At 44.7% G+C, this 72,089-nt stretch overlaps 2 protein-coding genes across 2 annotated transcripts in view; both read right to left on the reverse strand.

The window, feature by feature from the left end:
- LOC121534880 (ecto-NOX disulfide-thiol exchanger 2) overlaps positions 1-2,099 on the reverse strand; it is a 454,166-nt gene extending 452,067 nt beyond the window's left edge. Inside the window, exon 1 of the mRNA XM_041841491.2 lies at positions 1,941-2,099. Coding sequence (XP_041697425.1) covers positions 1,941-1,962 — 22 coding nt within the window. The 5' untranslated portion in view covers positions 1,963-2,099. The remainder of the gene's footprint in view (positions 1-1,940) is intronic.
- Positions 2,100-17,322: 15,223 nt separating this feature from the next.
- Positions 17,323-45,229, reverse strand: LOC121535922. The gene is made up of 5 exons (XM_045205545.1): positions 45,226-45,229; positions 45,040-45,128; positions 19,076-19,189; positions 18,317-18,880; positions 17,323-17,418 (listed from the first exon to the last, which is right to left on the reverse strand). Exons 1-5 carry the CDS (start codon positions 45,227-45,229, stop codon positions 17,323-17,325), a joined length of 867 nt encoding a protein of 288 aa, XP_045061480.1.
- Between the last annotated feature and the right edge of the window lie 26,860 nt (positions 45,230-72,089).

Consider the following 72,089-nt stretch of genomic DNA (forward strand, 5'->3'; position numbering starts at 1 on the left):
CTGTGAGTCGGAAGCGCCCCCTGGCAGAGGCCCAGCTCTCATGCAAGGCCTCGCGGAACTCAGCAGAGATGGGGACAGATGGAGAGTCATCATTGTCCACCAGTTTGATGTCCAGTGCAGTGGCTACGTGAGTGAGTAGGCTCCTCATAGCCTCTCGAGCTGCTGGGGGGCGATGAAGCCCCTCTGCCAGCTTCTGATGGCCTGTCAGCCTGGTAGCCTAGCTCACGGCGGTGAACAGTGCCAGCATCGTCCCCCAGGAACAGCCTATCACTGGCCAACATGGAACAGCTATCGTCGCCACCGAAGCTATCAACCTTCTGACGCAGGGCATGCGCCCTCCGTTCAAGGTGGTCCCAGCGGTCCGATTCCTGCCCCTGTCCAGGACTGGCAGCAGCCAATCACACCAGGCGCAGACGTTATGAGAACACCACACAAAACAGGCATCCAGTAGGGCGCTCCACCGCCCTCTCCGCGTGGCTCAAACCCAGACAGTGCATACACAAGGTATGGGGATCCCCAGGGGGGATGCCACCATTACACCTGTCACAAAGGGAAGCCATAAGCTCATCCAAGCCAACAAGGCCACGGAGCAGGGGTCCAACGCCCTGGGAGAGCTTATGTCGTGACCCGCTTGGAGGAATAGGAACCCGGTGAGGGATAGAATTACCCAGTACCTCTGCAAAAAAACGGGGAAGACCCGTTTGGGAAAAACAGGCAGACAAAAAAACAGCAACCAAGTAATGGATTTGATTTATTTGTGTTTTTGTTTTACGCCAACTGCAATATTACCTAGCCGGTTTAATATCCAAGCAGTAAGAACAGCACCATATGATGGAGTAACTCCTTTAAGGAACGCCAAATGTAATGTCTCAACATCGTGGAAGCCCACCACGATACTCTTACGCTCTGCAGGGGAAAGAACAAGAAAAAACCCTGCAGCATGTTAAAGCAATTCACAACACACACATAGTCGGCAAGTTGTGTAAGGTAAATTACAGTTTGTAGCAAGAGCCACCATACAAATGGATGCACACGGAGTCGTAGTGCGAAACACAAGTACGACAAACCACGGGCGGAAGATGCAGATCAACAACCAGCAGCGAGTGGAGCACTCAAGAGGAGGGGCTGGCCATGTGGCCAGCTGCTCCAGGCTGCAAACAGCCAGTGAGTATACTTCCACGCAAGATATTACACTTAACAGTGACTTACCAAGCGAACTTCAGAAAGTTTGTACCTCAAACCATACGGACGTCCGCAGAGAAAATGGAAGAGAACGTGTGTCGCGGCCATGGGGTCTATATATAGGGGCGGACCCCAGCCGTGACACAGGTGTACACGGGAGTAAATGTGTAAATCCTCACCTCTGATGTATCCCTCCGCTGCGGAGTGATACCAATATATTGGAGTGATCCATGTAGCTCATTTTATAGCTCCATATAGCTCAAATTAACTCTTTTTTTTTTTTTTTTTTACAGTATAAGGGGAGGGCCGTGAAAATATTTGTAACATTGGGGAGGGGGGTGCATCTTTTTTTATGACACCTCGAGTTGGACCAGCATGATTGTGGGTAACCTGTAAAAATATATATTTGTTCATTGTCTTTCATGCCTTGTTAAAGCAGTCAAATACGGCACAGAAATTGTCCATGGTGATGAATCAAGTAACTTAGTTTTATGCACTGTTATCATGCAGCTTGGGGTAGCCACTGAGCTGTTGTCCGAAGAATTGATGAGGTGTCTTCCAACATGCCCACCAGGAAGCGTCGTATGTAACCTGGCAACACTATTCTAAAATCGTTCTATTATTACTTTCATTCGACGAGTCATGCAGAGCCAAATTCAGTGGAACCGAGTGCGCTCTCGCTGCCTACAACGGTACTACAGAGACAACGGTAGATAGGCTACTACTGAGGGTTGAAATAAGCATACGTTTTAACATACCTGTATACTGCAAGAGAAACATTGTCCACGGAAAATGTTCCAGTCCAGATAGTGAACTCCCGTCGGCTACTGTTTCGCGTGTTTATAAAATATATTCCTTAGATTGAGAGTAATATATAATTTCCCCTTCGGCTTTGCTCGGCATGCAGACTGGGCTGCAGTGACGTGTGTGTTGTGAGCAACAATAGTGGAATTGGTGGTTTGCCTTCAAAATAAAAGTATTCAATTGAAACTGAAGCAAACGGATAAAAATTGTGGAATCATGTAACAATTGGACTAGATAATGCCAAACAAGGTTGGAATGTTGTTATATAAATTCAACAAAAGACAATAATTAGTTAATTTGACACAAAAAAAAGTACAACATCACACCTGTGGATGTATTAGACTTCAGTATTGCATTGGGGGCATACTTATATTGCAATGTACAGCCTAACCTATGGATCTTGGGTCCATGAAATGGGGTATCAGTGACACCCAACGATTAACACTGTAGAGTCGACGTCCGAGCCTCCGCGGAAATCGAAGTAACATAATACAGAGGGTGTTTGTCAGACCATGAGACATCCCAAAAATCGGTCTTCCCACAAAATCATCTGTAGCGTCCGAACAGTTTCGACTCTCATGAGCACGTACATGTCCGTTGTTTTGCTCTTGGACACCCACAGGCCTCACAAGACTAGTTTGAAGGTTTCCTGGTACTAGTTGAAAAAATGAATTGAAGTTTATACAGAGAATGTTCAGTGCCAAATATAAGGTGTTAAATACATGTTAAAAAATGTTTTACTAATGTTTCCTGAATTTTCTTATATCTCTCAGATATAGGACATACACTTCAGAACAAACTTCCTTTAGATTTTTTGGGGGGCACTATCTGTTGTTCCATGTAGTGAATCTGTTATTCAATGCGTTTGTATGGGCTAATAGCAGTAAGGCCAAATACAATTGTTCATCAAACCATTTTTCTATATTGTTTTTCGATTCCCCCCCGGCTTAGACAGGGCTTAGACTCTAATGGGTTAAAATTAGAAAGACTTTAGACAATATTATTATTGCAGGACTTTAACTGTGGGAAATCACCTCACTATTTAGCCTATTGTGTGTATTGGACATTCATATTGCAATTTACACCCTTATCAATGGATCTTGGGTCCATCAAATGGGATATCAGCCTACTCATTGACACTCACAGAACACAACTGTGAAGAGTTTTCACAGTGGACACATCTGAAATCAGGCTAACTGATAGGACTTAAATCAATGCAGAAAATCGCCAATCAAAATAAACGTTCTACCACAGCGAACATGTTATTTTTGCATAGACTATTTGATTCTGAGTTCAGAAATATAAAGTTTGTATGTGAAAACTATTAATACGATGCATACTTTCAGTTTTTCCAAACTCAATTATCGCGCATAAGACTGAGGCTTGCGCTACCGGTGCTGGTACATGTGGCAGATCAGATCAAATAAGCTGCTGGAATGCCAATTAAGCTGTTTACATGTCCTAATAATTAGAAAGATTGCTCAGAAAATCAGATGTTTTCATCGACGTATGCTTACTTTGACTTTGAACTACTGCAATCATCAGTTAATATCTCATTATTAGTGTGAATGTAAACATACTCATTGTCATCATAATCATTAAATGTGATGATCGGAATAGATTTATTGTCAAGCCTCTTCCCTGAATATTATCATAGGTTACCAGAAAAAAAGCACATAGCTCTGTACTGTAAACATAGCAAGTGTCAGTTTAATCTAGTGTGAGATCTTGATGATAAGGCTGCCCTTCCATTAGACTGCCCCTCCATGTCTAAAGTGTATGTAATATGTGTGTTATAGCAAAGATGATATATACAAGCATTTCACTACACCAGCTATAACATCTGCTAAACACGTGTATGTGACAAATATAATTTGATTTGATTTGATTTTCACAAGATAGCCGAGTGACCGCTCTAACAATGGAAATGCATGTCCTCAATGATTGAAAGCAGCCGAGATCAGGTGGGACCATTCTAGCAAATAAGAGGGCACATACGCATGTGAACTACAGGCACAACTCAGTAGTTTTTCTCAAAGTTACTGGAATGCCACTTACAGTGTCTTAAGAAAGTATTCACACCCCTTGACTTTTTCCAGATTTTGTTGTGTTACACCCTGAATTTAAAATGAATAACATTGAGATTTGTTGTCACTGGCCTACACACAATACTCCATAATGTCAAAGTGGATTTTGTTTTTTTGTGACATTTTTACAAATTATACTGAGCAAATATATATACACAACATATAAAGTGTTGGTCCCATGTTTCATGAGCTTAAATCAAAGATCCCAGAAATTTTCCATATGCATAAAAAGCTTATTTCTGTCTAAATTTGGCACAAATTTGTCTACATCCCTTTTAGTGAGCATTTCTCCATTGCCAAGATAATCCATCCACCTGGCAGGTGTGGCATATCAAGAAGCTGGGTAAACAGCATGATCATTACACAGGTGCACCTTGTACTGGGGACAATAAAAGGCCACTCTAAAATGTGCAGTTTTGTCACATAACACAATGCCACAGGTTTTGAGGGAGTGTACAATTGGCATGCTGACTGCAGGAATGTCCACCAGAGCTGTTGCCAGAGAATTTAATGTTCATTTCTCAAGCATAAGCCGCCTCCAATGTCGTTTTGTTGAGAATATGGCAGTACGTCCAACCTGCCTCACAATCGCAGACCACGTGTAACCACGCCAGCCCAGGACCTCCAAATCAGGCTTCTTCACCTGCAGGATAGACAGAGACTAGCCACCCGGACAGCTGATGAAAATGAGGAGTATTTCTGTCTGTTAAGGATCAGACCCTTTTTTTCAATTTACGCCTAAAATGACATACCCAAATCAAACTGCCTGTAGCGCAGGACCTGAAGCAAGGATATGCATATTCTTGATACCATTTGAAAGGAAACACTTTGAAGTTTGTGGAAATGTGAAATTAATGTAGGAGAATATAACACAATAGATCTGGTAAAAGATAAAACAAACAAAAAAACGTGTTTTCTATTTATTTTTTTGTTCTGTCATCTTTGAAATCCAAGAGAAAGACAATATAATATTGCAGTTTAGGTGTACTTTAGATTTTGGCCACAGTATGTGTGCAAAGTCTCAGATTGATCCAGTGAAGCATTGCAATACTGGACTATTTTGTATCAAGTCTGCCCAAATGTGCCGAATTGGTCAATTGATTTTCAAGTACATAACTGTAGAGAACATACAAAAATGATATGGTAATACAAAATGTAAGTTTACACACTCCCGGGAATGTCATACATGATGGATCATTAGCTAATACACTAACTTTCACACATCTAGATGGCCGGTCGGGGTGGGTGTGGAGCCAGAGACAGCAGGGGTTCAAACTGTAGAACCAATCAACTACATTTTATCTCTGGGACCCTTAGGATGACAAATCAGAGCAAGATTACTGAATGTAAGTACATTATTTACCTTCAGAGGTGAATGTATCAAACCAGTTACCATGATTAGTTTTTTGTTGTTGTGCACTCTCCTCAAACAATAGCATGGTATTTTTTCACTGTAATAGCTACTGTAAATTGGACAGTGCAGTTAGATTAAGAAGAATTTAAACTTTCTGCCCATATATGACATGTCTATGTCCTGGAAAGTTTGCTGTTACATACAACAGTAATGCTAATCACATTAGCGAACGTTAGCTCAACCGTCCTGTATACGGGACACCGATCCCGTAGAGGTTAAAGCCCTTTTGCGGGGAAAAACTCATTCTGATTGGCTGGGTCTGGCTCCCAAGTGGGTGGGCCTATGATGGTTGCGTCCCTGCCCAGTCATGTGAAATGACAGCTCTTCTCTGTCCTGGCACCCCAATGGTGGAATCAGCTTCCCCCTGAAGCTAGGACAGCAGAGTCCTTGCCCATCTTTCGAAAGCACCTGAAACCTTACCTCTATAAAAGGGTATCTTAAATAATCCCCCTCCTCACCCAAACATTTTTAAATAATCCAGAACCAACACTTAAAAAATAAAAAAATAAAATATGACATTTAGCAGACGCTTTTATCCAAAGCAACTTACAGTCATGCGTGCATACATTTTTGTGTATGAGTGGTCCCGGGGATCGAACCCACTACCCTGGCGTTACAAGAGCCGTGCTCTACCAGCTGAGCTACAGAGGACCACACAACACTTCCACTTGACTGCCCCCCTTTCTAGCTCTGACTTTGCTGATAGCTACTTTATTGAGGAAAAGTGTACTTACTATGCTTGTGATATGTGGTTGTCCCACCTAGATATCTTAAGATGAATCTACTATATGTAAGTCGCTCTGGATAAGAGTGTCTGCTAAATGACTAAAATGTCAAATGTACCAAAAAGACAATGAATGTTCCTGAGTGGCCGAGTTACAGTTTTGATTTAAATCTACTTGAAAATCTATGGCAAGACCTGAAAATGGTTGTCTAGCAATGATCAACATCCATTTTGACAGAGCTTGAAGAATTTTGAAAACAATAATGGGCAAAGGTGCACAATCCAGGTCTGGAAAGCTCTTAGAGACTTACCCAGAAAGACTCACAGCTGTAATCGCTGCCAAAAGTGCTTCTACAAAGTATTGACTAAGGGGTGTGATTACTTATGTAAATTAGATATTTCTTTATTTCATTTTCAATACATTTGCAAACATTTCTTAAAACATGTTTTCACTTTGTCATTATTGTGTGTAGATGGATGAGAAAAAATTAACAATTTAATCAATTTTGAATTCAGGCTGTAACACAAGAAAATGTGACTCGTTTCAGGAAACCAGGCATATGTCTCACATCACTACTTCACAGGAGAGGCGTTTGAATGTAATTTTTTTTATTTGATATTTTCAGTTTTTTGGCAGAAATGCCTTCTTAAACATGTCAACTTTCATGTGCCTTAATAACAAAATTGTATGCCATCTGTAAATACGAATAAATCAATAAAATTACGAACCTAGTTGGTTTAGCCACGGAAAAAGACAGGAACCTTCCCGCTAGCCATGATTGGCTGAGATAATGGATGGGCTGGACATACTGAGAGATGAGTTTGGATTGGTCTGCCATGTAGCACGCTTCTGTCTATAACATGAGCTGCTCAGTATGTGTAGGCAATCCTTTCTAACGCTGCTTTTTTGAAAGATATCACAAAGAACTGCAATAGTGTTGCTCTCGACCAAAGTCAAATTAGGATATAACATTAGGCCAACGAGACAGTGTCCAAGTAAAAAAAGTATCGTTTTTATTTAGTCACTGTGACGATCCCGGCTGTCTGAGTCGGGTCCTGTCTGGTGACTAGTGTTCCTGCTCGTATTCTCCAGTTTCCCGAGGGTTCGGGAACGCTCCGGGGAGCGCTCTGGTTTTCCGCACCTGCATCCCATCAGCAATCTGCACACCTGGTCCTGATCATCACCCTTCTTAGGCTCTGGGCCAACATCCAGTTCCTGCCGGATCGTTAGCCATGAACAGTATGTTGTCAGCGTATCCGTCTCTGAGCCAGTGGTGTTAGTTTTGTTGTTTTGCACCTTTTTTGACTTGCTGTGTACTGACCTCCGTTTTGTTCTGTCTGCAGTCTCTCACCCGGAACCTTCACCCAACCTCTGCCTGATGGTCGGCGGCTGCCGAGCCAGTACCGGACCAACCACTGCACCCTCAACAACCCATCCACGCCACCCGCTCTGTTCCCTGGATTATTCAGCTGCACTCGGACTCTATTAATAAACACTCACCTTTGTCTCACGTACCGTGTCCTGGTCTGCTTCTGGGTTCTGGCTTAGTTAACCGTGACAGAACGATCCGCCAGTAATGAACCCAGCGGACCTGGACTCTGTTCGCCATGCTATTACCCAGCAGGAGAAGATGTTGGGCCATCATAGCACGGTACTACAGGAGATCGCGTTGTCAGTTCGGAACCTTTCTACCGGTCTGACGGAGGTCCAGAACCAACGCAAGTGTCCGGTGGAGGATCCACTACCGGTTTCACCCATCTCGCCTGCCGCTTCTGAAGCTGTGTCCATCCGTGAGCCCAAGGTTCCGACGCCGGATAAGTATGAGGGAGAGCTGGGAAGATGCCGTTCCTTCCTTATGCAGTGTGGACTAGTGTTCGATCTACAGCCCTACTCTTATGCCACAGACAAGGCTAGGATAGCCTTTGTGATTGAGTTGCTGCGTGGTCGAGCGCTGGAGTGGGCTTCAGCCGTTTGGGAACGACAGGATCCCTGCATGGCTTCATACCAGGGGTTCACGGCCGAGATGAGGAAGCTCTTCGACCATTCCGTCCGAGGGAGGGACGCAGCTAGGCGCCTGTTTTCGCTTCGCCAAGGAACTCGCAGCGTGGCCGACTTCGTGATCGAGTTCAAGACGTTGGCTGTGGAGAGTGGGTGGAACGAGGAGTCTCTGCAAGCGGCCTTTTACCAGGGTCTGTCGGAGCAGCTCAAGGATGAGTTGATCTCCTATCCGGAGCCTAGTGACCTGGACAGCTTGGTAGCTTTGTCTATTCGGGTGGATAATCGAGTCCGAGAGCGAAGGAGGGAGAAGCAATGGGTTCCGTCCAACCGATCAGCTTCTCAGTTCCCAGTCGGGTCGGGTGGTGGACCAGAACACGTCGATCATTCTCCTCCACAATGGATTAGTGGAGAGGTCCTCTCTCCCGATTCTGAACCCATGCAAGTGGGGCGGCACGGGTTAACCAAGGAGGAGCGTCAACATAGACGTCAGACCAACTGCTGCCTCTACTGTGGTAGCTCGGGACATTACATCTCCACCTGTTCCCGGCGGTCGTCAAACTGCCCGGCTCGCTAAAGTTGGGAGGACTTTTAGCGAGCCAGTTTCAACCTCTCAGTACCTCTGTCAGACCCCGTTTCCCGGCTACCCTTGTGAACAGGAATCAGAGCTTAGCGCTTAACGCTTTTATCGATTCAGGTGCCGATGGAAGCTTTCTTGATGCCGAGTTGGTGGAACAGCTGGGGCTTTCCAAGGAGCAATTGCCGGAAGCCATTGAAGCGACCACTCTGAACGGCAGTAGTCTGGCACGTATCACGATGAGGACTGAACCCGGTTAAGATGCGGTTGTCGGGGAATCATTCTGAGATGATTTCATTCTTCATTCTGCCGTCTTCCCATGTTCCTCTGGTCCTTGGATACCCCTGGCTGAAGGAACACAATCCCACGTTCGATTGGGAGACGGGCAAGGTAACGAGTTGGAGCCTTGATTGTCATGCTAACTGTCTCAAGACTGCCTGCCCCCATTCGGTTCCCAGTCAGGTGATTGAGGCTAAACCCCCAGATTTGTCCCTGGTTCCCGAGACATATCACGATTTGGGGAAGTTTTCAGTAAGCAGAAGGCTCTGTCACTCCCTCCCCACCGACCCTATGATTGTGCCATCAACCTGGTCCCTGGAGCTGTCTACCCCAAGGGAAGGTTATACAGTATCTCCCGACCTGAACGTGAGGCGTTGGAGACCTACATCAAGGAGTCCCTAGCTGCTGGTCTCGTTCGCCCTCGTCATCACCCCTGGGGGCAGGATTCTTCTTTGTGGGTAAGAAGGATGGCTCTCTTCGACCGTGTATTGATTATCGGGGGTTGAATGACATCACGATCAAGAACAAGTATCCCCTGCCCTTGATGAGTTCTGCCTTCGACTCCTTACAGGGTGCTACGGTGTTCACCAAGCTAGACCTACGCAATGCGTATCACCTGGTCCGGATCAGAGAGGGGGACGAGTGGTTGACGGGTTTCAATACACCGATGGGTCACTTGAGTATCAGGTGATGCCGTTTGGACTGACCAATGCTCCAGCGGTATTCCAGAGTATGGTGAACGACGTCCTGAGAGATATGATCGGTCTCTTTGTGTTTGTTTACCTGGATGACATTCTGATCTTCTCGAAGGAACCTTCCGACCACGTCCAGCATGTCCGGCAGGTGCTGCAGCGATTGTTGGAGAATCGCCTGTTCGTGAAGGCCGAGAAGTGCGAGTTTCACGCCCACACGACATCCTTTCTCGGGTACATCATCTCCAGGGGAGAGATTAGGATGGACCAGGAGAAGGTTAGAGCGGTTCTGGAATGGGCCCAGCCCGGTACGAGATTGCAGCTCCAGAGATTTTTGGGGTTTGCGAATTTCTACCGCAGATTCATCCGGGATTACAGCCGTGTGGCCGCTCCGTTAACTGCCTTGACTTCCAGCATCAGGACCTTCAAGTGGAATCCGGAGGCGGATCGAGCGTTTCTGGATTTGAAGAGGCGATTCACCAACGCACCGATTCTCTCTCAACCGGACACGGCCCGTCAGTTCGCCGTTGAAGTGGAGCCGCGTCTGATGTGGGAGTTGGCGCCATCCTGTCGCAGCGATGCTCCACGGACAGTAAACTCCATCCCTGCGCCTACTACTCTCGTCGCCTTTCGCCTGCGGAGAGGAATTACGATGTGGGTAACCGGGAGCTACTCGCGGTGAAACTTGCCTTGGAGGAGTGGCGCCACTGGTTGGAGGGGGCGGAGCAACCGTTTATTGTCTGGACGGACCACAAGAATCTTGCTTACGTGCAATCGGCTAAACGTCTCAACTCCCGTCAGGCCAGGTGGGCGTTGTTTTTCGGACGATTCAAGTTTGCCCTGACGTTCCGACCTGGATCTAAGAACGGCAAGGCGGACGCCTTGTCCCGGATGTTCTCCAAGACGGAGGAGAGTGGGTCCAAGACCGAGACAATCCTCCCCCGGAACTGCGTCGTGGGAGCAGTTATGTGGAAGATTGAGGAGGAGGTGCTGGCGGCCCTTCGGACTCAGCCCGGTCCCGGTAACGGTCCACCCGGTCGGTTGTTTGTGCCTGAGTCGGTTCGTCCCTGCTGTCCTCAAATGGTCCCACGCAAGCAAGATGGCTTGTCACCCTGGCGTGGCTCGGACTATGGCGTTTCTTCGCAGACGTTTTTGGTGGCCTGCCATGGCCGAGGATACTCGGGGTTTTGTTGCTGCCTGTCCAGTGTGTGCGCAGAATAAGAGTACCAATCGGCCCAGCTCTGGACTACTTCACCCCCTTCCTATTCCCCGGCGACCATGGTCGCATCTGGCCCTGGACTTCGTCACGGGGTTGCCCGCCTCTGAGGGGAACACGGTCGTTCTGACTATCGTGGACAGATTCAGCAAGTTCGCCCACTTTGTGCCAATTGCCAAGCTTCCCCTCTGCCTCGAGACGTCCGAGATCCTGGTTAGGGAGGTTTTCAGGGTCCACGGTTTGCCCAGTGATATCGTTTCCGACCGTGGCCCTCAGTTTACCTCTGCTGTCTGGAAGTCCTTCTGTTTGGCCATTGGAGCTACGGTCAGTCTCACATCTGGTTTTCACCCCCAATCCAATGGTCAGGCGGAGAGAGCCAACCAGAAGATGGAATCAACGCTACGCTGTCTGGTCTCTTCCAACCCCACCTCCTGGGTCTCTCAGTTGCCTTGGGTTGAGTATGCCCACAATACTCTTCCTACATCTGCCACTGGGATGTCTCCCTTCCAGTGCCTGTATGGCTACCAACCTCCCCTGTTTCCTTCTCAGGAGAAGGAGCTCTCAGTGCCTTCTGTTCAGGCCCATATTCGGGCGTTGCCACCGGACCTGGCATCGGGCCAGAAAGGCACTCCTTAGAGTTTCGGACCGGTATCAGCTCCAGGCGAATCGTCGCGGGATTCCCGCTCCCACCTATACCATCGGAGATAGGGTTTGGTTGGCCACACGGGATCTTCCGTTACGGACTGAGTCTAGGAAGTTGTTACCGAAGTTCATTGGTCCGTTTGTGGTGGAGAAGGTGATCAATCCAGTGGCAGTTCGACTCAAACTACCGAGGACGCTCAGAGTCCATCCCACCTTTCATGTCTCCTGCCTCAAGCCTGTCTTCCTCAGTCCTCTGTTGCCTCCTCCGCCTCCTCCTCCTCCTCCTCGGATGATCGGAGGTGGTCCTGCCTACACGGTGCGTCGCATCATGGATTCCAGACGGCGGGGCCGGGGTTTCCAGTATCTCGTGGACTGGGAGGGTATGGCCCTGAGGAGAGGAGTTGGATTCCGCGGCGACAGGTCCTAGACGCAGACCTCATCAGTGACTTCTACCGCCTCCATCCTGGCGCTCCGGGAAGTCCGCCCGGTGGCGTTACGTCGGAGGGGGGGTACTGTGACGATCCCGGCTGTCTGAGTCGGGTCCTGTCTGGTGACTAGTGTTCCTGCTCGTATTCTCCAGTTTCCCGAGGGTTCGGGAACGCTCCGGGGAGCGCTCTGGTTTTCCGCACCTGCATCCCATCAGCAATCTGCACACCTGGTCCTGATCATCACCCTTCTTAGGCTCTGGGCCAACATCCAGTTCCTGCCGGATCGTTAGCCATGAACAGTATGTTGTCAGCGTATCCGTCTCTGAGCCAGTGGTGTTAGTTTTGTTGTTTTGCACCTTTTTGACTTGCTGTGTACTGACCTCCGTTTTGTTCTGTCTGCAGTCTCTCACCCGGAACCTTCACCCAACCTCTGCCTGATGGTCGGCGGCTGCCGAGCCAGTACCGGACCAACCACTGCACCCTCAACAACCCATCCACGCCACCCGCTCTGTTCCCTGGATTATTCAGCTGCACTCGGACTCTATTAATAAACACTCACCTTTGTCTCACGTACCGTGTCCTGGTCTGCTTCTGGGTTCTGGCTTAGTTAACCGTGACAGTCACACTCACAACCGTAAGCTATTTTCTGTAATTAGCTCAATGTTAACTTGTAAATAATGATCTTATTGTGAGTATATTTTCCTGTAATAATGAATACAAATTAGCTAAAGTTAAGACGTTGTCAGCTATATGATATGGTCATTATTTGAACTGGCTAGCCAGCTAACTTAATGTTAGCTAGCTAGCTAACAAGCTAGAAACAAGCCAAAACATTATTTAGAACGTTGCTTTTAGTTGCCTGGTTTGCTAGATTGACATATACTAAATTCATTTTTAAACTGATATGTTTATTGGTGTTAAAATATAAAAGTTATGCTATTTTGGACCACCAGGCTGCTGCCTATAGTTTTTGTGTTTATACTTTTTCATAACGACAACGACAAGTTTGATGTCTGACGCCAATGGAATGTTCATGAAATCTCTGTAACAACTGTCTACAGACATGTCGATACACCTAGTATAAATCAGCCTTCAGTCTTGAAATCTTTGGTTGTTGAGTACACTACCGTACTCACTCTGTTAAGCACATGGCCTCACATGTGAATCCTTAAAGAGATGGGTGTGGCTAAGGCTTAAGAGGGTGTGAACAATGCTGAATGGTCGTACAAAAAGAAGAGCTCTCCAGTCGGTGTACCAAAACATTCGAGGGCCATTTTCTAAAAAGTGGGGTTACAAGTTTATCAACTTTCAAAGCAAAATTACTTTCCCATTGCTCCTCAACTGTAGTGCATGATATACAATTTTCTAGCTCTGAGTCTCTAATTTCATCCAATGTAAAAAACACAATTTCAAATGTTGCTACATAAGACCGAATCGAGCCTGTCGGTCACAAATGTGGAATAAGTCAAGGGGTATGAATACTTTCTGAAGGCACTTTTGTAACAGCTTAAACATTCCGAAACATCTATTCAATCTAATAAGCCTCATGTAATTTGACGCTCTCAAATAGATCTCCATACAAAAAAGGGCTTATCTCACAGTGGGTAAATTCTGTCGCTTAGCCTCTTCCTGTTTGTATGCTATGTCATGTTGGAGGCCTATAGGCTAATTGGAATACTTGTGACTGGATTCCAATTGATTTAATTGTGTGAGTGTGTGTGTGTGTGTGTGTGTGTGTCAGGGGTGGAAGTAAGAAATTACAAAAACTCTCATACTGTAACTGTAATTGAGTATCTTTTGCGAGTAATAATACTTATTGGAGTAAGTCAGTAATTTTACTTTTACTTACAGTGCATTCGGAATGTATTCAGACCTCTTGACTTTTTCCACATTTTGTTAAGTTACAGCCTTATTCTAAAATTGATTAAATACATTTTTTTTCCTCATCAATCTACACACATAATGACAAAGCAAAAACAGGTTTTTAGAAATGTTTGCAAATTTCAATAAATATAAATAAAAAAACGTATTTACATACAGCACCAGTCAAAAGTTTGGACACACCTACTCATTCCAGGGTTTTTCTTTATCTTTACTATTTTCTACATTGTAGAATAATAGTGAAGACATCAAAACTGTAAATAACACATCATGTAGCAACCAAAAAAGTGTTAAACAAATCCAAACATATTTTATATTTGAGATTCTTCAAAATAGCCACCCGTTTGCACACTCTTGGCATTCTCTCAACCAGCTTCATGAGGTAGTCACCTTGAATGCATTTCAATTAACAGGTGTGCCTTGTTAAAAGTTAATTTGTGGAATTTCTTTCCATCTTAATGCGTCTGAGCCAATCAGTTGTGTTGTGACAAGGTAGGGGTGGTATACAGAAGATAGCCCTATTTGGTAAAATACCAAGTCCATATAATGGCAAGAACAGCTCAAATAAGCAAAGAGAAACGACAGTCCATCATTACTTTAAGACATGAAGGTCAGAACTTTTAAAGTTTCTTCAAGTGCAGTCGCAAAAAACATCAAGACCTATGATGAGACTGGCTCTCATGAGGACCGCCACAGGAAAGGAAGACCAAGAGTTACCTCTGCTAAAGAGGATAAGTTCATTAGAGTTACCAGCCTCAGAAATTACAGCCCAAATAAATGCTCCACAGAGTTAAAGTAACAGACCCATCTCAACATCAACTGTTCAGAGGAGACTGCATGAATCAGGCCTTCATGGTCGAATTGCTGCTAAAAAAAACACTACTAAAGGACACCAATAAGAAGAAGAGACTTGCTTGGGCCAAGATACACGAGCAATGGACATTAGACAGGTGGAAATCTGTCCTTTGGTCTGATGAGTCCAAATTTGAGATTTTTGGTTCCAACCGCCGTGTCTTTGTGAGACACAGAGTAGGTGAACGGATGATCTCCACATGTGTGGATCCCACCATTTAGCATTTAGGAGGAGGTGTTATGGTGTGGGGGTCCTTTGCTGGTGACACTGTCAGTGATTTATTTAGAATTCAAGGCACACTTAGCCAGCATGGCTACCACAGCATTCTGCAGCGTTATGCCATCCCATCTGGTTTGCGCTTAGTGGGACTATCATTTGTTTTTCAACAGGACAATGATCCAACACACCTTCAGGCTGTGTAAGGGCTATGTTACCAATAAGGAGAGTGATGGAGTGCTGCATCAGATGACCTGGCCCCCACAATCACCTGACCTCAACCCAATTGAGATGGTTTGGGATGAGTTGGACCGCAGAGTGAAGGAAAATCAGCCAACAAGTGCTCAGCATATGTGGAAACTCCTTCAAGACTGTTAGAAAAGCATTCCAGGTGAAGCTGGTTGAGAGAATGCCAAGAGTATGCAAAGCTGTCATCGAGGCAAACGGTGGCTACTTTGAAGAATCTCAAATATAAAATATATTTTGATTTGTTTAACCCTTTTTTTCTTTTCTTTTTTTTTTTACATTTTAGTCATTTAGCAGACACTCTTATCCAGAGCGACTTACAGTTAGTGAGTGCATACATTATTATTAATTTTTTTCATGATTCCATATGTGTTATTTCAAAGTTTTGATGTCTTCACTATTATTCTACAATGTAGAAAATAGTATAAATAAATAAAAATCTTTGAATGAGTAGATGTGTCCAAACATTTGACCGGTGCTGTAAGTATTCAGATCCTTTGCTATGAGACTCGAAATTGAGCTCAGGTGCATCCTGTTTCCATTGATCATCCTTGAGATGTTTCTACAACTTGATTGGAGTCCACCTGTGGTAAATTCAATTGATTGGACATGATTTGAATAGGCACACACCTGTCTATTTAAGGTCCCACAGTTGACAGTGCATGTCAGAGAAAAAACCAAGCCATGAGGTCGAAGGAATTGTCCGTAGAGTTCCGAGACAGGATTGTGTCGAGGCACAGATCTGGGGAAGGTACCAAAAAATGTCTGCAGCATTGAAGGTCCCCAAGAACACATTGGCCTCCATCATTCTTAAATGGATGAAGTTTGGAACTACCAAGACTCTTCCTAGAGCTGACCGCTCAGCCAAACTGAGCAATCGATGGGGAGAATGGCCTTGGTAGGTCAGAGAACCCGATGGTCACTCTGACAGAGTTCCAGAGTTCCTCTGTGGCAATGGGAGAACCTTCCAGAAGGACAACCATCTCTGCAGCACTCCACCAATAAGGCCTTTATGGTAGAGTGGCCAGACGGAAGCCACTCCTCAGTAAAAGGCACATGACAGCCCGCTTGGAGTTTGCCAAAAGGCACCTAAAGGACTCTCAAGGACTCTCATGCCAAGCGTCACGTCTGGAGGAAACCTGGCACCATCCCTACGGTGGAGCATGGTGGTGGCAGCATCATGCTGTGGGGATGTTTTTCAGCGGCAGGGACTGGGAGACTAGTCAGGATTGAGGCAAAGATGAACATAGCAAAGTACAGAGAGATCCTTGATGAAAACCTGCTCCAGAGCGCTCAGGTCCTCAGACTGGGGCGAAGGATTACCTTCCAACAGGACAACGACCCTAAGCACACATCCAAGACAACGCAGGAGTGGCTTCGGGACAAGTCTCTGAATGTCCTTGAGTGGCCCAGACAGAGCCCGGACTTGAACCCAATCGAACATCTCTGGAGAGACCTGAAAATAGCTGTGCAGCAATGCTCCCCATTCAACCTGACAGAGCTTGAGAGGATCTGCAGAGACTAATGGGAAAAACTCCACAAATACAGGTGTGCCAAGCTTGTAGCGTCATACCCAAGACTCGATGCTGTAATCGCTGCCAAAGGTGCTTCAACAAAGTACTTATGTAAATGTCATATTTCAATTTTTAATTTAATAAATTAGCTACAATTTCTAAAAACATGTTTTTGCTTTGTCATTATGGGGTATTGTGTGTAGATTGATGAGAGGAAAAAAAACAATTTAATCAATTTTAGAATAAGGCTGTAACGTAACAAAATATGGAAAAAGTCAAGGGGTCTGAATACATTCCGAAAGCACTGGTTTTTTGCAGTCATAGACTGAATTGTAAACCAATCTACAATCATAACATCAATCATATATAATTATTGAATAGTAAAATCCTAAACTAGCAAAACACTTAATATAATACAATGTTAAAGTAAGCAATATATACAAAACAACAATACTACAACAACAAGGTTTGGGGTGGCAACTTTAGAAAATACATATTTTGACCCTACTCTGATAAAGATTATTATAGGCTCTGTCTTCTTGTCCCTCTAGCTCAGAGATGAGTCCCATCACTAGGCATTCAACAACTGTACCATGCTCCCAATAAGCGGGACACAGAGACCCAAAACACTGACAGCCTCACTACTCCCAGGCCCATAATGCTTTGACTGAGGGTGGGGGAGACACAAGTAGAGACACAATGTGGTGGTTTAATATATGTTCCAAGAAACAAAGTTATTAAACAGTTTGTCAAACAGACATTGAGACTGATTTCAGTTGAAAAGATTACCAGGTCTCATGTGCCTAAACAATACTGCTTATACCAACAGTGCTGCCGCTAGACTCATGATAACAATTGCACACTAATTTTGTTTCATTCAAGTGTAAAAATGTGAGGAAACTCCTCTGGTGACTGACTCTCCATTAATAAAAATTCAGCCCTTAGGCCTACTAGTAAAGACTGGAGGTTGGAGACAACAACGTCTGTCAAAGCTGTGTAGTAGGTGCCCATTTTATTACGTTTGCAATCGCAACAAATAATCTGCTCAGACCCCAACCTAGGAGCATCAAAAGTCGTGCTATAAATTCTCAGACAACACAAAAATTCCTTGATGCCCTTCCAGACTCCTTCTGCCTACCCAAGGACGTCAGAGGACAAAAATCAGTTAACCACTTAACTGAGGAACTCAATTTAACCTTGCGCAATACCCTAGATGCAGTTGCACCCCTAAAAACGAAAAACATTTGTCATAAGAAACTAGCTCCCTGGTATACAGAAAATACCCGAGCTTTGAAGCAAGCTACCAGGAAATTGGAACGGAAATGGCGCCACACCAAACTGGAAGTCTTCCGACTAGCTTGGAAAGACAGTACCGTGCAGTACCGAAGAGCCCTCACTGCTGCTCGATCATCCTACTTTTCCAACTTAATCGAGGAAAATAAGAACAATCCAAAATTTCTTTTTGATACTGTTGCAAAGCTAACTAAAAAGCAGCATTCCCCAAGAGAGGATGGCTTTCACTTCAGCAGTAATAAATTCATGAACTTCTTTGAGGAAAAAAGAGCCCGAAGGTACAGAGGTGCCGTTCCCCTCGCTGCTCCAAAGGCAAGCACCATGGTCTTGTAACGGATGCGAGCTTCAACTGGAAGCCAGTGGAGTGTGCGGAGGAGGGGGGTGACGTGAGAGAACTTGGGAAGGTTGAACACCAGACGGGCTGCGGCATTCTGGATGAGTTGTAGGGGTTTAATGGCACATGCAGGGAGGCCAGCCAACAGCGAGTTGCAGTAATCCAGACGGGAGATGACAAGTGCCTGGATTAGGACCTGTGCCGCTTCCTGTGTAAGGCAGGGTCGTACTCTCTGAATGTTGTAGAGCATGAACCTGCAGGATCGGGTCACCGCCTTGATGTTAGCGGAGAACGACAGGGTGTTGTCCAGGGTCACGCCAAGGCTCTTCGCACTCTGGGAGGAGGACACAACGGAGTTGTCAACCGTGATGGCGAGATCATGGAACGGGCAGTCCTTCCCCGGGAGGAAGAGCAGCTCCGTCTTGCCAGGGTTCAGCTTGAGGTGGTGATCCGTCATCCATACTGATATGTCTGCCAGACATGCAGAGATGCGATTCGCCACCTGGTTATCAGAAGGGGGAAAGGAGAAGATTAGTTGTGTATCGTCAGCGTAGCAATGATAGGAGAGGCCGTGTGAGGATATGACAGAGCCAAGTGACTTGGTGTATAGGGAGAAAAGGAGAGGGCCTAGAACTGAGCCCTGGGGGACACCAGTGGTGAGAGCACGTGGTGCGGAGACAGCTTCTCGCCACGCCACTTGGTAGGAGCGACCGGTCAGGTAGGACGCAATCCAGGAGTGAGCCGTGCCGGAGATGCCCAGCTCGGAGAGGGTGGAGAGGAGGATCTGATGGTTCACAGTATCAAAGGCAGCAGACAGGTCTAGAAGGACAAGAGCAGAGGAGAGAGAGTTAGCTTTAGCAGTGCGGAGAGTCTCCGTGACACAGAGAAGAGCAGTCTCAGTTGAATGACCAGTCCTGAAACCTGATTGGTTTGGATCAAGAAGGTCATTCTGAGAGAGATAGCAAGAGAGTTGGCTAAAGACGGCACGCTCAATAGTTTTGGAAAGAACAGAAAGAAGGGATACTGGTCTGTAGTTGTTGACATCAGTGGGGTCGAGTGTTGGTTTTTTGAGAAGGGGACATTTTTAGACATTGGAGAATCCTCACTGCCTACCTGGGTGCTTCACACACTCCCTCGTCTCCTGGGGTGTTTTCAGGGAGATGAAAGGTTCATTAGCCCTAGAAGATATATAGCGCTAAAATATTTGTTATGCAAGTCCATTGTAGGCAATGGTTGTAAAATGATTTTGGTTCTCTGAACCTTTCAGGAAAACTTGCCCCTGAAATTTGCACGTAGTAATGTAACGAAGAAAGCCAACACTATTCTCTATTCTGCATGACAGATATTCCCATATGTGTTGTACACATATCTGTGCTACACAATACATTTCTATGTGAACATTTTGTTACGTCACACCCCCTGAATAGGCCCCAGCACTCATCCCACCAGCAAGTATTGACGTTTATCAACACAGTGTCAGTTCAAACACGTTTTCGACATCAGTCCAGTCGTCAACTGATGAATTGGCCATAGTCCACTCACACCCATAACACCGGTTCAGTCATATTTGTTTAATACCAGGTAGGCAAGTGAATTCACACAGATGTTTTATGTATTGGTGCCTATTACCAACCTGGTCTCACAGCATTTCGTATTACTCTGCACCTAAATCTGAGACTCCATTTAGTATGATATGTTACGTTTCGTATGGTATGTATTAATTTTGTATGATATGTTATGAATTGCAATTCGTATTATATGTTACAAATTTGCTAAATGTAGAATATGTTATGTGTTTGCAAAATGTACAATATGTTATGAGTGTTCAAATTGTTGATATGTTATGAATTCTAGCTAGATGGCTAGATGGTTAACTTTAGCTAGCTCACTAATGTTAGTGTCACGCCCTGACATAGAGTTGGCTAGTTGGTTTAGTCAGGGTGTGAATATCTATGTGTGGAAATTTCTATGTGGACATTCTATGTCATTGTATTTCTATGTTGGCCCGGTGTGGTTCCCAATCAGAGGCAGCTGTCGATCGTTGCCTCTGATTAGGGATCATACTTAGGTAGCCATGTTGCCTACCTTAGTTGTGGGATCTTGTTTGTGTTCCTGTTAGGCTTGTTGTGTGTATAGCCCATAGGACTTCATGTTTTAGTTTTTTTGTTATTTTGTCAAGTGTTTATTCGTCTCAATAAACATGTACGCATACCACGCTGCACCTTGGTCTGACCCGTCTCTCAACGATCGTGACAGTTAGCTAGGCTAGGGGTTAGGGTTAAGGTTAGGGTTACGTTTAGGAGTTAGGTTAAAGGGTTAAGGTTAGGGGAAGGGTTAGCTAAAAGGGTTAGGGCTAGGTGAAGGGTTAGCTAAAAGGGTTAGAGGTGGTGGAAGGGTTAGCTAACATGCAAAGTAGCTAAAAAGTAGTAAGTCGTTGAAAAGTTGCTAATTAGCTCAAATGCTAAAGTTGTCCGTGATGAGATTCAAACTCGCAACCTTTGAGTTACTAGATGTTTGCGTTATATGCCTACCCATCCACCCCGACCAACCACACTCCTTTCGTTTATGCCTTAAGTAACCATCTGTTTTATGCAGAGGAGGCTGGTGGGAGTAGCTAGAGGAGGATGGGCTCATTGTAATGGCTGGAATGGAATTAATGGAATGGAGTCAAACATGTGGTTTCCATATGTTTGATGTGTTTGATACCATTCCATATATTCCATTCCAGCCATTAAAATGACCCCATCCTCCTATAGCTCCACCAAAACCAGCCTCCACTGGTCTTATGGAACCATACCAAACGTAACATATCATACTAAATGGTGAGTCTCAGATTTACGTACATAATAATACGAAATGCTCTGAGAACAGGTTGCTCTTACTGGGAGTTGATTTACCTTTGATCTGAGTGATGGCTGAATTTAGACTGCTCCTACCTTAGCCTATGCCCCAGTCCCAAATCAACCACTAGCACTGAAACCTTGTGCACTAATCTGAGAGCCAGATTACATAGGTGTATAAGCAATTTGGTCTTCCAGGGAAAGGTGGAGCATTTTCTACATTGCCCATCCCTACCTAATGCTCTCGGTTCTCCGCAAGTGCATAGGGTGTTGGGTCTAGGGGTGGGTTTGGGACAGGGAAAACCTGTTTACGTAAGAGGGGTCTGCAGCGACAGGCTAGCTTTCAGCACTACCTATTAGACAAAGAGGATTGCATACATTATGACATTCCCTGTGACAATCAGTTATGTTTGTGAATTAGTTTGGGGAGTCTGCATTCGATCCTGGTAGACCCCACCTGTGCCTTAATGATTAGGGCAGGTTTTGCCTGATTGAAGGCTTTTTCTTTTGAATAGTGAACCGAGAACTTTGTAAATACTTCAGTCACCTTATGAAACTCACCAGTGCTGTGTAAATAAACAAAATCAACCCATATTTGCAACTCTACCTAGTTTTGCCTCCTGCTGAATCCTTGTCCTTATACCTTGTAATGTATGGAAATGATAATATCATAGCTAGAATAACACAATCCACATATACAATAACCTTTTTTGATTTCACTTTCGAAGTAATGTTTCACAAGAAGAAGACACTTCTTGGTGAATATAACTTTTGACACTTCAATAACATGTAAACAAGAACTTTGGAAAAACCTGGAGTAGTTGTGGCTTGACGATTGACACGTTTGTTCAATGGAGAGAAAATAGAGAGTACATCTGTGTTACTGTTTTTTGATGAGGAGTCACTCTCTACACATGTCAAGATGGGATATGTGATTCACCCTGTGGGAGCATTTGTCCCCAGGTTACTGCAGTGTTCCAGTTGCAAAGCATTTGGGCATGTGTCAAGTGATTGCAGAGAGTATGACTTGAGTGATTATTTGGCTGCGGAAGATGATGATGTTGAATGTCGCAATTGTGGTGGGAAGCATGCACATGAGTTCCCTGAATCTCCTGTGAGGGTGAATGAGGTAGAATTGCTAGGATAAGAGCTGTTCAGCGTGTATCCTATGCAGAGGCAGCGAGAAAAGTTAAAGAATGTTCTAGCAGCATTTCTGTCCTATCTGGTCACCAGATCTGAGTGTTTCTGAAGGACTGAAGGTTTTTTATTTTCTTTTTCAGATGTTTGAGTGGATTAAAAGTTTTAGTATATTTCAATTTTGGATTTCCATCTCCCTTTTTTTCTTGCATCCAGTAGTGGGCAACAATACACCGTTTCCGGTTTAGTCCTCCCTAAAACACCACCGAAGAAGAAAAAGAAGAAGAAGAAGAAGAAGAAGAAGTAGAAGAAGAAGAAGATGAAGAAAAAGAAGATGGTGTTAGGCTACCATAGATATTGTATTTTTTATTTTTTTTAATTTTTTTTTATTATCCCCCATATGGTTTTTTTCTCGCATATATATATATATATTTTTTTTATTTCACCTTTATTTAACCAGGTAAGCCAGTTGAGAACAGGTTCTCATTTACAACTGCGACCTGGCCAAGATAAAGCATAGTAGTGCAATAAAAACAACAACAACACAGAGTTACATATGGGGTAAAAAAACATAAAGTCAGAAATACAACAGAAAATATATATACAGTGTGTGCAAATGTAGCAAGTTATGGAGGTAAGGCAGTAAATAGGCTATAGTGCAGAATAATTACAATAGTATTAACACTGGAATGCTAGATGTGCAAGAGATTATGTGCAAATAGAGATACTGGGGTGCAAAAGAGCAAAATAAATAACAATATAGGGATGAGGTAGTTGGGTGGGCTAATTTCAGATGGGCTGTGTACAGGTGCAGTGATCGGTAAGGTGCTCTGACAACTGATGCTTAAAGTTATTGAGGGAGATAAGAGTCTCCAGCTTCAGAGATTTTTGCAATTCGTTCCAGTCATTGGCAGCAGAGAACTGGAAGGAATGGCGGCCAAAGGAGGTGTTGGCTTTGGGAATGACCAGTGAGATATACCTGCTGGAGCGCAGACTACGGGTGGGTGCTGCTATGGTGACCAATGAGCTAAGATAAGGCGGGGATTTGCCTAGCAGTGATTTATAGATGGCCTGGAGCCAGTGGGTTTGACGACGAACATGTAGTGAGGACCAGCCAACAAGAGCGTACAGGTCACAGTGGTGGGTAGTGTATGGGGCTTTGGAGACAAAACGGATGGCACTGTGATAGACTACATCCAATTTGCTGAGTAGAGTGTTGGAGGCTATTTTGTAAATGACATCGCGAAGTCAAGGATCGGTAGGATAGTCAGTTTTACGAGGGCATGTTTGGCAGCATGAGTGAAGGAGGCTTTGTTGCGAAATAGGAAGCCGATTCTAGATTTAACTTTGGATTGGAGATTCTTTATGTGAGTCTGGAAGTTGAGTTTACAGTCTAACCAGACACCTAGGTATTTGTAGTTGTCCACATACTCTAGGTCAGACCCGTCGAGAGTGGTGATTCTAGTCGGGTGGGCGGGTGCCAGCAGCGTTCGATTGAAAAGCATGCATTTAGTTTTACTAGTGTTTAAGAGCAGTTGGAGGCTACTGAAGGATTGTTGTATGGCATTGAAGCTCGTTTGGAGGTTTGTTAACATAGTGTCCAATGAAGGGCCAGATGTATACAAAATGGTGTCGTCTGTGTAGAGGTGGATCTGAGAGTCACCAGCAGCAAGAGCGACATCATTGATATACACGGAGAAAAGTGTCGGCCCAAGAATTGAACCCTGTGGCACCCCCATAGAGACTGCCATAGGTCCAGACAACAGGCCCTCCGATTTGACACACTGAACTCTATCTGAGAAGTAGTTGGTGAACCAGGCGAGGCAGTCATTTGAGAAACCAAGGCTATTTAGTCTGCCAATAAGAATGCGGTGGTTGACAGAGTCGAAAGCCTTGGCCAGGTCGATGAAGACGGCTGCACAGTACTGTCTATTATCAATCGCGGTTATAATATCGTTTAGGACCTTGAGCGTGGCTGAAGTGCACCCGTGACCAGCTCGGAAACCGGATTGCATAGCGGAGAAGGTACGGTGGTATTCGAAATGGTCGATTATCTGTTTGTTAACTTGGCTTTCGAATACTTTCAAAAGGCAGGGCAGGATGGATATAGGTCTGTAGCAATTTGGATCTAGAGTGTCACCCCCTTTGAAGAGGGGGATGACCGCGGCAGCTTTCAATCTCTGGGGATCTCAGACGTTATGAAAGAGAGGTTGAACAGACTAGTAATAGGGGTAGCGACAATTTCGGGGCTAGTTTTAGAAAGAAAGGGTCCAGATTGTCTAGCCCAGCTGATTTGTAGGGGTCCAGATTTTGCAGCGCTTTCAAAACATCAGCTGTCTGAATTTGTGTGAAGGAGAAGCGGGGGGGGATTGGGCAAGTTGCAGCAGAGGGTGCAGAGTTGGTGGCCGGGTTAGTGGTAGCCAGATGGAAAGCATGGCCAGCTGTAGCAAAATGCTTGTTGAAATTCTCGATTATTGTAGATTTATCGGTGGTGATAGTGTTTCCTAGCCTCAGTGCAGTGGGCAGCTGGGAGGAAGTGCTCTTATTCTCCATGGACTTTACAGTGTCCCAAAACTTTTTGGAGTTAGTGCTACAGGATGCAAATTTCTGTTAGCCTTTGCTTTCCTGACTGCTTGTGTATATTGGTTCCTAACTTCCCTGAAAAGTTGCATATCGCGGGGGCTATTTGATGCTAATGCTGTACGCCACAGGATGTTTTTGTGCTGGTCAAGGGCAGTCAAGTCTGAGGAGAACCAGGGGCTATATCGGTTCTTAGTTCTGTATTTTTTGAATGGGGCATGTTTATTTAAGATTGAGAGGAAATTACTTTTAAGGAACAACCAGGCATCCTCTACTGACGGAATGAGATCTATATCCATCCAGGATACCTGGGCCAGGTCAATTAGGAAGGCCTCCTCGCTAAAGTGTTTTAGGGAGCGTTTGACAGTGATGAGGGGTGGTCGTTTGACCGCGGACCCGTTACGGACGCAGGCAATAAGGCAGTGATCGCTGAGATCCTGGTTGAAGACAGCTGAGGTGTATTTAGAGGGTATGTTTGTCAGGATGATATCTATGAGGGTACCCATGTTTACGGATTTAGGGTTGTACCTGGTAGGTTTGTTGATAATTTGCGTGAGGTTGAGGGCATCTAGCTTGGATTGTAGGATGGCTGGGGTATTAAGCATATCCCAATTTAGGTCACCAAGCAGTACAAACTCTGAGGATAAATGGGGGGCAATCAATTCACATATGGTGTCCAGGGCACAGCTGGGGGCTGAGGGGGGTCTGTAGCAAGCGGCAACAGTGAGAGACTTATTTCTGGAAAGGTGGATTTTTAGAAGTAAAAGCTCAAACTGTTTGGGCACAGACCTGGATAGTATGATAGAGCTCTGCAGGCTATCTCTACAGTAGATTGCAACTCCACCCCCTTTGGCAGTTCTATCTAGATGGAAAATGTTATAGTTGGGGATGGACATTTCAGAATTTTTGGTGGCCTTCCTGAGCCAGGATTCAGACACTGCTAGAACATCAGGGTTGGCAGAGTGTGCTAACGCAGTGAATAACTCAAACTTAGGAAGTAGACTTCTGATATTTATGTGCAAGAAACCAAGACTTTTGCGATTACAGAAGTCATCAAATGATAGCGCCTGGGGAGTAGGAGTGATACTGAGGGCTGCAGGGCCTGGGTTAGCCTCTACATCACCAGAGGAACAGAGGAGGACTAGAATAAGGATACGGCTAAAGGCTTTAAGAACTGGTCTTCTAGTGCGTTGGGTACATAGAATAAAGGGGGCAGATTTCCGGGTGTTATAGAAAAGATTCAGGGCATTATGTACAGACAAGGATATGGAAGGATATGAGTAAAGTGGAGGTAACCCTAAGCGTTGGGTAACAATGAAAGAGATAGCATCGCTAGAGTCATCAATTGTGTCGGTCTCCGCGTGTATAGGGGGAGGTGCAAATGAGCTATCTAAGGCAGGTTTAGCTAGGCTGGGGGTCTACAGTGATATAGTACAATTAGAAATAACCGAAACAACAATAAACTAACCATGTTTGGGCTGAGGCTAAACATAAACAGGATGTAGTACCGTAAAAAGGAACAGTCCAGCAGATATCAGCTGTATAGCTGAGTTATCATAAGGTCCGGTGGTGAAGCACTAGTAAGAGGCCACGGCTAGCGTGTGCTAGCGGGCCAGGGCTATCAGATGGATGGAATCTTTGTGGTTAACGTCGTAACCACATCAGACGATTTCGTCGGCAGACCAGTCGTGTAGGATCGGCGGGGCTCCGTGTCAACACTAGGTGGTCCCGTCCGGTTGACAGATGATTAGCCAGACCACAGCGTCCGTTTTGTTGTAGTTAGCTGGTGGTAGCTAGCTGGTAGCGATGAATCCGGAGTTAAAGGTCCAGTGATTCAGTGATTCCGGCGGAAAAACTGATATGTTCTGGGTCGATAACGCGCTGTGCAGACTGGCCGAATATCCGGTGATCAATGTCCAGTGATTAAAATTAATCCCGGCAAAAAAATCAAATGTTCTGGGTGAAACACCGCTAGCTGTGGCTAATAGCAAATAGCAAGTAGCTAGTTAGCTGGCTAGCTAGTTTCAACTGGAGATTCTAGATTCTAGATAAAAGTAAGTCAAGTTAAGTCAATAATAGAATCCGTTCCACATTGAGTGAGGCGGGTTGCAGGAAAGTATATCTTGTAGAAGGATGAAAAGTCTGATAGGGAAATATGTACGAAAAAATTGGGTATTTACAGGCTATTTACAGACAGACGATAAAAACACAACTGCACTACTACGCCATCTATATATACATACACATACATATACACATACAGTGGGGAGAACAAGTATTTGATACACTGCCGATTTTGCAGGTTTTCCTACTTACAAAGCATGTAGAGGTCTGTAATTTTTGTCATAGGTACACTTCAACTGTGAGAGACGGAATCTAAAACAAAAATCCAGAAAATCACATTGTATGATTTTTAAGTAATTAATTTGCATTTTATTGCATGACATAAGTATTTGATCACCTACCAACCAGTAAGAATTCCGGCTCTCACAGACCTGATAATTTTTCTTTAAGAAGCCCTCCTGTTCTCCACTCATTACCTGTATTAACTGCACCTGTTTGAACTCGTTACCTGTATAAAAGACACCTGTCCACACACTCAATCAAACAGACTCCAACCTCTCCACAATGGCCAAGACCAGAGAGCTGTGTAAGGACATCAGGGATAAAATTGTAGACCTGCACAAGGCTGGGATGGGCTACAGGACAATAGGCAAGCAGCTTGGTGAGAAGGCAACAACTGTTGGCGCAATTATTAGAAAATGGAAGAAGTTCAAGATGACGGTAAATCACCCTCGGTCTGGGGCTCCATGCAAGATCTCACCTCGTGGGGCATCAATGATCATGAGGAAGGTGAGGGATTAGCCCAGAACTACACGGCAGGACCTGGTCAATGACCTGAAGAGAGCTGGGACCACAGTCTCAAAGAAAACCATTAGTAACACACTACGCTGTCATGGATTAAAATCCTGTAGCGCACGCAAGGTCCCCCTGCTCAAGCCAGCGCATGTCCAGGCCCGTCTGAAGTTTGCAAATGACCATCTGGATGATCCAGAGGAGGAATGGGAGAAGGTCATGTGGTCTGATGAGACAAAAATAGAGCTTTTTGGTCTAAACTCCACTCACCGTGTTTGGAGGAAGAAGAAGGATGAGTACAACCCCAAGAACACCATCCCAACCGTGAAGCATGGAGGTGGAAACATCATTCTTTGGGGATGCTTTTCTGCAAAGGGGACAGGACGACTGCACTGTATTGAGGGGAGGATGGATGGGGCCATGTATCGCGAGATCTTGGGCAACAACCTCCTTCCCTCAGTAAGAGCATTGAAGATGGGTCGTGGCTGGGTCTTCCAGCATGACAACGACCCAAAACACACAGCCAGGGCAACTAAGGAGTGGCTCCGTAAGAAGCATCTCAAGGTCCTGGAGTGGCCTAGCCAGTCTCCAGACCTGAACCCAATAGAACATCTTTGGAGGGAGCTGAAAGTCCGTATTGCCCAGCGACAGCCCCGAAACCTGAAGGATCTGGAGAATGTCTGTATGGAGGAGTGGGCTAAAATCCCTGCTGCAGTGTGTGCAAACCTGGTCAAGACCTACAGGAAATGTATGATCTCTGTAATTGCAAACAAAGGTTTCTGTACCAAATATTAAGTTCTGCTTTTCTGATGTATCAAATACTTATGTCATGCAATAAAATGCAAATTAATTACTTAAAAATCATACAATGTGATTTTCTGGATTTTTGTTTTAGATTCCGTCTCTCACAGTTGAAGTGTACCTATGATAAAAATTACAGACCTCTACATGCTTTGTAAGTAGGAAAACCTGCAAAATCGGCAGTGTATCAAATATTGTTCTCCCCACTGTACATACATTTAAATATATATACATATATATATACATATACATATCCTTTTTTAAATATAGTCCCCTTTATTACTTTCCAACCCCACCACCCCTTCCTTAATTGAAGTAAACTAGTGAACAACAATGCTTAGGCCTCTACTTCCAGCTTATACATACTATATATATTTTATGTCAATTTTACAGTAATTCTATTTTGTTTGTTTTTACTCCTGAACTTCCTCTACCCTCAACCTCTCCAATCATTTTCATGATGTCCATCCAGTTTTCTTCTATATGCCATATCTTTGTAACTGTGCTCTTTCACAAAAGCTCTCAACCTATAACCTATATACTTATTATGGACACAGTGTGCTTTACATTAGTTATCTTGTTGTTATTAGTTGTTGTTAGTTGTTATTAGTCTCATCCTTCAACGCCATTCAACACCTCCCATCTATCTCTTTACACCATCCATATTGGATTTCTACTTTCCATATATTTTTCAACTGTAATGTGATGTTTTACAAAAGTTCTGAACCCTATAATTCTCATTGTTTCCACAGATTGTAAATTGAAAATAAACATTTTTGGTAAAGGTATTATTATTTTATTGATCGATTGACTATGAATTTTCTGATCACCCAGTAGTGCTATCTGCAGGGTTAGCTCCAGGTAAATATTGCAATCCTTTAGCCATTCCTGGACCTGTGTCCAAAAACAAGCTACAAATGGACCGTACCAAAACCAATGATCTAATGATTCTGTCTCTTCACAGCAAAATCTGCAGAGCTGGGAAGATTGTGTCCCCCATATAAATAACATTCTATTGGTAGCAAGAATTTTGTATAATAATTTAAATTGAAAAATTCAAAGTTTTGAATCCGGCATCGTTTTGCATAAACACAGTGCCATGGAATCGGTACGTCAAAAATCTCTTCCCAACTATTTTGCAATCTATATGGGACGGCTGTCAATCCTTTGGTCCTTAAATTAAACTGGTATACTTTTTTATTTATCACAACTTTCTTTAACCAATTATGTTCTTTAATGCAGGGCCGAAATATAAGTTCCTTATTTTTCCCCCTTCCACTTTCCTCTTCCATATTTGTGGTAATGCTGCAATTATTTGGTTGTAATTTTGGGTAGAGTCTACATTTCCATATGCTTTTGTTAGCTGCATGTGTGACATAACTCCACCAGTCCTAACTATGATATCATTTACGAAGATTATACCTTTTTTAAACATTTGTTCAAAAAATAATGTTTTTTTATCGATTAGTATATTTGAGTTTAACCACAATATTTGTTGCATTATTTGTTCTGTCGTTTCTGGAGGATTAAATTGAAACCAACTTTCTATGGCTTGTTTTAGAAATAGTTATATTTGGGAGATTATTTCCTTTTCAAATAACTGAAAGTGAGAAGTTGTAATCTGAATAAAGGGAAAAAGGCCATTTGTCACACCCTGGCTCTGGGACTCATTATGTTGAGCCAGGGTGTGTTCATTTCTATGTGTGTATTTCTATGTTGGTGTTCATTCTAGTTTGTTGTATTCTATGTTTGCCTGAGTGACTCCCAATCAGAGGCAACGAGTGTCAGCTGTTGGCTGGTTGTCTCTGATTGGGAGCCATATTTAAACTGTATGTTTTCCCTTTGTGGTTGTGGGTTTTTGTTCCGTGTTCGGTCATTGATACCGTGGACGTCACGAGTCGTGTTTTGTTTTGTATTTTGACGCTTTAACTAATTAAAGTCATGTTTGTTCATCACGCTGCGCCTTGGTCTACTCCTTACCTCGACCTTGACAGAAAAACCCACCATAAAACGACCAAGCAGCGTGTCCAGGGGCAGCTCTTGGGCTGGACATGGGAGGAAGCGCCGGGAGAAGAGACGGTGGAGGCGCGCCGTAGAGAGGAGCTACGGCGTGATCAGGGTCGTCGTCGGACGGTCGTGAGGCAACCCCAGAAAATTTTTAGGGGGGGGGCACACGGCATGGACGACGGGGCTGACGGAGGAGAAAAGGGGGCGGATCCAGAAGGCCACCAGGCCAGGGGTACACCGCCCTGTACGTCCTGTGCGGATGCCTCACACAGAGTGTGTGAGGGTAGGTATTCAGCCAGGACGGGTGGTGGCCGCTCTTCACTCCAGGCCTCCTATCCGTCTCCACAGCCCGGTTCGGCCTGTCCCTGCTCCACGCACCAAGCCTACGGTGTGCGTCGCCAGCCCAGTCCGGCCTGTCCCTGCTCCACGCACCAAGCCTACGGTGTGCGTCGACAGCCCATCCCGGCCTGTCCCTGCTCCACGCACCAAGCCTACGGTGTGCGTCGACAGCCCAGCCCGGCCTGTTCCTGCCACCCGCACCAAGTCTACGGTGCGCGTCGCCAGCCCGACCTGGCCTGTTCCTGCCACCCGCACCAAGTCTACGGTGCGTGTCGTCAGCCCGACCCGGCCTGTTCCTGCCACTCGCACCAAGCCTACGGTGCGCGTCGCCAGCCCAGTCCGGCCTGTCCCTGCTCCACGCACCAAGCCTACGGTGTGCGTCGACAGCCCAGCCCGGCCTGTCCCTGCTCCACGCACCAAGCCTACGGTGTGCGTCGACAGCCCAGCCCGGCCTGTCCCTGCTCCACGCACCAAGCCTACGGTGTGCGTCGACAGCCCAGCCCGGCCTGTCCCTCCTCCACGCACCAAGCCAGGGGTGCGAGTCGTCAGCCTGGTAAGGCCCGTTCCTCCTCCACGCACCAAGCCAGGGGTGCGAGTCGACAGCCTGGTAAGGATCGCTCCTGTTAAGTCCAGTCCTGCTCCAGCCGGCGGGGCCAGACTGGACCAGGGGCACTATGGGGGGTGTATTGGAGGGTGGTGGTCAAGGCCGGAGCCAGAACCGCCGCCGAGGAGGTATGCCCGCCCAGCCCTCCCCTGGTTTGTTTAGTTGAGGCGCGGTCGCAGTCCACGCCTTTAGGGGGGGGTACTGTCACACCCTGGCTCTGGGACTCATTATGTTGAGCCAGGGTGTGTTCATTTCTATGTGTGTATTTCTATGTTGGTGTTCATTCTAGTTTGTTGTATTCTATGTTTGCCTGAGTGACTCCCAATCAGAGGCAACGAGTGTCAGCTGTTGGCTGGTTGTCTCTGATTGGGAGCCATATTTAAACTGTATGTTTTCCCTTTGTGGTTGTGGGTTTTTGTTCCGTGTTCGGTCATTGATACCGTGGACGTCACGAGTCGTGTTTTGTTTTGTATTTTGACGCTTTAACTAATTAAAGTCATGTTTGTTCATCACGCTGCGCCTTGGTCTACTCCTTACCTCGACCTTGACACCATTCTTGAACATTGGGTGAGACAATCTTACTAATTTGCTAGAGAACCAGTTCGGATTTAGGTATAACTTTTGCATGACTGAAGCTTTTAGTGATAGGTCTAATGCTTTAATATTTCCTAATTTCTGTCCTCTGAATTCATATTCATTATATAAATAGGCCCGTTTAATTTTGTCTGGCTTGCCGTTCCAAATAAAATTGAATATTTTTTTTTCATATAATTTAAAAAACTGTTCCCTAGGCGTAGGCAAGACCATAAGCAAATAGGTAAACTGGGATAATACTAAAGAGTTAATCAGGGTGATTTTTCACACAAATTGACAGGTATTTATCTTTCCATGGTAGCAAGATCTTATCTATTTTTGCTAACTTTCTATTAAAATGTATTGGAGTGAGATCATTTATTTCATTTGGGATATGTATTCCGAGTATATCCACATCACCATCAGACCATTTTATTGGTAAACTACATGATAATGTAAAAATTGTATTTTTTAGTGATCCAATACATAATATAGTACATTTATCATAATTTGTTTGTAATCCAGAGAGGTTAGAAAATGTATCTAGATCCTCTATGAGGCTGTGGAGGGATTCTAGTTGTGGATTTAAAAGAAAACATGAATCATCACAATGACACACTTTGTTTTTGGATTTCTAATCCCTTGATATTATTGTTGGATCTGATTTTAATAGCTAACATATCAATGGCCATAATAAATAGATATGCCAATAGTGGACAACCTTGTTTTACTCCTCTTGACAGATCAAAACTTTCTGAGAAATAACCATTATTTACTATTTTACACCTAGGGTTACTATACATGATTTTAACTCATTTTATAAGAGATTCTCCAAAATTGAAATGCTCCAGGCATTGATATATAAACCCCAGTCATACTATATCAAATGCATTTTCAAAGTCTGCTATGAATAGCAAGCCTGGTTTCCCAGATCTTTCATAGTGTTCTATTGTTTCCAGTACTTGCCTTATATTATCTCCAATGTATCGTCCATGTAAAAAACCTGTCTGATTAGAATGAATAATGTCCAACAATACCTTTTTAATTCTATGCGCTATACATTTTGCTAGAATTTTTGCATCACAACACTGAAGTGTAAGGGGCCTCCACTTTTTTTAATGGACTGGATGTTTATATTTTCCACTTGTATCCTGTTCTTGTTGAGTGTCTGATAATCTACCATTTACATAGGAGTGGTTAAAACATGTTAATAACGGTCCTCTTAGTATATCAAAAAAGGTTTGGTATACCTCGACTGGTATGTCATCCAACTTTGGACTTTTCCCGGACTTAAAGTCTTTAATTGCCTACAGAAGTTCCTCCTCTGTAATTTACCTTCACATGAGTCTTTCTGTATGGCTGTTAATTTTACATTATCAATAGAAAAAAATCTCTACAATTAGCTTTTGTTTAGAGGAGATGGAGGCGACTGAAACGAAAACATATGCTTAAAGTACTTTGCTTCCTCCTTCAAAATATAATTTGGTGAATCTTGGGTGACTCCGTCATTTGTAACCAGTTTCAGTAAATTATTTTTGGTAGCATTTCTATGTTGAAGATGAAAAAATAATGTAGTGCATTTTCCCCCATATTCCATCCAGTTTGCTTTATTTTTATAATATAATAATATAATAATAAATATATTACACTTGATCTTTCTTGAATAAGTTTCTCCATTTCTTTTTGTTTTTCCTCTAATTTATTCTGTGCCTCTATGTTACAGTTTTTATTGCAGTAATCATTATTGACATTCATGATTTCCTTAAGAGCATGAAGGTGATAGTTTGTAGTGTGATTTCCTTTACAGTCCAATTGACCTATTTAAAACGGTATTATAATCTCCCACCATAATAATAGAGTCTTGTATTGCTTGCAGGGTTTATAATGTATTATATATATTGTCAAAGAAGTGTGGATCATCATTATTTGGTCCGTAAAGTTTAATGAGCCATATTGTCACGAGTTGCTAAGCCAGAACCCAGAAGCAGACCAGGACAAGGTAAGTTGAAACGAAGGTGAGTGTTTATTACAAATTCAAGAGTGATGCTGAATAATCCAGGGAACAGAGCGGGCGGCGTTGATTAGTTGTTGGGGGTGCAGTGGTTGATCCCATCCTGGGTCGGCAGCCGCCGACCACCAGGCAGAGGTTGGATGAAGGTTCCGGACGGGTGACTGCAGATGGAACAAAACGGGGGTAAGTAAGCAACCAACCAACAAGGTGCAAAAACAACAAAACTAACGCTAGGCTCTAAGACTGATACTCTGGTAAACCTACTGTTCATGGCTAACGATCCGGCAGGGACTGGATGTTAGGCCAGAGCCTAAGAAGGGTGATGATCAGGACCAGGTGTGCAGATTGCTGATGGGATGCAGGTGCGGAAATCAAGAGAGCTCCCCGGAGCGTTCCCGAACCCTCGGGAAACTGGAGATCACGAACAGAAAAACTAGTCCCCAGACAGGACCCGACTCAGACTGCCGGGATCGTTACAGTACCCCCCTCCGACGCAACGCCACCGGGCGGACTCCCGGAGCGCCAGGATGGAGGCGGTAGAAGTCACTGATGAGGTCAGCATCTAGGACCTGTCGCCGCGGAATCCAACTCCTCTCTTCAGGACCATACCCCTCCCCAGTCCACGAGATACTGGAAACCCCCGGCCCCGCCGTCTGGAATCCATGATGCGACGCACCGTGTAGGCAGGACCACCTCCGATCATCCGAGGAGGAGGAGGAGGAGGCGGAGGAGGCAACAGAGGACTGAGGAAGACAGGCTTGAGGCAGGAGACATGAAAGGTGGGATGGACTCTGAGCGTCCTCGGTAGTTTGAGTCGAACTGCCACTGGATTGATCACCTTCTCCACCACAAACGGACCGATGAACTTCGGTAACAACTTCCTAGACTCAGTCCGTAACGGAAGATCCCGTGTGGCCAACCAAACCCTATCTCCGATGGTATAGGTGGGAGCGGGGATCCGGCGACGATTCGCCTGGAGCTGATACCGGTCCGAAACTCTAAGGAGTGCCTTTCTGGCCCGATGCCAGGTCCGGTGGCAACGACGAATATGGGCCTGAACAGAAGGCACTGAGAGCTCCCTCTCCTGAGAAGGGAACAGGGGAGGTTGGTAGCCATACAGGCACTGGAAGGGAGACATCCCAGTGGCAGATGTAGGGGAGAGTATTGTGGGCATACTCAACCCAAGGCAACTGAGAGACCCAGGAGGTGGGGTTGGAAGAGACCAGACAGCGTAGCGTGGATTCCATCTTCTGGTTGGCTCTCTCCGCCTGACCATTGGATTGGGGGTGAAAACCAGATGTGAGACTGACTGTAGCTCCAATGGCCAAACAGAAGGACTTCCAGACAGCAGAGGTAAACTGAGGGCCACGGTCGGAAACGATATCACTGGGCAAACCGTGGACCCTGAAAACCTCCCTAACCAGGATCTCGGACGTCTCCGAGGCAGAGGGAAGCTTGGCAATTGGCACAAAGTGGGCGAACTTGCTGAATCTGTCCACGATAGTCAGAACGACCGTGTTCCCCTCAGAAGCGGGCAACCCAGTGACGAAGTCCAGGGCCAGATGCGACCATGGTCGCCGGGGAATAGGAAGGGGGTGAAGTAGTCCAGAGCTGGGCCGATTGGTACTCTTATTCTGCGCACACACTGGACAGGTAGCAACAAAACCCCGAGTATCCTCGGCCATGGCAGGCCACCAAAAACGTCTGCGAAGAAACGCCATTGTCCGAGCCACGCCAGGGTGACAAGCCATCTTGCTGGCGTGGGACCATTTGAGGACAGCAGGACGAACCGACTCAGGCACAAACAACCGACCGGGTGGACCGTTACCGGGACCGGGCTGAGTCCGAAGGGCCGCCAGCACCTCCTCCTCAATCTTCCACATAACTGCTCCCACGACGCAGTTCCGGGGAGAATTGTCTCGGTCTTGGACCCACTCTCCTCCGTCTTGGAGAACATCCGGGACAAGGCGTCCGCCTTGCCGTTCTTAGATCCAGGTCGGAACGTCAGGGAAAACTTGAATCGTCCGAAAACAACGCCCACCTGGCCTGACGGGAGTTGAGACGTTTAGCCGATTGCACGTAAGCAAGATTCTTGTGGTCAGTCCAGACAATAAACGGTTGCTCCGCCCCCCCAACCAGTGGCGCCACTCCTCCAAGGCAAGTTTCACCGCGAGAAGCTCCCGGTTACCCACATCGTAATTCCTCTACGCAGGCGAAAGGCGACGAGAGTAGTAGGCGCAGGGATGGAGTTTACTGTCCGTGGAGCATCGCTGCGACAGGATGGCGCCAACTCCCACATCAGACGCCGTCCACTTCAACGACGAACTGACGGGCCGTGTCCGGTTGAGAGAGAATCGGTGCGTTGGTGAATCGCCTCTTCAAATCCAGAAACGCTCGATCCGCCTCCGGATTCCACTTGAAGGTCCTGATACTGGAAGTCAAGGCAGTTAACGGAGCGGCCACACGGCTGTAATCCCGGATGAATCTGCGGTAGAAATTCGCAAACCCCAAAAATCTCTGGAGCTGCAATCTCGTACCGGGCTGGGCCCATTCCAGAACCGCTCTAACCTTCTCCTGGTCCATCCTAATCTCTCCCCTGGAGATGATGTACCCGAGAAAGGATGTCGTGTGGGCGTGAAACTCGCACTTCTCGGCCTTCACGAACAGGCGATTCTCCAACAATCGCTGCAGAACCTGCCGGACATGCTGGACGTGGTCGGAAGGTTCCTTCGAGAAGATCAGAATGTCATCCAGGTAAACAAACACAAAGAGACCGATCATATCTCTCAGGACGTCGTTCACCATACTCTGGAATACCGCTGGAGCATTGGTCAGTCCAAACGGCATCACCTGATACTCGAAGTGACCCATCGGTGTATTGAAACCCGTCAACCACTCGTCCCCCTCTCTGATCCGGACCATGTGATACGCATTGCGTAGGTCTAGCTTGGTGAACACCGTAGCACCCTGTAAGGAGTCGAAGGCAGAACTCATCAAGGGCAGGGGATACTTGTTCTTGACCGTGATGTCATTCAACCCCCGATAATCAATACACGGTCGAAGAGAGCCATCCTTCTTACCCACAAAGAAGAATCCTGCCCCCAGGGGTGATGACGAGGACGAACGAGACCAGCAGCTAGGGACTCCTTGATGTAGGTCTCCAAAGCCTCACGTTCAGGTCGGGAGATACTGTATAACCTTCCCTTGGGGTAGACAGCTCCAGGGAACAGGTTGATGGCACAATCATATGGTCGGTGGGGAGGGGAGTGACAGAGCCTTCTGCTTACTGAAAACTTCCCCAAATCGTGATATGTCTCGGGAACCAGGGACAAATCTGGGGGTTTAGCCTCAATCACCTGACTGGGAACCGAATGGGGGCAGGCAGTCTTGAGACAGTTAGCATGACAATCAAGGCTCCAACTTCGTTACCTTGCCCGTCACCCAATCGAACGTGGGATTGTGTTCCTTCAGCCAGGGGTATCCAAGGACCAGAGGAACATGGGAAGACGGCAGAATGAAGAATGAAATCATCTCAGAATGATTCCCGACAACCGCATCTTAACCGGTTCCGTCCTCATCGTGATACGTGCCAGACTACTGCCGTTCAGAGTGGTCGCTTCAATGGCTTCCGGCAATTGCTCCTTGGAAAGCCCCAGCTGTTCCACCAACTCGGCATCAAGAAAGCTTCCGCCGGCACCTGAATCGATAAAAGCGTTAATCGCTAAGCTCTGATTCCTGTTCACAAGGGTAGCCGGAAACGGGGTCTGACAGAGGTACTGAGAGGTTGAAACTGGCTCGCTAAAAAGTCCTCCCAACTTTAGCGAGCCGGGCAGTTTGACGACCGCCGGGAACAAGTGGAGATGTAATGTCCCGAGCTACCACAGTAGAGGCAGCAGTTGGTCTTACGTCTATGTTGACGCTCCTCCTTGGTTAACCCGTGCCGCCCCACTTGCATGGGTTCAGAATCGGGAGAGAGGACCTCTCCACTAATCCTTTGTGGTGGAGAATGATCGACGTGTTCTGGTCCACCACCCGACCCGACTGGGAACTGAGAAGCTGATCGATTGGACGGACCCCATTGCTTCTCCCTCCTTCGCTCTCGGACTCGATTATCCACCCGAATAGACAAGGCTACCAAGCTGTCCAGGTCACTAGGCTCGGATAGGAGATCAACTCATCCTTGAGCTGCTCCGACAGACCCTGGTAAAAGGCCGCTTGCAGAGACTCCTCGTTCCACCCACTCTCCACAGCCAACGTCTTGAACTCGATCACGAAGTCGGCCACGCTGCGAGTTCCTTGGTGAAGCGAAAACAGGCGCCTAGCTGCGTCCCTCCCTCGGACGGAATGGTCGAAGAGCTTCCTCATCTCGGCCGTGAACCCCTGGTATGAAGCCATGCAGGGGTCTTGTCGTTCCCAAACGGCTGAAGCCCACTCCAGCGCTCGACCACGCAGCAACGCAATCACAAAGGCTATCCTAGCCTTGTCTGTGGCATAAGAGTAGGGCTGTAGATCGAACACTAATCCACACTGCATAAGGAAGGAACGGCATCTTCCCAGCTCCCCCTCATATCTATCCGGCGTCGGAACCTTGGGCTCACGGAAGGACACAGCTCCAGAAGCGGCAGGCGAGATGGGTGAAACCGGTAGTGGATCCTCCACCGGAAACTTGCGTTGGTTCTGGACCTCCGTCAGACCGGTAGAAAGGTTCCGAACTGACAACGCGATCTCCTGTAGTACCGTGCTATGATGGCCCAACATCTTCTCCTGATGGGTAATGGCATGGCGAACAGAGTCCAGGTCCGCTGGGTTCATTACTGGCCGGATCGTTCTGTCACGAGTTGCTAAGCCAGAACCCAGAAGCAGACCAGGACAAGGTAAGTTGAAACGAAGGTGAGTGTTTATTACAAATTCAAGAGTGATGCTGAATAATCCAGGGAACAGAGCGGGCGGCGTTGATTAGTTGTTGGGGGTGCAGTGGTTGATCCCATCCTGGGTCGGCAGCCGCCGACCACCAGGCAGAGGTTGGATGAAGGTTCCGGACGGGTGACTGCAGATGGAACAAAACGGGGGTAAGTAAGCAACCAACCAACAAGGTGCAAAAACAACAAAACTAACGCTAGGCTCTAAGACTGATACTCTGGTAAACCTACTGTTCATGGCTAACGATCCGGCAGGGACTGGATGTTAGGCCAGAGCCTAAGAAGGGTGATGATCAGGACCAGGTGTGCAGATTGCTGATGGGATGCAGGTGCGGAAATCAAGAGAGCTCCCCGGAGCGTTCCCGAACCCTCGGGAAACTGGAGATCACGAACAGAAAAACTAGTCCCCAGACAGGACCCGACTCAGACTGCCGGGATCGTTACACATATCTGTTTATGGTCCAATAACATATTTTAAATAATTAATCTAACTTGCGGATCTGTTTGGACAATTTGCACATTCGGCTCGAAATCACTGTTAATTAATATCATCACCCCTTTTGAGGTTCTTTGCCCATGGGAGAAGTATATTTCGCCCTCCCATTCCTTTTTCCACGCAACTTCATCTAGAATTGTTGAATGAGTTTCCTGTAAACAATAGATATTATATTCCTTCTCTTTGAGCCATATAAATATTGTTCTTCTTTTCTTATTATCTGCTAAGCCATTACAATTATAACTGGCTATACTTATTTCACCACATACCATAATGAGATACAAGTTTAAAATCTATTAATCATTATATATGTTTGTAAATTTACCAATAAAAAATACCATAGTGATTGAGTGTCCATATAGCTGTACCATGATATTTGCATTGCTAATAAGTAACCCTCCAATTGTTCTCCACTATTCCCCCTACTAAAGCCCCTCCCCATCCCAAATTGGGCCGTCATCCCAGTGATCGGCATACCACCCCCGTCCCCCCGGATCCCTAGGCCCCTGAGTGGCCAGGACCCATCCTTCGAAACAGCACACAGTGCCTTCCACAAAACAGAAGCAGGTCAACCGCCAAAAGCATTTCCAATGCTCTCACCTCAATATATAAATAGCTTTTAAAAAATATATATATCTATTCAGATATCTTGCATATCATAATTTCCATCATTATCAATTAATATGCGTAATAATGTCGGCAGTTCATGCGTAGGATTGTTATATAAAACCCGGATTGTAATTGTATTACATTACATTTTTGTCAAGCAATTATTATTTTAGCAAACAATTATTGTGGTTCATCCTATATTCTCCCTAACGTCCTTACCCCCTTGCAACAGATGTGGGATAAACACAAACACACACGCACATACTCTAACACACTCAACCCCTTTCCTCCACAATCAACCATAAGATCAGATGCTCAACGGTTGTTACATCCCAGAGCCCAACTCAAGAAAGGACCTGATTTACGAATGCATATACAGTTACAGCTGTTTGAGAAAGGATGCAAGATTGAGCAAAAATGGACAACAACGTGAGATTTGATTGATCTATATCAAGTCCTAGGTGATGGAGATCAGATCCACCCCTTCCCCTGAGACACAAACACTCTGGTCCCAGTTGTAACCATTTTTCCCAAGCATCTCCGTGCAGTCAGACCTTTGATTATTTTGTGCCACCAGGGCCACAATATGTCCCCTCTCTGATTGTCCCAGTGTGACCACCTCCCCATGGGATACTGCAGCCAGTGTTGCCAGCACTGCCACTACCTGGGTGGGGGTACCCCACCGGAAACCCCACCAGCTAGGTACAATGTCGTCAAGGTTCTCATTAGCAGCTTTGAGAATGTCCTTGTATATTATGCTCTCCCATCAGGGGACCAACCCTGCCAGGCAGGCACAGAATCTTGAGGGGGTGGTGCTGCTCAAGTAGGTCTCTGACCGCATGTATTTTTCTGTTTTGGCTGCATATAGGCAACTCACAGCATGGCCATAAAACAAATGGGGACTTCTCTTTGGTGTATGTGTCGCTCAGGTGGGTGTCTAGGATATAGGGTTGGAGATCGTTCCATCATGATAGGACAATAAAAAAATAGATTAGATGTATACTTTATTTTAAAATGTATATCCCTCATCTGCACAAAATTGAAAGCTCTCTCTCACAACCCCTGCTCACAGACACACCATTTCCTTTCTCACTCACTTAACGCCACACTTATTCAAACACAAAAACGCACAACACACCTTCCATCACAATACATCCACACATACCCACATACTGTGCCTTCTATGTCTTCTGTTTGCTATGTTTTTATCTTCACTATGTTGATTGAGTTCTTGTGTTCTAATTAGTTGTATTTGAAGATGTATTATTTTGCTTGTTATCTTTTCTTGTAACACCGTCTTATCCCTTTATAAAATACTATAAATACTATAAATGTGCTTTATTATTACAATCCCTACCATGGCTAGTATTGGGTGTTCCATTATTCGACTCCTCTATTAGAACTTTCAGAATAGCCATGGAGTAGTCTTTGTGTCGCGGAACATTTAGTTGTCAATATACAGTTTATCGACAACGAGAACAACACGCTTCCCTTTTTATCTATTTTCCTTGAAGATTGGGTACAGAACTTTGCGCTGTTCTGAAATCTCCCTCGGGAACTGATCATTCATGCTATTTTCGTGCCAGCTAGTCTTTTACCTAGGCTTTTAAACATTAGTTTATTCTTAAAGAACGCAAATTTGGCAACGATTGGACGCTCATATCTCTGTCCTCTTTGTCCAAAACGGTGTACACGTTCGAGTTGGATTTTATTGACAGCCTCGAGTGGGATTTGAAGCGCTGTAAGAAAGAAGTCCTTCACAATTTTTTCGGTAACCTCTCCTTCTTTTTCTTGGATACCTGTAAGTACTAGATTTTCTCTCATCGATCTAATTTGTATGTCTAGTAAGGCTTCTCTTAGAAAGTTGTTCTCCTTTTTAAGTTTCTATCTTAGTGACTGTCCCTTTTAGTTTTTTTGTATCGTTCTCCAGTATCGCAGCTTTTTCGTCACTCATTTCAAGACTCGCCTTCAACTCTTTTACATCATTACTGACCAACTCTAGTATGCATAGTTTGTCATTTATCGACTTCAACAGATCGCTTTCCATACTTACCAGTCCCAGTGGTGAAAGCATAAATCATCTGTATCAGTCGAGGAGTCGATTTTTTCTTGAAGATTGATTCTCCTCCTCCATCATGTTTGAGTGTTGCTTGTTGTTGTAATATTTGTCAATACTTTTCTCTAGCCTTGATGATCATTACACAGGTGCACCTTGTGCTGGGGACAATAAAAATACACTCTAAAATGTGCAGTTTTATCACACAACACAATGTCACAGATGTCTCAAGTTTTGAGGGAGCGTGCAATTGGCATACTGACTTCAGGAATGTCCACCAGAGCTGTTGTCAGAGAATTGAATATTAATTTTTGCTGCCATTAGCCACCTCCAACGTCGTTTTAGAGAATTTGGCAGTACGTCCAACCGGCCTCACAACTGCCGACCACGTGTAACCACCCCAGCCCAGGACCTCCACATCTGGCTTCTTTAGCTGCAGGATCGTCTGAGACCAGACGTTGACGTCAACGTTGTGAAAAGAGTGCCCCATGGTGGAGGTGTGGTTATGGTATGGGCAGGCATAAGCTGCGGACAATGAACAGAATTGCATTTTATCGATGGCAATTTGAATGCACAGAGATACCGTCACAAGATTCTGTTAATTAATGCATAGTCACTTTAACTCTACCCACATGTACATATTACTTCAACTACCTCAACTAGCCGGTGCCCCCGCACATTGACTCTGCACCGGTACCCCCCTGTATATATAGCCTCCCTACTGTTATTTTATTTTACTTCTCCTCTTTTTTTCTCAACACTTTTTTGTTGTTGTTTTATTTTACTTTTTATTAAAAATAAATGCACTGTTGGTTAAGGGCTGTAAGTAAGCATTTCACTGTAATGTCTGCACCTGTTGTATTCGGCGCATGTGGCCAATAACATTTGATTTGATTTGATTTGAAGATCCTGAGGCCCTTTGTCGTGCCATTCATCCGCCGCCATGATCTCATGTTTCAGCATGATAATGCACAGCCCCATGTCTCAAGGATCTGTACACAATTTCTGGAAGCTGAAAATGTCCCAGTTCTTCATTGGCCTGCATACTCACTAGACATGTCACCCATTGAGCATGTTTGGGATGCTCTGGTTCGACGTGTACGACAGCGTGTTCCAGTTCCCGCCAATATCCAGCAACTTTGCACAGCCATTGAAGAGGAGTGGGATAACATTTCACAGGCCACAATTAACAGCCTGTCAAATTCCATGTGAAGGAGATGTGTCACACTGCATGAGGCAAATGGTGGTCACACCAGATACTGACTGGTTTTCTGATCCACGCTCATGTGAAATCTATAGTTTTTTCAATTGATTGATATCATTATATGAACTGTAAGTCAGTAAAATCTTTGAAGTTGTTGCATGTTGCATTTATATTTTTGTTCAGTATAGGTTAATGATTCTGATTGATCTCCCTGAAACATCTGGAAAATACAAGAGGGAGAGACAGGACCTCTACAACAAAGCCCGGATCAAGATCCATAACAACAGACATAAATCAAATAAGACTCTGGTGGCTTCTGTACAAGCTTCCATCTTTTCATTCTGTCAATTAGGTAAGTATTGTGGAGTAACTACACTGTTGTTGATACATCCTCAGTTTTCTCCTATCACAGCCATTCAACTCTGGCCTCATAGTGAAATCCCTGTGTGATTTCCTTCCTCTCCGGCAAGTGAGTTAGAAAGGGTGCTTGTATCTTTGTAGTCACTGGGTGTATTGATACACCATCAAAAGTGAAATGATTTACTTCATCATGCTCAAAGGGATTTTTTACCCATCTACCAATAGGTGCCCTTCTTTGCAAGGCATTGGAAAACCTCTCTGGTCTTTGTGGTTGAATCTGTGCTTGAAAATCACTGCTCGACTGAGGGACCTTACAGATACTTGTATATGTGGAGTACAGAGATGAGGTAGTCATTCAAAAATCATGTTAAACACTATTATTGCACACAGCTTTAAATATTGTATTCATTTCTAAAAACACAATTCCATTCCTTTGACATTATGGGGTATTGTGTGTATGCCAGTGACAGAAAATCTCAATTTAATCCATGTTAAATTCAGGCTGTAACACAACAAAATGTAGAAAAATACTTTCTCAAGGCACTCTTCATAATGTAGTTAAAGTGTGATGGTTCAAGCAGTAGGAAATCAGGGCACCAAAGTTATCAAAACAAAAGCATTACTTGTTGTCAGACAAGCATGAGCATAATCTTATTTATAACTGTGTTCTTACCAATGTTGGAATGATTACATCAGAAACAAAGCAAAGTCGCAGTTACTGGAATTTTCACACTCAAAGATAAAGTTCTTAACAGAAATAAAGCATGGAAAATATACAAGACATTAAATAATACTATTTATTTAATTCCCATCAACTCACATAATTGTAACTCTTGCGATACTATTTCAAAAGAGTTGATTGGAATTTGTTTCAATGCAGCTCATACAAACAAAAACATTAGACCGTAAAAACAGCATCACAAAATAAATTACAAAACATCAATAAAAGCCTCACAAAAATACTGTAGATCTCGAGGACCTACTATTGACAAGTGCTAAGCAAAAGAGTATTGTCCTCACTAAAGTGCCTGTGAGAGGAAGCTTCTAGACTATTGAAACGCAGCCCCAGTGTGTGTCCTCAAGGTGAGAAGGTGTTGAAGGTGGCCCCCGGTTCCAGGTGTTGCCGCAAGTACGTGTTATGCTTCGCCTTCAACGTCTCTGTAACACATGTCAGGTTATGTTGGAATATTTGTAGTTTAAGAGTAAAAGTAAGTGGCTAGGGTGAGAAGGGGGTAAATGGTAAAGTTTAGGGAAATACTAATACGTGACCTTTCTATCCAGGAACTTGGAGTTGATCTGCATGTCCTCTTCCCACACCAGAGGCATCTTCTCAAACACTGGCTTATCATCCCTCACCTCTGACACACAAACATGTAAATAGGGGAACACTCATAATAATGTGTGTGTGTGTGTGTGGGGGGGGGTGTCTATTAAGTAGAGGTGATGTCCTCTTACCCATCAGGTAGGAAGTAGCTGTGCCAACACTGCCAAGTAGCTGGGATGTCGTCAACAGAGTCCACCGTCCTCTCCACCCCAAACACCTCCACCACTTCAACTCCCACCATCTGCTGTCTGCACCCCAGCTCCCTCTGACCACAGATAGACCATAAATTAACCACACGACATGGTCAATACACCGTCAAATCAAACACAACTGAGAACACACAAACTTCATAGAAGAGTGAACACACTTATCTCCTAAAAAAAAGACAAACACACTTTTATGAGTAGACTAAAACAACTGACACACAACACATACACACAAAGGAGACAACAGTAGTAGGCTTGATTACCAACAATGATGAGACAGCCTACAGGGAGGAGGTGAGGGCTCTGGGAGTGTGGTGCCAGGAAAATAACCTCTCACTCAATGTCAACAAAACAAAGGAGATGATCGTGGACTTCAAGGAAACAGCAGAGGGTGCACCCCCTATCCACATCGACGGGACCGCAGTGGAGAAGGTGGAAAGCTTCAAGTTCCTTGGCATACACATCACTGACAAACTGAAATGGTCCACCCACGCAGACAGTGTGGTGAAGAACGCGCAACAGAGCCTCTTCAACCTCAGGAGGCTAAAGAAATTTGGCTTGGCACCTAAAACCCTCAAAAACTTTTACAGATGCACAATTGAGAGCATCCTGTCAGGCTGCATCACCGCCTGGTACGGCAACTGCACCGCCCACAACCGCAGGGCTCTCCAGAGGGTGGTGCGGTCTGCCGAACGCATTAACAGTGGCAAACTACCCGCCCTCCAAGGCACATACAGCACCCGTTATCACAGGAAGGCCAAAAAGATAATCAAGGACATCAACCACCCGAGCCACTGCCTGTTCACCCCGCTATCATCCAGAAGGTGAGGTCAGTACAGGTGCATCAAAGCTGGGACCAAGAGAATGAAAAACAGCTTCTATCTCAAGGCCATCAGACTGTTAAATAGCCATCACTAGCACATTAGAGGCAGCTGCTGCCTAACGAAAATCACTGGCCACTTTAAGAAATAGAACACTAGTCACTTTAATAATGTTTCCATATCTTGCATTACTCATCTCATATGAAAATACTGTATTCTATAATATTCTACTGTATCTTAGTCCATGCCACTCTGTCATTGCTTGTCCATATATGTATATATTCTTAAATTCCATTCCTTACTTACGTGTGTATTGGGTATATGTTGTGAAATTGTTAGATATTACTTGTTAGATATTACTGCACTGTCGGAGCTAGAAGCACAAGCATTTCGCTACACCCGCAATAACATCTGCTAAACACGTGTATGTGACAAATACAATTTGAATTGATTTTATTTGAAAGGATGGTCATGTTTTCCGGGACGTTCTTCCTCAGAGGGAGCAGAGGGTGAGTAGAAGGTTAGAGCCCTCAAACACTAACCCCTTCAGAGAGGACAGAGGGTATGACATGGTCTGCTTCCCCACCTCCTACACACACACAAACACATCTCTGTTGTCGATAGCTCCATGGCTGTATGAATGCAGTATAAGGGCTGTTCCCCACTCTGGTCCTCTCCACAGTCACCTTGAACTTTCCCAGCCCTCTGCCAACCCCTTGGACACTGTCAACAGAGAGTCTTCATACACACCGCTGCATCTCGGCAGCCCCTACACACACACACACACACACACACACACACACACACACACACACACACACACACACACAAACACACACTCAATTGAAGTAGCTAGCAAGTTAACACATCACATAGTAGCCTATAGGTTGTCTATGATGGTTTTCATTGAGACACACAAACCCTTACTAACATTGATAGCATGTAGCAAGCCTACCGTTAACGTTTCAGTAGATGAATTAATAATAGATTAATAATAGATTAATTAATGGATAGTAGATTAATGGAAAGAAGTTAGAAGGGTGAACTCTAATTTTGAAGGGACAGGAAGTGTTGGCCAATGACAAACATTCCACATTTAACCTCAACCACTTGTGGAAATCGAAATACAGTATCAAGTTGTCTAGCAAAAAGGTCAAGTTGTTTTTGATTATATGCAACAACAACAAAAGATAACAAAAAACAAACAATTGTTCTGTTTTTTTAGTAATTATTTTTGGACAAAAATGAAAAATAAATAATAATAAAGGCTATTGTTTTTTTTTTTCATATGCCAAAAACGAGATAACCAAAATCAAGCGTTTTTTCGTGAAAAATAAATCAAAACGAACAAAGAATAACTGACCGTTTGTCATACCCTGATCTGTTTCACCTGTCTTTGTGATTGTCTCCACCCCCTCCAGGTGTCGCCCATCTTCCCCATTATCCCCAGTGTATTGATACCTGTGTTCTCTGTTTGTCTGTTGCCAGTTCGTTTTGTTTCGTCAAGCCTACCAGCATTTTTCGCCTTGCTCCTGTTTTTCTCAAGTTCCTGTTTTCTAGTTTCCCGGTTTTGACCATTCTGCCTGCCCTGACCCTGAGCCTGCCTGCCGTTCTGTACCTTGTCACACCACCCTGGATTATTGACCTCTGCCTGCCCTGACCCTGAGACTGCCTGCCATTCTGTACCTTTTGGACTCTGATCTGGATTACTGAAATCTGCCTGCCTGTCACATTCGTTGAGTAAAGGATTGGACCAAGGTACAGCGTGGTATGCGTACATAGTCGTTTATTATATAAACACCGGCAAAATAACAAAATCCAACAGAACATGAAGTTCAAAAGGCTAAACATCCAACAAGCCAAACAGAATTAGAAACAAGATCCCACAACATAGGTAGGCAACATGGCTGCCTAAGTATGATCCCCAATCAGAGACAACGATCGACAGCTGCCTCTGATTGGGAACCACACCCGGCCAACATAGAAATACACATTCCAGATCTACACATAGAAATTCACACCCTGACCAAACCAACTAGAGATCTCTATGTCAGGGCGTGACACTGCCCTTGATCTGTCGTTTGCCTGCAATATACTTTTGTTACTTAGACACTGTCTGCATCTGGGTCTTCTCCTGAAACGTGATAACGTTTTCACTTTGCTGTCATTGCCGTTTTACAGTGCATTCGGAAAGTATTCAGACCCCTTGACTTTTTCCACATTTTGTTACATTACAGCCTGAGGGGCCCCCGTGCAGATGTGTTGTTGCCTACCCTCACTACCTGGGGGTGGCCCGTCAGGAAGTCCAGGATCCAGTTGCAGAGGGAGGTGTTTAATCCCAGTCCTTAGTTTAGGGATGAGCTTGGAGGGCACTATAGTGTTGAACGCTGAGCTGTAGTCAATGAACAGCACTCTCATGTAGGTGTTCCTTTTGTCTAGATGGTAAAGGGCAGTGTGGAGTGCAATAGAGATGGCTTCATCTGTGGATCTGTTGGGGCAGTATGCGAATTGGAATGGGTCCAGGGTGTCTGGGATGATGGTGTTGATGTGAGCCATGACCAGCCTTTCAAAGCATTTCATGGCTACAGATGTTAGTTCTACAGGGCAATAGTCATTTAGAGAGGTTGCCTTGGTGTTCTTGGGCACAGGGACTATGGTGGTCTGCTTAAAACATGTAGGTATTACAGACTGGGTCAGGGAGAGGTTGAAAATGTCAGCGCATGAGTACACGTCCTGGTAATCCGCCTGGCCCTGCGGCCTTGTGAATGTTAACCTGTTTAAAGGTCTTCCTCACATCGGCTACGGAGAGCGTCAGTCGTCCGGAACATGCATGGTTCAGTTTTGCTAGCTTCGAAGCGAGCATAGAATGTATTTAGCTCATCTGGTAGGCTTGTGTCACTGGACAGCTTGCGGCTGGGTTTTCCCTTTGTAATCCGTGATAGTTTGTAAACCCTGCCACATCCGACGAGCGTCAGAGCTGGTGTAGTAGGATTTGATCTTGGTCCTATATTGATGCTTTGCCTGTTTGATGGTTCATCACAGGGCGTAGCGGGATGTCTTATAAGTGTCCGGATTAGTGTCCCTTTAGTTCAGTGCGGATGTTGCCTGTAATACATTACTTCTGGTTGGGATATGTATGTACGGTTACTGTGGGGGCGTTGTCGTCAATGCACTTATTAATGAAGCCGTTGACTGATGTGGTAAACTCCTCAATGCCATCGGATGAATCCCGGAACATGTTCAAGTCTGTGCTAGCGAAACAGTCCAGTAGCTTAGCACTTCCGTATTGAGCACATTACTGGTATTTCCCCTATTGAGTTTTTGCTTGTAAGCAGGAATGAGGAGGATAGAGTTTTGGTCAGTTTTGCCAAATGGCGGGAGAAGGAAAGCGCCTCTGTGTGTGGAGTAAAGGTGATCTAGAGTTTTTCAAATCAAATCACATTTTTCACCTCTAGTTGCACAGGTGGCATGCTGGTAGAAATTATGTGAAATGGATTTCAGATTTCCTGCATTAAAGTCACCAGCCATTAGGAGCGTCGCCTCTGGGTGAGCATTTTCTTGTTTGCTCATGGCCCTATAGAACTCGTTGAGTGCGGTCTTAGTGCCAGCATCGGTTTGTAGTGGTAAACAGACAGTTACAAAAAATTGCTTATCATGAGGTATTCTAACTGAGGCGAGAAGAAACATATGATATTACAGTTCTTCAGATCACGTTGATTGGATAGTCTCGAACACAGCTCATCCAGTTTATTCTCCAGTGATTGCACGTTCGCAAATAGAACGGAGGTTAGAGGTGATTTATCCGCTCCCCAACGTAGTCTCGTCAGGTATCCTGCACGTTGGCCTCTATAGGGAGTGAGTGAGTGAGTGACAGAGGGAGGGAAGGAAAGAGGGAGTGAGGGAAAAAGGGAGTGACTGAGGAAAAGAGCGTGAATAGGTGATTTATTGTTTATGCTTCTTATTTTGTATAGGTTTTAGTTTATTAATACATTTTAATTGCTTTGAATGTTTAATTCATTTTCAAACGTTAATAGTATATTTTTGACAAATCCTTTGTTTTTTTACATACAGATCTTCCTTGTTGCAACTCACACAATAAATTAACGTAGTTCATAGTGTACATATACTGTGTTTCCTCACTTCCTTTTTCTATTTATTCCAAAGAAAAGATGATGTGTAACAACCCAGCTAGCACATTTGCTTCCTTGGAAATAGTGGGAACGTAAGTTTTTAGTTTCCAATTGGTTCTGGGATCATTGAACATTTTTTAAACGTTCTGAGAATGGAAGTGAACATTTTGCCTGTTCTGGAAATGTTCATTTTTAGGTTGCAGTGAGGTTCTGAGAATGTGGTTCCCTGAAGGTTTTCCCGGCAGGAAATTATAGGTTATTTGAAAGTATTGAAATAACATTCTGAGAACATGTTTCAATAAGACTGCTAGTTTAGGTTAACTCTTTTGAACTCTAAGCACAGATAATACACATGTAAATTATTTTGCTTAGGCATTAATCTTGCAAACACATGTATTTTTTATAATGGCACGGTGTCAGTGAGATTCAAACCTATGATCTTCTTTTTTCTATCCTTGAAATTAGTCCACTGCGCCACCAGGAAGGAGCTAGCAAGCCATTTTTTTTTACTCATACAAAGCTGTTCATTTTAGTCTATTCAAACAGACGCCATTTCAAAGGAAACAAGCACTCATTAAAGGGACATTTCCATGCTGAAACAGGGAAGGGCCTTCCCCAAACTGTCACAGATTTGGAAGAACAGAATCGTCTAGAATGTCATTGTATGCTGTAGGGTTAAGATTTCCCTTCACTGGAACTAAGGGGCCTAGCACGAACCATGAAAAACAGCCCCAAACCATTATTCCTCCTCCACCAAACTCTACAGTTGGCACTATGCATTGGGGCAGGTAGCGTTCTCCTGGCATTCTCCAAACCCAGATTAGTCTGTTGGACTGCCAGATGGTGAAGCGTGATTCATCACTCCAGAGAATGGGTTTCCACTGCTCCAGAGTCCAATGGCGGCAAGCTTTACACATTAACATTTTACATTTTAGTCATTTAGCAGATGCTCTTATCCAGAGCGACTTACAGTTAGTGAGTGCATACATTTTCATACTCCAGCCGATGCTTGGCATTGCGCAAGGAGATCTTAGGCTTGTGTGCAGCTGCTCGGCCATGGAAACCCATTTCATGAAGCTCCCGACGAACAGTTCTTGTGCTGACGTTGCTTCCAGAGGCAGTTTGGAACTCGGTAGTGAGTGTTGCAACCGAGGACAGACGTTTTTTACATGCTTCAGCACTCAGTGGTCCCGTTCTGTGAGCTTGTGTGGCCTACCACTTTGCCGCTGTTACTCCGAAACCTTTCCGCTTCACAATAACAACACTTACAGTTCTAGCAGCTCTAGCAGGGCAGAAATTCAACAAACTGACTTGTTGGAAAGCTGGCATCCTATGACGGTGCCATGTTGAACGTTACTGAGCTCTTCAGTAAGGCCATTCTACTGCCAATGTTTGTCTATGGAGATTGCATGGCTGTGTGCTCGATTTTATACACCTGTCAGCAATGGGTGTGGCTAAAATAGCCGAATCCACTAATTTGAAGGGGTGTCCACATACCTTTGTATATACACTACCAGTCAAAAGTTTTAGAACACCTACTCATTCAAGGGTTTTTCTTTATTTTTACTATTTTCTACATTGTAGAATAATAGTGAAGACGTCAAAACTATGAAATAATACATATGGAATCATGTTACGGACTACAAAGGGAAACCCAGCCCCGAGCAGCCCAGTGACACGAGCCTACCAGACAAGCAAAATGCCTTTTATGCTTGCTTCAAGGCAAGCAACACTGAAGCATGCACGAGAGCACCAGCTGTTCCGGACGACTGTCTGAGCACGCTCTCCGTAGCCGATGTGAGCAAGACCATTAAACAGGTCAACAGTCACAAGGCCATGGGGCCAGATGGATTACCAGATGGTGTCCTCAGAGCATGCGCAGACCAACTGGCAAGTGTCTTCACTGACGTTTTCAACCTCTCCCTGACTGAGTCTGTTATACCTACATATTTCAAGCAGACCACCATAGTCCCTGTGCCCAAGAAAGTGAAGGTAACCTGCCTAAAGCATGTAGTCTCCTGAGTGGCGCAGTGGTCTAAGGCACTGCTTCGCAGTGCTAACTGTGCCACTAGAGATCCTGGTTCGAATCCAGGCTCTGTCGCAGCCGGCCGCGACCGGGAGACTCATGGACGGCGCACAATTGGCCCAGCGTCGTCCAGGGTAGGGGAGGGAATGGCCGGCAGGGATGTAGCTCAGTTGATAGAGCATGGCGTTTGCAACGCCAGGGTTGTGGGTTCGATTCCCACGGGGGGCCAGTATAAAAAATAAAAAAATGTATTCACTAACTGTAAGTCGCTCTGGATAAGGGCGTCTGCTAAATGACTAAAATGTAAATGTAAATCACTACTGCCCCGTAGAACTCACGTCGGTAGCCATGAAGTGCTTTGAAAGGCTTGTCATGGCTCATATCAACACCATCATCCCAGAAACTCTAGACCCACTCCAATTCGTATACCGCCCCAACAGATCCACAGATGACACAATCTCATTCGCACACCTATGTGAGAATACTGTTCATTGACTACAGCTCAGCGTTCAACACCATAGTGCCCACAAAGCTCATCACTAAGCTAAGGACCCTGGGACTAAACACCTCCCTCTTCAACTGGATCCTGGACTTACTCAGGGGTGCGTGCTTAGTTCTCTTTTGTACTCCCTGTTCACCCATGACTGCGTGGCCAAGCACGACTCCAACACCATCATTAAGGTTGCTGACGATCACCGACAACGATGAGACAACCTATAGGGAGGATGTCAGAGACCTGGCAGTGTGGTGCCAGGACAATAACCTCTCCCTCAACGTGAGCAAGACAATGGAGCTGATCGTGGACTACGGGAAAAGGAGGGCCGAACTCGCACCCATTCACATCGACTGAAAATATTTGTCATGGGGTCCCCAGATCCTCAAAAAGCTCTACAGCTGCACCATCGAGAGTATCCTGACCAGTTGCATCACATCCTGGTATGGCAACTGCCATTGTCAAAGACTCCAGTCATAGACTGTTCTCTCTGCTACCGCACGGCAAGCGGTACCGGAGCACCAAGTCTAGGTCCAAAAGTCTCCTTAACAGCTTCTACCCCAAGCCATAAGACTGCTGAACAATTCATCAAATGGCCACCCGGACTATTTACATTGACCCCCCCAAAAAAAAATACCTCGACTAACCTGTACCCCCGCACATTGACTCGATACCGGTACCACCTGTATATAGCCTCGTTATTGTTATTTTATTGTGAATACTTTAGTTTATTTAGTAAATATTTTCTTAACTCTATTTCTTCAACTGCATTGTTGGTTAAGGGCTCTTTAGTAAGCATTTCACGGTAAGGTCTACACCTGTTGTATTCGGCACATGTGACAAATGAAATTTGATTTGATTTCACATTGCGTCATACCCTAGGCTGTTCTGAACAGAATGAGCATATGTATGTCTATTGTGAAGAAAGGTTGCCGCGGCACACGCACCTGAATGCACTCATGACTCTTTTCTATGTGCAACAAAATAATCTGTTACCCTGAATTGCATTGTGAAAGTCTAACACTATAATAGAAAAGAACAGAAGCTCGGAACTCTTCGTTTAGAACTCAGTCCTACCTACGTACTGGTTATGGAAAGTTTGCACTTTTAGTATTTCTCCAGTAAGTTTCTTCAAGGAGAAAGCCCCTTTTTTTTAAGCAGGTAGCTTAGCGGGCCAGTAACCGAAAGGTCGCTGATTCAAATACCTGAGCCGATAAGGTGAAAATCTGTCCATGTGCCCATGAGCAAGGCACTTAACCCTAATTTGCTCCAGGGGCACCTTACTACAATGGCTGACCCTGTAAAACAACCAATTTCACTGCACCTATTTGGTGTATGTGACAATAAAAAATATTTACAGCGCATTCGGAAAGTATTCAGACACCTTGACTTTTTCCAAATGTTGTTAAGTTACAGCCTTATTATCAAATGGATTCAACAAAAAAAAATGTCCTCATAAATCTATACACAAAACCCCATAATAACAAAGCAAAAAAACGTTATTTATTTGTAAAAAAAAAAAAGAAAAAAAGAAGGAAGTATCACAATTACATAAGTATTCAGACCCTTTACTCAGTACTTTTTTGAAGTACTTTTTTGAAGCACCTTTGGCAGCGATTACAGTCTCGTGTCTTCTTGGGTATGACGCTACAAGCTTGGCACACCTGTATTGTGTAGTTTCTCCCATTCTTCTCTGCAGATCCTCTCAAGCTCTGTCAGGTTTGATGGGGATCGTCGCTGCACAGCTATTTTCAGGTCTCTCCAGAGATGTTCGATCGGGCTCTGGCTGGGCCACTCAAGGACATTCTGAGACTTGTCCCAAAGCCACTCCTGCGTTCTCTTGGCTATGTGCTTAGGGTCATTGTCCTGTTGGAAGGTGAAGCTTCGCCCTAGTCTGAGGTCCTTAACGCTCTGGAGCAGGTTTTCATCAAGGAACTCTCTGTACTTTGCTCCGTTCATCTTTCCCTTGATCCTGACTAGTCTCCCAGAGGCAGCTGCTGAAAAACATCCCCATAGCATGATGATGCCACCACCATGCTGGTGGAGTGCTGCAGTGATGGTTGTCCTTCTGGAAGGTTCTCCCATCTCCACAGAGGAATTCTGGAGCTCTGTCAGAGTGACCACCGGGTTCTTGGTCACCACCCTGACCAAGGCCCTTCTCCCCCGATTGCTCAGTTTGGCCGGCCGGCAAGCTCTAGGAAGAGTCTTGATGGTTCCAAACTTCTTCCATTTAAAAATGATGGAGACCACTGTGTTCTTGGGGACCTTCAATGCTGCAGAAATGTTTTGGTACCCTTCCCCATATCTTTGCCTTGACACAATCCTGTCTCTGAGCTCTACAAACAATTCCTTCGACCTCATGGCTTGTTTTTTTCTCTGACATGCACTGTCAACTGTGGGACCTTATATATATCAATACAATTCATTCATAAAGCCCTTTTTACATCAGCAGATGTCATAAAGTGCTATACAGAAACCCAGCCTAAAACCCCAAACAGCAAGCAATGCAGATGTGGAAGCACCGTGGCTAGGAAAATCTCCCTAGAATGGCAGGAACCAAGAAGTAACCTAGAGAGGTACCAGGCTCTGAGGAGTGGCCAGTCCTCTTCTGGCTGTGCTGGATGGAGATTATAAGAGTACATGGCCATTTAAGGCCAGATTGTTCTTCAAGATGATCAAATGTTCATAGATTACCAGCAGGGTCAAATAATAATCACAGTGGTTGTCGAGGGTGCAACATGTCAGTACCTCAGGAGTAAATGTCAGTTGGCTTTTCAAAGCCGAGCATTCAGAGGTCGAGACAGCAGGTGCGGTACAGAGAGAGTGAGAGTCGAAAACAGCAGGTCCGGGACAAGGTAGCATGTCCGGTGAACAGGTCAGGGGCAGGCAGAACAGTTGAAACTGGAGCAGCAGCACGACCAGGTGTACTGGGGACAGCCAGGAGTCATCAGGCCAGGAAGTCCTGATTCTAGGGCTCAGGTCCTCCGGGAGGGGAGGGAGAGAAGGAGAGAGAGAGAGAGTTAGAGGGAGCATACTTAAATTCACACAGGACACCAGATAAGACAGGAGAATTACACCAGATATAACAGACTGACCTTAGCCCCCCGTCACATAGACTATTGCAGCATAGATACTGGAGACTGAGACAGGGGTGGGTTGGGGGACACTGTGGCCCCATCCGACGATACCCCCGGACAGGGCCAACCAGGAAGGATATAACCCCACCCACATTGCCAAAGCACAGCCCCCACACCAATAGAGGGATATCAACAGACCACCAACTTACTACCTTAAGACAAGGCTGAGTATAGCCCATGAAGATCTCCTCCACCACACGAGCCTGAGGGGGCGCAAAACCGGACAGGAAGATCACATCTGTGACTCAACCCACTCAAGTGACGCACCCCTCATAGGGACGGCATGGAAGAGCAGCCATAAGCGTGTGGTGACTCAGCCCCTGTAATAGGGTCAGAGGCAGAGAATCCCAGTGGAGAGAGGGGAGCTGGCCAGGCAGAGACAGAAATGGCAGTTCGTCGCTCCAGTGCCTTGCCGTTCATCTTCGCACCCCTGGGCCAGACTATACTCAATTATAGGACCTACTGAAGAGATTAATCTTCAGTAAAGATTTAAAGGTCGAGACCGAGTATGCGTCTCTTACATGGGTAGGCAGACCATTCAATAGAAATGGAGCTCTATAGGAGAAAGCCCTGCCTCCAGCTGTTTGCTTAGAAATTTTTTGGACAATAAGGAGGCCTGCGTCTTGTGACCGTAGCGTACGTGTAGGTATGTACGGTAGGACCAAATTGGAGAGATAAGTAGGAGCAAGCCAATGTAATGTTTTGTAGTTTAGCAGTAAAACCTTGAAATCAGCCCTAGCCTTAACAAGAAGCCAATGTACAGAGGCTAGCACTGGAGTAATATGATCACATATTTTGGTTCTAGTCAGGATTCTAGCAGCCGTGTTTAGCACTAACTGAAGTTTATTTTGTGCTTTATCCGGGTAGCCCGGAGAGTAGAGCATTGCAGTAGTCTAATGTAGAAGTGAGAAAAGCATGGATTAGCTTTTCTGCATCATTTTTTGGACAAAAAGTTTCAGATTTTTGCAATGTTACGAAGACGGAGAAAAGCGGTCCTTGAAATATTCTTGATGTGTTCGTCAAAAGAGAGATCAGGGTCCAGAGTAACGCCGAGGTCCTTCACAGTTTTATTTGAGACGACTGTACAGCCATCAAGATTAATTGTTAGCTCCAACAGCAGATCTCTTTGTTTCTTGGGACCTAGAACTAGCATCTCTGCTTTGTCCGAGTTTAAAAGTAAAACATTTGCCGCCATCCACTTCCTTATGTCTGAAACACAGGCTTCCAGGGTAGGCAATTTTGGGGCTTCACCATGTTTCATCGAAATGTACAGCTGTGTGTCGTCCACATAGCAGTGAAAGTTGACATTGTGTTTCCGAATGACATCACAAAGAGGTAGAATATATAGTGAAAACAATAGTGGTCCTAAAACAGACCACCTTGAGGAATGCCGAAACGTACAATTGATTTGTCAGAGGAGAAACCATCCACAGAGACAAACTGATATCTTTCCGACAGATAAGATCTAAACCAGGCAAGAACTTGTCCGTGTAGACCAATTGGGGTTTCTAATCTCTCCAAAATAATGTGGTGATCAATGGTGTCAAAAGCAGCACTAAGGTCTAAGAGCACGAAGACAGATTCAGAGCCTTGGTCTGACGCCATTAAAAGGTAATTTACCACCTTCACGAGTGCAGTCTCAGTGTTATGATGGTGTCTAAAACCAGACTGAAGCATTTTGTATACATTATTTGTCTTCAGGAAGGCAGTGAGTTGCTGCGTAACAGCTTTTTCAAAAAATTTTAGAGGAATGAGATATTCGATATAGGCCGATAGTTGTTTACATTTTCCGGGTCAAGGTTTGGCTTTTTCAAGAGAGGCTTTATTACTGCCTCTTTTAGTGAGTTTGGTACACATCCGGTGGATAGGGAGCCATTTATTATGTTAAACATAGGCGGGCCAAGCACAGGAAGTAGCTCTTTCAGTAGTTTAGTTGGATTAGTGTCCAGTATGTAGCTTGACAGTTTAGAGGCCATGACTATTTTCATGAATGTGTCAAGAGATATACATGTAGCATTAAAAAACTTGAGTGTCTCCATTGATCCTAGGTCCTGGCAGCTCTGTGCAGACTCAGGACAACTGAGCTTTGGAGAAATCCGCAGATTCAAAGTGGAGTCCGTAATTTGCTTTCTAATGATCATGATCTTTTCATCAAAGAAGTTCAAGAATGTATCACTGCTGAAGTGAAAGCCATCCTCTCTTGTTGAATGCTGCTTTTTAGTTAGCTTTGTGACCGTATCAAAAATAAATGTTGGGTTTTTCTTATTCTCCTCAATTAGGTTGGAAAAATTGAATGATCGAGCAGCACTGAGGGCTCTTCGATATTGCACGGTACTGTCTTTCCAAGCTAGTTGGAAGACTTCCAGTTTGGTGGAGCGCCATTTCCGTTCCAATTTTCTAGAAGCTTGCTTCAGGGCTTGGGTATTTTCTGTACACCAGGGAGCAAATTTCTTGTGACAAATGTTTTTTGTTTTTAGGGGTTCGACAGCATCTTGGTTATTACGCAAGGTTAAAGTAAGATCCTCAGTTAGGTGGTTAACCAATTTTTGTACTCCAACGTCCTTGGGTAGGTGGAAGGAGTCTGGAAGGGCATCTAGGAATCTTTGGGTTGTCCGAGAATTCATAGCACGGCTTTTGATGATCCTTGGTTGGGGTCTGAGCAGATTATGTGTTGCGATTGCAAACATAATAAAATGGTGGACCGATAGTCCAGGATTATGAGGAAAAACATTTAGATCCAGAATATTTATTCCGCGGGACAAAACTAGATCCAGGGTATGACTGTGGCAATGAGTAGCTCCAGAGAAAAACTCAGCAAAAAAAGAAAAAATCAAAAAAACTTCACAGATCTTCATTGTAAAGGGTTTAAACACTGTTTCCCATGCTTGTTCAATGAACCATTAACAATGAATGAACATGCATCTGTGGAAATGTCGTTAAGACACTAACAGCTTACAGACGTTAGCCAATTAAGGTCACAGTTATGAAAACTTAGGACACTAAAGAGGCCTTTCTACTAACTCTTAAAAACACCAAAAGAAGATGCCCAGGGTCCCTGCTCATCTGCATGAACATGCCTTAGGCATGCTGCAAGGAGGCATGAGGACTGCAGATGTGGCCAGGGCAATAAATTGCAATGTCCGTACTGTGAGACGCCTAAGACAGCGCTACAGGGAGACAGGATGGACAGCTGATCGTCCTCGCAGTGGCAGACCACTTGTAACAACACCTGCACAGGATTGGTACACCTGAACATCACACCTGCGGGACAGGTACAGGATGGCAACAACAACTGCCCGAGTTACACCAGGAATGCACAATCCCTCCATCAGTGCTCAGACTGTCCGCAATAGGCTGAGAGAGGCTGGACTGAGGGCTTGTAGGCCTGTTGTAAGGCAGGACCTCACCAGACATCACCGGCAACAACATCGCCTATGGGCACTAACCCACTGTCGCTGGACCAGACAGGACTGGCAAAAAGTGCTCTTCACTGACGAGTCGCGGTTTTGTCTCACCAGGGGTGATGGTCGGATTCGCGTTAATCATCGAAGGAATGAGCGTTGCACCAAGGCCTGTACTCTGGAGCGGGATCGATTTGGAGGTGGAGGGTCCGTCATGGTCTGGGGCGGTGTGTCACAGCATCATCGGACTGAGCTTGTTGTCATTGCAGGCAATCTCAATGCTGTGCGTTACAGGGAAGACATCCTCCTCCCTCATGTGGTATCCTTCCTGCAGGCTCATCCTGACATGACCCTCCAGCATGACAATGCCACCAGCCATTCTGCTCGTTCTGTGCGTGATTTCCTACAAGACAGGAATGTCAGTGTTCTGCCATGGCCAGCGAAGAGCCCGGATCTCAATCCCATTGAGCACGTTTGGGGCCTGTTGGATCGGAGGGTGTGGGCTAGGGCCATTTCCCCACACTCTCCAAGCTGTTCCTTTTCAATTGCTATGATAGTTATGCGTATGCTTTTCATATTTCTTCTGTAAGAAACATTTCAATTTAGCCCTATCCATTATATAGGCTAACTCCCACGAGTGTAAAGGGTTAAAGTCATGTTCTAAAATTGTTCTGAGAACTTTAAGAAAACCTTCCATAAAAACCACAAGAAAACTTTTGTAAAGTTCAGAGAACTATTTAAAAACACATACCTTCTTCTTCTTCTTCTTCTTCTTCTTCTTCTTCTTCTTCTTCTTCTTCTTCTTCTTCTTCTTCTTCTTCTTCTTCTTCTTCTTCTTCTTCTTCTTCTTCTTCTTCTTCTTCTTCTTCTTCTTCTTCTTCTTCTTCTTCTTCTTCTTCTTCTTCTTCTTCTTCTTCTTCTTCTCTGAGGTTTATTGGCAGACTACACTCATAAGGTGTATTTCAACCTCCTACTGTACGGGGTGGTAAAAATACCCCCCAATTTTTTTTGTAAATAAATAAAAAAATAAAAAACACGAACCAAATTCACGCTACTACCCCAAATTTCAAACCAGAAATGGTACTATTCAGATCCCTACACAGGCTCAGGAACCTGGGAGGGGAGAACCTCTTCATTCAGATCCAGAAATCTATTTGCTGTCTTAACAATGATGTCTAGCTTCTTTGATTTCATTTTCATTTGCCACATGCGCCGAATACAACAGGTGTAGACATTACCGTGAAATGCTTACTTACAGCCCTTAACCAACAATGCATTAATTTTTTAATAAAAAATAAATAAATAAAACAACAACAACAAAAAAGTGTTGAGAAAAAAAGAGCAGAAGTATTATAAAATAACAGTAGGGAGGCTATATACAGTGGAGTACCAGTGCAGAGTCAATGTGCGGGGGCACCGGCTAGTTGAGGTAGTTGAGGTAATATGTACATGTGGGTAGGGTTAAAGTAACTATGCATAAATAATTAACAGAGTAGCAGCAGCGTAAAAAGATGGGGTTGGGGTGGGGGGGCAGTGCAAGTAGTCCAGGTAGCCATGATTAGCTGTTTAGGAGTCTTATGGCTTGGGGGTAGAAGCTGTTGAGAAGCCTTTTGGACCTAGACTTGGCGCTCCGGTACCGCTTGCCATGCGGTAGCAGAGAGAACAGTCTATGACTAGGGTGGCTGGAGTCTTTGACAATTTTGAGGGCCTTCCTCTGACACCGCCTGGTATAGAGGTCCTGGATGGCAGGAAGCTTGGCCCCAGTGATGTACTGGGCCGTACGCACTACCCTCTGTAGTGCCTTGCGGTCGGAGGCCGAGCAGTTGCCATACCAGGCGGTGATGCAACCAGTCAGGATGCTCTCAATGGTGCAGCTGTAGAACTTTTTGAGGATCTGAGGACCCATGCCAAATCTTTTCAGTCTCCTGAGGGGGAATAGGCTTTGTTGTGCCCTCTTCACGACTGTCTTGGTGTGTTTGGACCATTATAGTTTGTTGGTGATGTGGACACTTTCTTCACTATTAGTATATCGGGATCCTTCTCCTGCATGGCATTCACTGCAGACTGTGGGACATCCACTACTATCTCCTCTCTACACTCCTTCAGATATTTTCACTGCCTCCACATAGGAGACCTGCTGGACGTGATTCCCATCACAATTACAACAACATGCTTCATCTGACTCTACAACTACTACATTTTATTCCTTCGACAAACACTTGCCATGTGACCAAACTTTTTACAATTTTAACACTGCAATGGCTTCTGTACATACGGTCTCACCGCATATCTCACATACCCAAGTTTTACATAAATTAGGAGAAACACTTCACCAAACGACAATAAACCCAATAGGCTTTGCTCCTTCCTTCCGTCTAGCATTAGATTCAATTGACGTGTGTCTACCACTCCTGGAATGTTATCCCTAAACCACACAGCCTCTATGTCCAACAAAACACCAGAGATGACACCTTTAACAGCTGTCCTACTCTGAAAATCATAATTTTCCACAACACTGGCAGCCAATGCAAGTGTACCCATGAGTTTAACAGTAACATTTCCAGGATTAGAGGTTCCAAAACCCTTCTATGGATTATATGTCTATGGCCACAATGCAACAAGCTGTTCCACAGATAGAAGGAGCAATAGGAGTGGGAAAAAGGTGCTCGTGCGTGTATTGATAAGCACACCAAAGACGGCATCAACGATAAGTAATCAAATAAAGACGGCACTTCTAAAAGCCTATTTCACACCATAGCCTGCTGAATTTGCAAGACACTTTTCTTTCATTTTGATTTCGGCACAAATGAAAATGTGTCACTGACTCGCCCATGGATTGATGATTCAGCATCGTCTCAATGAAGAGTTCGGCGTTCGACTAGCCATGTGCGACATGCATGCGCAGTTACAAGCCTGCTAGAGTTAGCGGCAGGCGGACGAGCAATATCCACCGTCGTAGTACGGGTGAAGCCTGAGCTGGAATGGGAAGATCACTGATGCCGTTTCACAATAAAAACATTATACTTTTGCATGATTAATGCCTAAGGAAATACATTTCCATGTGTCCTATCTGTGCTTGGAGTTCAAAAAAGTTAAGTATAAGCTAGCAGTGTTATTAAAAGTCTTATTGAAACATTCAGTGAAAGTTTTAAGGAAGTTATTCAAAAACTAAAAACTAAAATATACGTTCCCACAACTTCCAAGGAACCAAATGTGCTAGCTGGTTGTGCTCAAATTCACCACCAAACACGCCATTAACCCCAAAAAAAGAGAAGGGAGAGGAAGGGGAATTAAAATGTTTTTGTTTGCTTTGCCAAGTACTTCAACTCCTCCACTGAGTTGAGCGCAGACTAGAGTTTTTTTAATGAACCTCCAACTCCTTCGAGTCGCTATGCAGTTGAAACTTTAAAAAATGTCTGTTCCTCTAAGATGGCAACTCTAAGTTGCCAATTAAATCTCCGATCACACATTCTTCCAAATACTCAATAAAAAGTATGGATTTCAGCAAACGAAGAAAGCACGCAACAACAGAGGACAAACGTAGGTACACGGTAAGGGTTTAAGAATTTACTTTTTTTAAAGTATCGACTGCATAGCAACTCGAAAGAGTTGGATGTTCATTTCAATATCTCTAGTCTACGCTCAACTCCGTGGAGGAGTTAAGATACTTGTCTAGTGTTTGCTCAACACAGCAATGCCGACTGAAGTGTGGCAAGTCCTCTAGACTATTACACAATCACAAGTGGCCCATCAGTGCAAGTAAGTATTCTGAGTTTTGGCAGCTGAGATGTGCAGCTAGCTGTGATCCTGGCACCAAATGTGCCATCTGCCCAGATGAGCATCAGACACACTGGACCCTATTCACCATAAACAAAGGTCTGACAAGCTTGGTGAATCAGACTCAAGGCCAGATCGAAATGACAGAAGCTGCTCAATGTGGCCTTGGCAGGTAGCAGAAACACCCTCAGAGGTCGTCAGGTTACAGGCCCTGAGGCTTTAACAAGATGGAACCAACACAACTTACAACTGATACAGAGGCCTTTTAGAGATGAAGTATATCTCAGAGAGAGTAGCAGTGCCGAGGGGAGATATATTACAACACAGACAGAGTAAGCCGGATGCTTCATGCTACTACAGGCTGAGAGACTACAATAATGCTGTAGAGAGAGGACAGAAAGGAGAGAGAAAGAGGGATAGAGGATGAGAGTGGGAGTGGGAAATAGAACAAGAGCAGACACCAAACTGTAGACTGCTGCAGGCTGAGAGGCCAAATACAGAGTGTAGAGGACGGAGAGAGAAAGAGAGTGAGAGTGAGGCGAAAGGGGACATCACCAGAGGCCAAAGACACAGAGCCTTTTGAGGCCAGATAGAGGGATAGAGAGGATGGGGGAGGACAGAGAGAGAGAGAGGCCAGACACCAGACATTCATTATCACCTGACCAGCCTGAGAACCACACTGTGTGACTGTAATAGGACTGGACACACACATCTGCCAAAGCCCGGCGAGAGACGAGACGCTTTCATTCTCTCTCCCTCATGCTGTCCCTCCCCATCTCACACCACTCCATTTTCCATCCTAGTTGTAATCCCTCACTTTTTCGCTCTCTCTCTCCCTCTCCTGTGCCCACGCCTCTGAGAGTGTCTGAAATAAAAGCCAATGATTATTCTGATTGCGTGTCAACTGCCTCAGCTTTAGTGAAATGTTGGAACACTTGAATGTAAGCCCAGATGTCAAAGACCTTGTAATATTACATTGTCACTCACCTTTGCAAACCTGTAGGTGAAGTAATAATATATATTTATATTTCACATCCCACATTTTGTACTTCACATTTTTTTTCTTGCCCTAAAACAGTAGAGCGCCATTTCACATGTTTGCATATCTGCCTTTGCCAGAGGAAATAAGCCTTCGCTTTCCAGCGGAGTTTGAGTAATAGTGGAGAGGTGTCTGTGTGTTTCTAATATCCATGTCTGAGTGCTGTCTGAGTCACCTATCCCTGTAAGCTTGGATGAGCTGAATGCTGCTTGAAACCTTGACTGCCAAAACAAATAGAGAGCACCACCGCCTGCACACAATGAAACGAAATGAAACACGGAAAACACAAAAGATAAGAGATAAGATGGAAGCCCCTGAGATGGTGTCGTGCCAGTGTAATAGAAGGGGTTGCTCCAGGGGGGTTTGGTCAGAAAATAGGAGGCTCTACTGGATAGAAGGAAACACCTCCTCCAGGGGACAAAGACAGTCTTATCAGGTGTGGTACAGAAATCTTGACAGTAAATCCCCTTTTGTGCCGTGTAATCTGGACACTCCGCCTGAGAACGCCTCCGGGGCTGTGGTATTTATGTACCCCTCGAAAACCCTCTTTCCACACGCAAACTGCTGCACAGACACACACACACACAAGAGCACACACACACACACATGCAAACACACAAAGGTCTTACATGCTGATCAGCCTGATCTGTAGTCCTTGTACATTATGGAGTTTTGGTGGCGCTGCCTCTGATATCAGCCCCTCTGGTCTCTGAGCAATGCTCCTGTGAAGAAACAACAGCATCAACAACAATGGCCTAATGATTCTCTGTTCATTCTCTTAAGAACCATGCTGTGCAAGAGAGCACCGCTATGCAATATTGTGATCTCAGCTCATCAATTCTGTGGCATGGTTCAAGGACGCCAAGAGGACTGGGTAATAAGGGCCACAATAAAAGGTTTTCCTCTTTAGTAAGAAGATAAAGGAGAATGTAATTATGCTTCTCTGAGAGGCATGACCCTCCTGCTTATTGGAAGAGACGCACATCTGAGCCAGAAAGAGCTCTGTGGATCGGGAGGGTCCCATTGACTGTATAATTTACACTCAGACTTGGGCAATAACATGGAGGACGGTGTCTGAGTTTTGACCACTCCCTCCTTCCATCAGTCACTCTTCCCACTCTTTCCCACACACCATCCCTCTCACCATCCACCCCTCTTCCCACTCCTTCCCTCCACGTAGGTTCAGAGGTCTGTCTTTCCACTACCTTTGGCCACAGAAACCCTGAGTGACAGCTGGTGACGTGGGAATCTTTGATGTGTAACAAGCCTCTCTTTGTCTTTAGACAGGAGCGTTCCGTGACCAGTTCCAACACTGGTCCAGAGCTGTTCATTACCACTACCTCATGTGTCATGGTGAATAATAGCCAACAGGACAGAAACAGATGTTCTGTTGTTGAGTCTACTGGTCTCTTTTATCTATTCTTCTTCATTGTGAATGTGATTTACCCAGACTAAACAAAAGCAAGAGTAAATAGCAAGATGCTCAAACATGTTTTACCAAACCACAGGCTTCCTGAGGTAACATCCAAGTGCTTTACTGTATTGTTGTTATTGACAGTAATGGTTGTTTTAGGAGACCCCACAGAGAGGAATATGATGCACTGGAGATTCATATGATGAACAGAATCTTCCAAATAAGATTTAAAGCATTTGTCTCAGTTAAGAAGAAAGGACCCCCAGAGCTACCAATTACAGTATGCAGATTATATGTTTACAGCCCACAGATGCTCACCACATCTTTGTATTGTATTCTGCTGGTAACTTCAAAGCACCTCGCTGGAGTATTTAGATGCAAATTGAAGGCCTATGCTCTCCACATACTGTACGTAGTAGTTGATACATGGAAGTCATAAGAGGTACGACTACTGTACAAATTAGATTCCTTTTCAAGTCAAGGGGGTAACAGTACACACACGCTGATCACTACTTGGTAGTAAGGCATCGCTGAAATCACAAAAATCTGCTTGCTAGCAATAACTTTTAATGTCACCTTGTGTCTCTTCCTGCCGTTGAAAATGTTCATCCTTATACAGTGGGGGAAAAAAGTATTTAGTCAGCCACCAATTTTGCAAGTTCTCCCACTTAAAAAGATGAGAGAGGCCTGTAATTTTCATCATAGGTACACGTCAACTATGACAGACAAAATGAGAGAAAAAAAATCCAGAAAATCACATTGTAGGATTTTTGATGAATTTATTTGCAAATTATGGTGGAAAATAAGTATTTGGTCACCTACAAACAAGCAAGATTTCTGGCTCTCACAGACCTGTAACTTCTACTTTAAGAGGCTCCTCTGTCCTCCACTTGTTACCTGTATTAATGGCACCTGTTTGAACTTGTTATCAGTATAAAAGACACCTGTCCACAACCTCAAACAGTCACACTCCAAACTCCACTATGGCCAAGACCAAAGAGCTGTCAAAGGACACCAGAAACAAAATTGTAGACCTGCACCATGCTGGGAAGACTGAATCTGCAATAGGTAAGCAGCTTGGTTTGAAGAAATCAACTGTGGGAGCAATTATTCGGAAATGGAAGACCACTGATAATCTCCCTCGATCTGGGGCTCCACGCAAGATCTCACCCCGTGGGGTCAAAATGATCACAAGAACGGTGAGCAAAAATCCCAGAACCACACGGGGGGACCTAGTGAATGACCTGCAGAGAGCTGAGACCAAAGTAACAAAGCCTACCATCAGTAACACACTATGCCGCCAGGGACTCAAATCCTGCAGTGCAAGACGTGTCCCCCTGCTTAAGCCAGTACATGTCCAGGCCCATCTGAAGTTTGCTAGAGTGCATTTGGATGATCCAGAAGAGGATTGGGAGAATGTCATATGGTCAGATGAAACCAATATAGAACTTTTTGGTAAAAACTCAACTCGTCGTGTTTGGAGGACAAAGAATGCTGAGTTGCATCCAAAGAACACCATACCTACTGTGAAGCATGGGGGTGGAAACATCATGCCTTGGGGCTGTTTTTCTGCAAAGGGACCAGGACGACTGATCCGTGTAAAGGAAAGAATGAATGGGGCCATGTATCGTGAGATTTTGAAACGTTATAGAAAGACTTACAGAAAGACTTACAGAAAACGTTTGACCTGTGTCATTGCCAACAAAGGGTATATAACAAAGTATTGAGAAACTTTTGTTATTGACCAAATACTTATTTTCCACCATAATTTGCTAATTAATTAATTAAAAATCCTACAATGTGATTTTCTGGAGAAAAAAAATCTCATTTTGTCTGTCATAGTTGACGTGTACCTATGATGAAAATTACAGGCCTCTCTCATCTTTTTAAGTGGGAGAACTTGCACAATTGGTGGCTGACTAAAAACGTTTTTACCCCACTGTAGTTGAATTTCTTGGAATCTGACTGACTGTTTGATATGTGGTGTTGCTGAGAGCCTCAACAAGTCTTTCATTTCACACACTGGTGACCCTCCAAGGATCTTCTGATTCAAGTACAAACCACAAGACCTTATCTGTTCCTTCTGGCACCAGCCACCTGAATGCTGATCTTTTTTTATCCACTCTAATAAATGTTAAGGTCATGGATGAATTACGGTCTGCCCTTCACACTGTACACTAAAGGGGCTCCTGCAGGCACTTCAACTGGACATGGAGGCTGTTTTGGCTGTAAATACATATTTACATTTACATGTAATATTTTAGTCATTTAGCAGATGCTGTTATCCAGAGAGATTTTTTTTCTTCACCTAGTCAGCTTTGGGATTCGAACCAGCAACCTTTCGGTTACTGAACCAATGCTCTTAACCGCTAGGTTGAACTGAGCCAAAACTGTGCTAACCAGGCTAACAATAAGGGTTAAGTGCTGCCGGAGCATGGAGGAATGGTGCTCCCTCACTTGTTTAAATTTGAGAATACACAGATCTGGTATAACCATTTCTAGAAAATTATTTTTGATAAATTCAAAATAAACGATATTTAATTAGCACCAAAATGCCATGAAAAATTATAGAATGACAAACCAAATAAACATGTACAGTGGGGAGAACAAGTATTTGATACACTGCCGATTTTGCAGGTTTTCCTACAAGCTCTCACCAAGCTGCTTGCCTATTGTCCTGTAGCCCATCCCAGCCTTGTGCAGGTCTACAATTTTATCCCTGATGTCCTTACACAGCTCTCTGGTCTTGGCCATTGTGGAGAGGTTGGAGTCTGTTTGATTGAGTGTGAGGACAGGTGTCTTTTATACAGGTAACAAGTTTTAATACAGGTAATGAGTGGAGAACAGGAGGGCTTCTTAAAGAAAAACTAACAGGTCTGTGAGAGCTGGAATTCTTACTGGTTGGTAGGTGATCAAATACTTATGTCATGCAATAAAATGCAAATGAATTACTTAAAAATTATACAATGTGATTTTCTGGATTTTTGTTTTAAATTCCGTCTCTCACAGTTGAAGTGTACCTATGATGCAAATTACAGACCTCTACATGCTTTGTAAGTAGGAAACCTGCAAAATCGTCTGTGTATCAAATACTTGTTCTCCCCACTGTATTGCAGCCTAGAGGTAGGTAAATTGTGTTTTCTTCCCTGTTTTCTAACTATAGGTTACGTGTGTGGACTGTGTAGGCAAATATGTTTATAACCAAGCCAAGATAGACCAGAGCCTGTTGTTTCCAATGGGAGCAAAAAAATCATAGTGGGCAGAACAAGCAAGGATGTGGGCAGAGCCAAGCACGAGCTAGTGAGATCCTATTGGCGCGTTCTATCATTTATTAGCATTTTTCCGTAAGGGAACGCCTACTCTGTGAAGTGCACGTGTACAATAACTGAATTCGCCCTTGCGCTCCTTCTAAACTACGTAATTTTTGGAGATCAAATGTTTCATCGATGTGAACATTTGCAGAATGTCGGCCAAAATCCATGTCGCTCCATCTTCTCCCCCTGCCGGCCACTGGGCTTCCTCTCATCACAGTATTTGGTAGTGATTGGAAAGGCCAACTGGATGATTCACATTTTTACATCCGGTGAAATATCTGGCTCATTGTTTTATCTGTGGAGGAGCCAGACGGAGGCTTGACCACTTTGGCCAATTAAAATGCACTGTGTGCCTGCCTTGATGTTCATAAAACTCCACGGACCCCCTCTTGCGCAGTGGAACCCAGAACGATATGTGACCACTTGGTTACGCTGACACCGTTCTGCTGAGGACACCCAAACCAGAGTGGCCACCACAAAGCTCAAGGAGCCTGACCCTCTCTGGAAGTTGATGTAGCCCCGCTTGGGATTTTTAGCCTACATTGGCTATTGGTTGAGATGCAGGGCCCTTTCTAGCTTGGTAAGTAAAGGTGGGCAATTGGAAATGTGAATTGGGCTACGTAGGAGGTAATAATGCATTTAGGTTATAGTTTATTGAGATGCACGAATACACCACACCAAAAGCTTGATTTTATGGCTGTTTTAAAACGAATTTCCTGCAATTCTAAGTAGTAATGATTTATGTTCACTACTTGGTCAATTGATTTGATAGCAGGGTAGTTCCACCTCAAAAAGCACAAGAAAGAGGATTTCGACACCCACCATCACAGATTGTTCTGAAATCGTTTTTTGTAGTTAGAAACAGATAATATTAGCATTCCTGAAATATAATTTAATCACTGAGAAATTAAGCTAATTGATTGCATCCCAATTGGCCATTTTAATTTATAGAATTCATATAATGTTTGATAAATATAGTACCTAACATACGATTTGGACCAAACTTTTTTCTAACAATAGATTTGATGGACCCCCCACACCAATCCCACCCCAACAACAAGTATATAGTGTCAGCTCTCTGTGTCTGACAAGTGGTATGGAGCTGCAGCTCGGGCATCCTTTCTTAATCCTATGTAATGTATTCCTAGTGAATTTGGTGATGGTTATTTCCCTGTTTAGGGAAATTAATCATTTTAAGGTTTATGTCCCATCCTACATTCTGATATTACCAGGTTCTGACCACTAGATGGTGCTGTTCCTGCTATTAGTTGAAAAAGGTTTGAAGATCCCCACCCCCAATGTTTACATTTACATTTGAGTAATTTAGCAGACGCTCAAGGGCACGTGGGCAGATTTTTCACCTAGTCAGCTCGGGGATTAGAACCAGCGACCTTTCGGTTACTGGCACAACGCTCTTAACCACTAAGCTACCTGCCGTCCAAAAAGGATAGTTCACCCAAATTTGTAAAAATGACATTGGTTTCCTTAACATGTAAGCAGTCTATTGACAAGGTATGACAGCTTTGGTTTTGTTGGCCACTGTTTCAAATGCTAACTTTTTAGCATTTGTGGCACAAATCCAATGCAAGTCAATGGTACCTACAGTGCCTTCGGAAAGTATTCAGACCCCTTGACCTTTTCCACATTTTGTTACGTTACAGCCTTATTCTAAAATTGATTAAATAAATAGAAATAATCAGCAATCTACACACAATACCCCATAATGACAAAGCGAAAAAAGGGTTGCAAATATATAAAAAATATTATATAGTATTCAGACCCTTTGCTATGAGACTCGAAATTGAGCTCAGGTGCATCCTGTTTCCATTGATCATCCTTGAGATGTTTCTACAACTTGATTGGAGTCCACCTGTGGTAAATTCTATTGATTGGACATGATTTGGAAAGGCACACACCTGTCTATATAAGGTCCCACAGTTGACAGGTCATGTCAGAGAAAAAACAATGTCATGAGTTCGAAGGAATTGTCCGTAGAGATCCGAGACAGGATTGTGTTGAGGCACAGATCTGGGGAAGGGTACCAAAAAATGCCTGCAGCATTGAAGGTCCCCAAAAACACAGTGGCCTCCATCATTCTTAAATGGAAGAAGTTTGGAACCACCAACACTCTTCCTAGAGCTGGCCGCCCGACCAAACTGAGCAATCGGGGGAGAAGGGTCTTGGTCAGGGAGGTGACCAAGAACCCAACGGTCACTCTGACAGAGCTCTAGAGTTCCTCTGTGGAGATGGGAGAACCTTCCAGAAGGACAACCATCTCTGCAGCACTCCACCAATCAGGCCTTTAAGGTAGAGTTACCAGACTGAAGCCACTCCTCAGTAAAAGGCACATGACAGCCCGCTTGGAGCTTGCCAAAAGGCACCTAAAGACTCTCAGACCATGAGAAACAAGATTCTCTGGTCTAATGAAACCAAGATTGGCCTGAATGCCAAGCGTCACGTCTGGAAGAAACCTGACACCATCCCTACGATGAAGCATGGTGGTGGCAGCATTATGCTGTGGGGATGTTTTTCAGCAGCAGGGACTGAGAGACTAGTCAGGATCGAGGCAAAGATGAACAGAGCTAAGTACAGAGAGATCCTTAATGAAAACCTGCTCCAGAGCGCTTAGGACCTCAGACTGGGGTGAAGGTTCACCTTCCAACAGGACAACAACCCTAAGCACACATCCATGACAACGCAGTAGTGGCTTTGGGACAAGTCTCTGAATGTCCTTGAGTGGCCCAGCCAGAGCCCGGACTTGAACTCGATCGAACATCTCTGATGTCATATTTCCGTTTTTTGCTTTCTCATTATGGGGTATTGTGTGTAGATTGATGAGGGAAACATTTTTTAAATACATTTTAGAATAAGGCTGTAACCTAACAAAATGTGGAAAAGGTCAAGGGGTCTGAATATTTTCCGAAGGCCCTGTATATTAGTATTTTCACACTTCATGTTCAAATCATCCTAAAGTATCTAAACATTTATTGTGTAACTCAATGATGTTACTTATAGACTATTTGGATATGAAGCATGAAAATACTAATATAGGTACCATTGACTTGCATTGGATTTATGCCACAATGCTGAAAAGTTTGCATTGAAAACAGTGGCCAAGTAACCAAAACCAAAGCATGGGTTGCTGTCATAACTTGTCCATAGACTGGAAACCAATACCTTATTTTGTAATTTGGGGGACTATCCCTTTAACATTAAGGGGGTGTGGGGGGGATAAAA

The sequence above is a fragment of the Coregonus clupeaformis genome, chromosome 2 (assembly GCF_020615455.1).
Source record: "Coregonus clupeaformis isolate EN_2021a chromosome 2, ASM2061545v1, whole genome shotgun sequence".
Lineage (NCBI taxonomy): Eukaryota > Metazoa > Chordata > Actinopteri > Salmoniformes > Salmonidae > Coregonus > Coregonus clupeaformis.

Bases quoted from the DNA above. Each gene is read 5' to 3' on its own strand.
- LOC121535922 (XM_045205545.1), bottom strand. The intron at 18,881-19,075 runs GTGGCGTGGCGA...TCTGATAACCAG, and splicing joins TGACCGGTCGCTCCTACCAA to GTGGCGAATCGCATCTCTGC. The intron at 17,419-18,316 runs GCTCTTTTTTCC...CCCCACCCTCAG, and splicing joins CGGCACCTCTGTACCTTCGG to TCAAAGCATTATGGGCCTGG.